The sequence below is a fragment of the Prunus avium genome, chromosome 1 (assembly GCF_965620075.1).
Source record: "Prunus avium chromosome 1, drPruAviu1.hap1.1, whole genome shotgun sequence".
Classification (NCBI taxonomy): domain Eukaryota; kingdom Viridiplantae; phylum Streptophyta; class Magnoliopsida; order Rosales; family Rosaceae; genus Prunus; species Prunus avium.
Genome location: NC_142284.1, coordinates 29169680 through 29241768, shown reverse-complemented (window position 1 = coordinate 29241768; position 72089 = coordinate 29169680).

The window sequence follows — 72089 nt, the reverse complement described above, 5'->3', positions numbered from 1 at the left end:
TTTGAGTGAAATCGATTAGGTAGAAGTACGGAATACACCAACCACTCCAATTAGGAACGAACTGCCATTGAACTTGACTTGTCCAATTCCTTTCACCTATTGATTTCGGATCGAGTCCAAAACTTGGGCAACATGATAATATGGTGGGAGGAGTCATTTGGTGAGTTTTGAGTGAAATCCAATCGCTAGAAGTATGGAATACACCAGCCACTCCAATTAGGAACGAACTGCCGTTGAACTTGAATTGTCCAATTTCTCACACCTATTGATTTCGGATCGGGCCCAAAACTTGGGCAACTTCATAATATGGTGGGATGAGTCATTTGGTGAGTTTTGAGTGAAATCCAATCGCTAGAAGTATGGAATACACCAACCACTCCAATTAGGAACGAACTGCCGTTGAACTTTAATTGTCCAATTTGGAACACCTATTCATTTCGGATCGAACCCAAAACTTTGGCAACCTCATAATATGGTGGGAGGAGTCATTTGGTGAGTTTGAGTGAAATCCAATCGCTAGAAGTGTGGAATACACCAACCACTCCAATTAGGAACGAACTGCCGTTGAACTTGAATTGTCCAATTTGGAACACCTATTCATTTCGGATCGAGCCCAAAACTTGGGCAACATCATAATATGGTGGGAGGTGTCATTTGGTGAGTTTTGAGTGAAATCCAATCGCTAGAAGTGTGGAATACACCAACCACTCCAATTAGGAACGAACTGCCGTTGAACTTGAATTGTCCAATTTTGAACACCTATTGATATCGGATCGAGCCCAAAACTTGGGCAACATCATAATATGGCGGGAGGAGTCATTTGGTGAGTTTTGAGTGAAATCCAATCGCTAGAAGTATGGTATACACCCACCACTCCAATTAGGAACGAACTGCCGTTGAACTTGAAGTGTCCAATTTCACACACCTATTGATTTCCTATCGAGCCCAAAACTTGGGCAACGTCATAATATGGTGGGAGGAGTCATTTGGTGAGTTTTGAGTGAAATCCAATCGCTAGAAGTATGGAATACACGAACCACTCCAATTAGGAACGAACTGCCGTTGAACTTGAATTGTCCAATTTCTCATACCTTTTGATTTCGGATCGAGCCCAAAACTTGGGCAACTTCATAATATGGTGGGGGGAGTCATTTGGTGAGTTTTGAGTGAAATCCAATCGCTAGAAGTGTGGAATACACCGACCACTCCAATTAGGAACGAACTGCCGTTGAACTTGAATTGTCCAATTTCTCACACCTACTGATTTCAGATCGAGCCCAAAACTTGGGCAACTTCGTAATATGGTGGGAGGAGTCATTTGGTGAGTTTTGAGTGAAATCCAATCGCTAGAAGTATGGAATACACCAACCACTCCAATTAGGAATGAACTTGAATTGTCCAATTTCTCACACCTATTGATTTCGGATCAAGCCCAAAACCTGGGCAACATGATAATATGGTGGGAGATGTCATTTCGTGAGTTTTGGGTTAAATCCAATCGCTAGAAGTGTGGAATACACCAACCACTCCAATTAGGAACGAACAGCCGTTGAACTTGAATTGTCCAATTTCTCACACCTATTGTTTCCGATTGAGCCCAAAACTTGTGCAACATGATAATATGGTGGGAGGAGTCATTTGGTTAGTTTTGGGTGAAATCCAATCGCTAGAAATATGGAATACACCAACCACTCCAATTAGGAACGAACTGCCGTTGAACTTGAATTGTCCAGTTTGGAACACCTATTGATTTCGGATCAAGCCTGAAACTTGGGCTACATCATAATATGGTGGGAGGAGTCATTTGGTGAGTTTTGAGTGAAATCCAATCGCTAGAAGTACGGAATACACCAACCACTCCAATTAGGAACGAACTGCCGTTGAACTTGAATTGTCCAATTTGGAACACCTATTGATTTCGGATCGAGCCCAAAACTTGGGCAACATCATAATATGGTGGGAGGAGTCATTTGGTGAGTTTTGAGTGAAATCCAATCGTTGGAAGTATGGAATACACCAACCACTCCAATTAGGAACGAACTGCCGTTGAACTTGAATTGTCCAATTTCTCACACCTATTGATTTCGGATCGAGGCCAAAACTTGGGAAACATCATAATATGGTGGGAGGAGTGATTTGGTGAGTTTTGAGTGAAATCCAATCGCTAGAAGTATGGAATACACCAACCACTCCAATTAGGAACGAACTGCCGTTGAACTTGAATTGTCCAATTTGGAACACCTATTGATTTCGGATCCAGCCCAAAACTTGGGCAACATCATAATACGGTGGGAGGTGTCACTTGGTGAGTTTTGAGTGAAATCCAATCGCTAGAAGTATGGAATACACCAACCACTCGAATTAGGAACGAACTGCCGTTGAACTTGAATTGTCCAATTTCGAACACCTATTGATTTCGGATCGAGCCTAAAACTTGGGCAACATCATAATATGGTGGGAGGAGTCATTTGGTTCGTTTTGAGTGAAATCCAATCGCTAGAAGTTGGGAATACACCAACCACTCCAATTAGGAACGAACTGCCGTTGAACTTGAATTGTCCAATTTCTCACACCTATTGATTTTGGATCGAGCCCAAAACTTGGGCAACATCATAATATGGTGGGAGGAGTCATTTGGTGAGTTTTGAGTGAAATCCAATCGCTAGAAGTACGGAATACACCAACCATTCCAATTAGGAACGAACTGCCGTTGAACTTGAATTGTCCAATTTGGAACACCTATTGATTTCGGATCGAGCCCAAAACTTGGGCAACAGCATAATATGGTGGGAGGAGTCATTTGGTTAGTTTTGAGTGAAATCCAATCGCTAGAAGTATGGAATACACCAACCACTCCAATTAGGAACGAACTGCCGTTGAACTTGAATTGCCCAATGTCTCACACCAATTGATTTCGGATCGAGCCCAAAACTTGGGCGACAGCATAATATGGTGGGAGGAGTCATTTGGAGAGTTTTGAGTGAAATCCAATCTCTAGAAGTATGGAATACACCAACCACCCCAATTCGGAACGAACTGCCGTTGAACTTGAATTGTCCAATTTCTCACACCTATTGATTTCGGATCGAGCCCAAAACTTGGGCAACATCATAATATGGTGGGAGGAGTCATTTGGTGCGTTTTGAGTGAAATCCAAATGCTCGAAGTATGGAATACACCAACCACTCCAATTAGGAACGAACTGCCGTTGAACTTGAATTGTCCAATTTGGAACACCTATTGATTTCGGATCGAGCCCAAAACTTGGGCAACATCAAAATATGGTGGGAGGAGTCATTTGGTGAGTTTTGAGTGAAATCCAAACGCTAGAAGTATGGAATACACCAACCACTCTAATTAGGAATGAACTGCCGTTGAACTTGAATTGTCCAATTTGGAAAACCTATTGATTTCGGATCGAGCCCAAAACTTGGGCAACATCATAATATGGTGGGAGGAGTCATTTGGTGAGTTTTGAGTGAAATCCAATCGCTAGAAGCATGGAATACACCAACCACTCCAATTAGGAACGAACTGCCGTTGAACTTGAATTGTCCAATTTGGAACACCTATTGATTTCGGATCGAGCCCAAAAGTTGGGCAACATCATAATATGGTGGGAGGAGTCATTTGGTTCGTTTTGAGTGAAATCCAATCGCTAGAAGTGTGGAATACACCAACCCCTCCAATTAGGAACGAATTGCCGTTGAACTTGAATTGTCCAATTTGGAACACCTATTGATTTCGGATCGAGCCCAAAACTTGGGCAACATCATAATATGGTGGGAGGAGTCATTTGGTGAGTTTTGAGTGAAATCCAATCGCTAGAAGTATGGAATACACCAACCACTCCAATAAGGAACGAACTGCCGTTGAACTTGAATTGTCCAATTTCTCACACCTATTGATTTCGGATCGAGCTCAAAACTTGGGCAACATCATAATATGGTGGGAGGAGTCATTTGGTGCGTTTCGAGTGAAATCCAATTGCTTGAAGTATGGAATACACCAACCACTCCAATTAGGAACGAACTGCCGTTGAACTTGAAATGTCCAATTTCTCACACCTATTGATTTCGGATCGAGCCCAAAACTTGGGCAACATCATAATATGGTGGGAGGAGTCATTTGGTGAGTTTTGAGTGAAATCCAATCGCTAGAAGTTTGGAATACACCAACCACTCCAATTTGGAACGAACTGCCGTTGAACTTGAATTGTCCAATTTGGAACACCTATTGATTTCGGATCGAGCTCAAAACTTGGCCAACATCATAATGTGGTGGGAGGAGTCATTTGGTGAGTTTTGAGTGAAATCCAATCGCTAGAAGTATGGAATACACCAACCACTCCAATTAGGAACGAACTGCCGTTGAAATTGAATTGACCAATTTCTCACACCTATTGATTTCGGATCGATCCAAAACTTGGGCAACATCATAATATGGTGGGAGGAGTCATTTGGTGAGTTTTGAGTGAAATCCAATCGCTAGTAGTATGGAATACACCAACCACTCCAATTAGGTACGAAATGCCGTTGAAATTGAATTGACCAATTTCTCACACCTATTGATTTCGGATCGATCCCAAAACTTGGGCAACATCATAATATGGTGGGAGGAGTCATTTGGTGCGTTTTGAGTGAAATCCAATCGCTAGAAGTTTGGAATACACCAACCACTCCAATTAGGAACGAACTGCCGTTGAACTTGAATTGTCCAATTTGGAACACCTATTGACTTCGGATCGAGCCCAAAACTTGGGCAACATCATAATATGGTGGGAGGAGTCATTTGGTGCGTTTTGAGTGAAATCCAATCGCTAGAAGTATGGAATACACCAACCACTCCAATTAGGAACGAATTGCCGTTGAACTTGAATTGTCCAATTTCTCACACCTATTGATTTCGGATCGAGCCTAAAACTTGGGCAACATCATAATATGGTGGGAGGAGTCATTTGGAGAGTTTTGAGTGAAATCCAATCGCTAGAAGTATGGAATACACCAACCACTCCAATTAGGAACGAACTGCCGTTGAACTTGAATTGTCCAATTTCTCACACCTATTGATTTCGGATCGAGCCCAGAACTTGGGCAACACCATAATATGGTAGGAGGAGTCATTTAGTGCGTTTTGAATGAAATCCAATCGCTAGAAGTATGGAATACACCAACCACTCCAATTAGGAACGACATGCCGTTGAAATTCAATTGACCAATTTCTCACACCTATTGATTTCGGATCGATCCCAAAACTTGGGAAACATCATAATATGGTGGGAGGAGTCATTTGGGGAGGTTTGAGTGAAATCCAAACGCTAGAAGTACGGAATACACCAACCACTCCAATTAGGAACGAACTGCCGTTGAACTTGAATTGTCCAATTTGGAACACCTATTGATTTCGGATCGAGCCCAAAACTTGGGCAACATCATAATATGGTGGGAGGAGTCATTTGGTGAGTTTTGAGTGAAATCCAATCGCTATAAGTGTGGAATACACCAACCACTCCAACTAGGAACGAACTGCCGTTGAACTTGAATTCTCCAATTTTTCACACCTATTGATTTCGGATCCAGCCCAAAACTTGGGCAACATCATAATATGGTGGGAGGAGTCATTTGGTGAGTTTTGAGTGAAATCCAAACGCTAGAAGTATGGAATACACCAACCACTACAATTAGGAACGAACTGCCGTTGAACTTGAATTGTCCAATTTGGAACACCTATTGATTTCGGATCGAGCCCAAAACTTGGCCAACATCATAATGTGGTGGGAGGAGTCATTTGGTGAGTTTTGAGTGAAATCCAATCGCTAGAAGTTTGGAATACACCAACCACTCCAATTTGGAACGAACTACCGTTGAACTTGAATTGTCCAATTTCTCACACCTATTGATTTCGTATCGAGCTCAAAACATGGGCAACATCATAATATGGTGGGAGGATTCATTTGGTGAGTTTTGAGTGAAATCCAATCGCTAGAAGTATGGAATACACCAACCACTCCAATTAGGAACGACATGCCGTTGAAATTGAATTGACCAATTTTTCACACCTATTGATTTCGGATCGATCCAAAACTTGGGCAACATCATAATATGGTGGGAGGAGTCATTTGGTGAGTTTTGAGTGAAATCCAATCGCTAGAAGTTTGGAATACACCAACCACTCCAATTAGGAACGAACTGCCGTTGAACTTGAATTGTCCAATTTGGAACACCTATTGATTTCGGATCGAGCTCAAAACTTGGCCAACATCATAATGTGGTGGGAGGAGTCATTTGGTGAGTTTTGAGTGAAATCCAATCGCTAGAAGTATGGAATACACCAACCACTCCAATTAGGAACGAACTGCCGTTGAAATTGAATTGACCAATTTCTCACACCTATTGATTTCGGATCGATCCCAAAACTTGGGCAACATCATAATATGGTGGGAGGAGTCATTTGGTGAGTTTTGAGTGAAATCCAATCGCTAGAAGTTTGGAATACACCAACCACTCCAATTTGGAACGAACTGCCGTTGAACTTGAATTGTCCAATTTCTCACACCTATTGATTTCGGATCGAGCCCAAAACTTGGGCAACATCATAATATGGTGGGAGGAGTCATTTGGTGAGTTTTGAGTGTAATCCAATTGCTAGAAGTATGGAATACACCAACCACTCCAATTAGCAACGAACTGCCGTTGAAGTTGAATTGTCCAATTTCTCACACCTACTGATTTGGGATCGAGCCCAAAACTTGGGCAACATCATAATATGGTGGGAGGATTCATTTGGTGAGTTTTGAGTGAAATCCAATCGCTAGAAGTATGGAATACACCAACCACTCCAATTAGGAACGACATGCCGTTGAAATTGAATTGACCAATTTTTCACACCTATTGATTTCGGATCGATCCAAAACTTGGCCAACATCATAATATGGTGGGAGGAGTCATTTGGTGAGTTTTGAGTGAAATTCAATCGCTAGTAGTTTGGAAGACACCAACCACTCCAATTAGGAACGAAATGCCGTTGAAATTGAATTGACCAATTTCTCACACCTATTGATTTCGGATCGATCCCAAAACTTGGGTAACATCATAATATGGTGAGAGGAGTCATTTGGTGAGTTTTGAGTGAAATCCAATCGCTATAAGTATGGAATACACCAACCACTCCAATTAGGAACGAACTGCCGTTGAACTTGAATTGTCCAATTTTTCACACCTATTGATTTCGGATCGAGCCCAAAACTTGGGCAACATCATAATATGGTGGGAGGAGTCATTTTATGAGTTTTGAGTGAAATCCAAACGCTAGAAGTATGGAATACACCAACCACTACAATTAGGAACGAACTGCCGTTGAACTTGAATTGTCCAATTTGGAACACCTATTGATTTCGGTTCGAGCTCAAAACTTGGCCAACATCATAATGTGGTGGGAGGAGTCATTTGGTGAGTTTTGAGTGAAATCCAATCGCTAGAAGTATGGAATACACCAACCACTCCAATTAGGAACGAACTGCCGTTGAACTTGAATTGTCCAATTTGGAACACCTATTGATTTCGGATCGAGCCCAAAACTTGGGCAACATCATAATATGGTGGGAGGAGTCATTTTATGAGTTTTGAGTGAAATCCAAACGCTAGAAGTATGGAATACACCAACCACTACAATTAGGAACGAACTGCCGTTGAACTTGAATTGTCCAATTTGGAACACCTATTGATTTCGGATCGAGCCCAAAACTTGGCCAACATCGTAATGTGGTGGGAGGAGTCATTTGGTGAGTTTTGAGTGAAATCCAATCGCTAGAAGTATGGAATACACCAACCACTCCAATTAGGAACGAACTGCCGTTGAACTTGAATTGTCCAATTTGGAACACCTATTGATTTCGGATCGAGCCCAAAACTTGGGCAACATCATAATATGGTGGGAGGAGTCATTTGGTGAGTTTTGAGTGAAATCCAATCGCTAGAAGTATGGAATACACCAACCACTCCAATTAGGAACGAACTGCTGTTGAACTTGAATTGTCCAATTTGGAACAGCTATTGATTTCGGATCGAGCCCAAAACTTGGGCAACATCATAATATGGTGGGAGGAGTCATTTGGTGAGTTTTGAGTGAAATCCAATCGCTAGAAGTATGGAATACACCAACCACTCCAATTAGGAACGAACTGCCGTTGAACTTGAATTGTCCAATTTCTCACACCTATTGATTTCGGATCGAGTCCCAAACTTGGGCAACATCATAATATGGCGGGAGGAGTCATTTGGTGCGTTTTGAGTGAAATCCAATTGCTAGAAGTACGGAATACACCAACCACTCCAATTAGGAACGAACTGCCGTTGAACTTGAATTGTCCAATTTCTCAGACCTACTGATTTCGGATCGAGCCCAAAATTTGGTCAACATCATAATATGGTGGGAGGATTCATTTGGCGAGTTTTGAGAGCAATCCAATCGCTAGAAGTATGGAATACACCAACCACTCCAATTAGGAACGACATGCTGTTGAAATTGACTTGACCAATTTCTCACACCTATTGATTTCAGATCGATCCCAAAACTTGGGCAACATCATAATATGGTGGGAGGAGTCATTTGGTGAGTTTTGAGTGTAATCCAAACGCTAGAAGTATGGAATACACCAACCACTCCAATTAGGAATGAACTGCCGTTGAATTTGAATTGTCCAATTTGGAACACCTATTGATTTCGGATCGAGCCCAAAACTTGGGCAACATCATAATGTGGTGGGCGGAGTCATTTGGTGAGTTTTGAGTGAAATCCAATCGCTAGAAGTTTGGAATACACCAACCACTACAATTTGGAACGAACTACCGTTGAACTTGAATTGTCCAATTTCTCACACCTATTGATTTCGTATCGAGCTCAAAACATGGGCAACATCATAATATGGTGGGAGGATTCATTTGGTGAGTTTTGAGTGAAATCCAATCGCTAGAAGTATGGAATACACCAACCACTCTAATTAGGAACGACATGCCGTAGAAATTGAATTGACCAATTTCTCACACCTATTGATTTCGGATCGATCCCAAAACTTGGGCAACATCATAATATGGTGGGAGGAGTGATTTGGTGAGTTTTGAGTGAAATCCAAACGCTAGAAGTACGGAATACACCAACCACTCCAATTAGGAACGAACTGCCGTTGAACTTGAATTGTCCAATTTGGAACACCTATTGATTTCGGATCGAGCCCAAAACGTGGGCAACATCATAATATGGTGGGAGGAGTCATTTGGTGCGTTTTGAGTGAAATCCAATCGCTAGAAGTATGGAATACACCTACCACTCCAATTAGGAACGAACTGTCGTTGAACTTGAATTGTCCAATTTGGAACACCTATTGATTTTGGATTCCCAAAACATGGGCAACATCATAATATGGTGGGAGGAGTCATTTGGTGAATTTTGAGTGAAATCCAATCGCTAGAAGTATGGAATACACCAACCACTCCAATTAGGAACGAACCGCCGTTGAACTTGAATTGTCCAATTTCTCACACCTATTGATTTCGGATCGAGCCCAAAACTTGGGCAACATCATAATATGGTGGGAGGAGTCATTTGGTGCGTTTTGAGTGAAATCCAATCGCTAGAAGTATAGAATACACCAACCACACCAATTAGGAATGAACTGCCGTTGAACTTCAATTGTCCAATTTCTCACACCTATTGATTTCGGATCGAGCCCAAAACTTGGGCAACATCATAATATGGTGGGAGGATTCATTTGGTTCGTTTTGAGTGAAATCCAATCGCTAGAAGTATGGAATACACCAACCACTCCAATTAGGAACGACATGCCGTTGTAATTGACTTGACCAATTTCTCACACCTATTGATTTCGGAACGAGCCCAAAACTTGGGCAACATCATAATATGGTGGGAGGAGTCATTTGGTGCGTTTTGAGTGAAATCCAATCGCTAGAAGTATGGCATACACCTACCACTCCAATTAGGAACGAACTGCCATTGAAGTTGAATTGTCCAATTTGGAACACCTACTGATTTCGGATCGAGCCCAAAACTTGGGCAACATCATAATATGGTGGGAGGGGTCATTTGGTGAGTTTTGAGTGAAATCCAATCGCTAGAAGTATGGAATACACCTACCACTCCAATTAGGAACGAACTGCCGTTGAACTTGAATTGTCCAATTTCTCACACCTATTGATTTCGGATCGAGCCCAAAACTTGGGCAACAACATAATATGGTGGGAGGATTCATTTGGTGAGTTTTGAGTGAAATCCAATCGCTAGAAGTATGGAATACACCAACCACTCCAATTAGGAACGAACTGTTGTTGTACTTGAATTGTCCAATTTCTCACACCTATTGATTTCGGATCGAGCCCAAAACTTGGGCAACATCATAATATGGTGGTAGGATTCATTTGGTGAGTTTTGAGTGAAATCCAATCGCTAGAAGTATAGAATACACCAACCACTCCAATTAGGAACGACATGCTGTTGAAATTGACTTGACCAATTTCTCACACCTATTGATTTCAGATCGATCCCAAAACTTGGGCAACATCATAATATGGTGGGAGGAGTCATTTGGTGAGTTTTGAGTGAAATCCAATCGCTAGAAGTATGGAATACACCAACCACTCCAATTAGGAACGACATGCGGTAGAAATTGAATTGACCAATTTCTGACACCTATTGATTTCGGATCGATCCCAAAACTTGGGCAACATCATAATATGGTGGGAGGAGTCATTTGGTGAGTTTTGAGTGAAATCCAATCGCTAGAAGTTGGGAATACACCAACCACTCCAATTAGGAACGAACTGCCGTTGAACCTGAATTGTCCAATTTCTCACACCTATTGATTTCGGATCGAGCCCAAAACTTGGGCAACATCATAATATGGTGGGAGGGGTCATTTGGTGAGTTTTGAGTGAAATCCAATCGCTAGTAGTTTGGAATACACCAACCACTCCAATTCGGAACGAAATGCCGTTGAAATTGAATTGACCAATTTCTCACACCTATTGATTTCGGATCGATCCCAAAACTTGGAAAACATCATAATATGGTGGGAGGAGTCATTTGGTGAGTTTTGAGTGAAATCCAATCGCTAGAAGTTGGGAATACACCAACCACTCCAATTAGGAACGAACTGCCGTTGAACTTGAATTGTCCAATTTCTCACACCTATTGATTTCGGATCGAGCCCAAAACTTGGGCAACATCATAATATGGTGGGAGAAGTCATTTGGTGCGTTTTGAGTTAAATCCAATCGCTAGAAGTATGGCATACACCTACCACTCCAATTAGGAACGAACTGCCATTGAAGTTGAATTGTCCAATTTGGAACACCTACTGATTTCGGATCGAGCCCAAAACTTGGGCAACATCATAATATGGTGGGAGGGGTCATTTGGTGAGTTTTGAGTGAAATCCAATCGCTAGAAGTATGGAATACACCAACCACTCCAATTAGGAACGAACTGCCGTTGAACTTGAATTGTCCAATTTCTCACACCCATTGATTTCGGATCGAGCCCAAAACTTGGGCAACATCATAATATGGTGGGAGGGGTCATTTGGTGAGTTTTGAGTGAAATCCAATCGCTAGAAGTATGGAATACACCAACCACTCCAATTAGGAACGAACTGCCGTTCAACTTGAATTGTCCAATTTCTCACACCCATTGATTTCGGATCGAGCCCAAAACTTGGGCAACATCATAATATGGTGGGAGGAGTCATTTGGTGAGTTTTGAGTGAAATCTAAACGCTAGAAATATGGAATACACCAACCTCTCCAATTAGGAACGAACTGCCGTTGAACTTGAATTGTCCAATTTGGAACACCTATTGATTTCGGATCGAGCCCAAAACTTGGGCGACATCATAATGTGGTGGGAGGAGTCATTTGGTGAGTTTTGAGTGAAATCCAATCGCTAGAAGTATGGAATACACCAACCACTCCAATTAGGAACGACATGCCGTTGAAATTGAATTGACCAATTTGTCACACCTATTGATTTCGGATCGATCCCAAAACTTGGGCAACATCATAATATGGTGGGAGGAGTCATTTGGTGAGTTTTGAGTGAAATCCAAACGCTAGAAGTACGGAATACACCCACCACTCCAGTTAGGAACGAACTGCCGTTGAACTTGAATTGTCCAATTTGGAACACCTATTGATTTCGGATTGAGCCCAAAACTTGGGCAACATCATAATATGGTGGGAGGAGTCATTTGGTGAGTTTTGAGTGAAATCCAATCGCTAGAAGTATGGAATACACCAACCACTCCAATTAGGAACGAACTGCCGTTGAACTTGAATTGTCCAATTTCTCACACCTATTGATTTCGGATCGAGCCCAAAACTTGGGCAACATCATAATATGGTGGGAGGAGTCATTTGGGGCATTTTGAGTGAAATCGAATCGCTAGAAGTGTGGAATACACCAACCACTCCAATTAGGAACGAACTGCCGTTCAACTTGAATTGTCCAATTTCTCACACCATTTGATTTCGGATCGAGCACAAAACTTGGGCAACATCATAATATGGTGGGAGGAGTCATTTGGTGCGTTTTGAGTGAAATCCAATCGCTAGAAGTATGGAATACACCAACCACTCCAATTAGGAACGAACTGCCGTTGAACTTGAATTGTCCAATTTCTCACACCCATTGATTTCGAATCGAGCCCAAAACTTGGGCAACATCATAATATGGTGGGAGGAGTCATTTGGTGAGTTTTGAGTGAAATCCAATCGCTAGAAGTATGGAATACACCAACCACTCCAATTAGGAACGAACTGTTGTACTTGAATTGTCCAATTTCTCACACCTATTGATTTCGGATCGAGCCCAAAACTTGGGCAACATCATAATATGGTGGGAGGAGTCATTTGGTGCATTTTGAGTGAAATCCAATCGCTAGAAGTGTGGAATACACCAACCACTCCAATTAGGAACGAAGTGCCGTTCAACTTGAATTGTCCAATTTCTCACACCTATTGATTTCGGATCGAGACCAAAACTTGGGCAACATGATAATATGGTGGGAGGAATCTTTTGGTGAGTTTTGAGTGAAATCCAATCGCTAGAAGTATGGAATACACCTACCACTCCAATTAGGAACGAACTGCCGTTGAACTTGAATTGTCCAATTTGGAACACCTATTGATTTCGGATTGAGCCCAAAACATGGGCAACATCATAATATGGTGGGAGGAGTCATTTGGTGAGTTTTGAGTGAAATCCAATCGCTAGAAGTATGGAATACACCAACCACTCCAATTAGGAACGAACGGCCGTTCAACTTGAATTGTCCAATTTCTCACACCTATTGATTTAGGATCGAGCCCAAAACTTGGGCAACATCATAATATGGTGGGAGGAGTCATTTGGTGCGTTTTGAATGAAATCCAATCGCTAGAAGTATGGAATACACCAACCACTCCAATTAGGAACGAACTGCCGTTGAACTTGAATTGTCCAATTTCTCACACCTATTGATTTCGGATCGAGCCCAAAACTTGGGCAACATCATAATATGGTGGGAGGATTCATTTGGTGAGTTTTGAGTGAAATCCAATCGCTAGAAGTATGGAATACACCAACCACTCCAATTAGGAACGACATGCCGTTGAAATTCAGTTGACCATTTTCTCACACCTATTGATTTCGGATCGATCCCAAAACTTGGGAAATATCATAATATGGTGGGAGGAGTCATTTGGTGAGTTTTGAGTGAAATCCAAACGCTAGAAGTACGGAATACACCAACCACTACAATTAGAAACGAACTGCCGTTGAACTTGAATTGTCCAATTTGGAACACCTATTGATTTCGGATCGAGCCCAAAACTTGGCCAACATCATAATGTGGTGGGAGGAGTCATTTGGTGAGTTTTGAGTGAAATCCAATCGCTAGAAGTATGGAATACACCAACCACTCCAATTAGGAACGAACTGCCGTTGAACTTGAATTGTCCAATTTCTCACACCTATTGATTTCGGATCGAGCCCAAAACTTGGGCAACATCCTAATATAGTGGGAGGAGTCATTTGGTGCGTTTTGAGTGAAATCCAATCGCTAGAAGTATGGAATACACCAACCACTCCAATTAGGAACGAACTGCCGTTGAACTTGAATTGTCCAATTTGGAACACCTATTGATTTCGGATCGAGCCCAAAACTTGGGCAACATCATAATATGGTGGGAGGAGTCATTTGGTGAGTTTTGAGTGAAATCCAATCGCTAGAAGTATGGAATACACTAACCACTCCAATTAGGAACGAACTGCCGTTGAACTTGAATTGTCCAATTTCTCACACCTATTGATTTCAGATCGAGCCCAAAACTTGGGCAACATCATAATATGGTGGGAGGAGTCATTTGGTGCGTTTTGAGTGAAATCCAATCGCTAGAAGTATGGAATACCCCAACCACTCCAATTAGGAACGAACTGTCGTTGAACTTGAATTGTCCAATTTTGAACACCTATTCATTTTGGATCGAGCCCAAAACTTGGGCAACATCATAATATGGTGGGAGGAGTCATTTGGTGAGTTTTGAGTAAAATCCAATCGCTAGAAGTATGGAATACACCAACCACTCCAATTAGGAACGAACTGCCGTTGAACTTGAATTGTCCAATTTGAAACACCTATTGATTTCGGATCGAGCCCAAAACTTGGGCAACATCATAATATGGTGGGAGGAGTCATTTGGTGAGTTTTGAGTGAAATCCAATCGCTAGAAGTATGGAATACACCAACTACTCCAATTAGGAACGAACTGCCGTTGAACTTGAATTGTCCAATTTCTCACACCTATTGATTTCGGATCGGGCCCTAAACTTGGGCAACATCATAATATGGTGGGAGGAGTGATTTGGTGAGTTTTGAGTGAAATCCAATCGCAAGAAGTATGGAATACACCAACCACTCCAATTAGGAACGACATGCTGTTGAAATTGAATTGACCAATTTCTCACACCTATTGATTTCGGATCGATCCCAAAACTTGTGCAACCTCATAATATGGTGGGAGGAGTCATTTGGTTCGTTTTGAGTGAAATCCAATCGCTAGAACTATGGAATACACCAACCACTCCAATTAGGAACGAACTGCCGTTCAACTTGAATTGTCCAATTTCTCACACCGATTGATTTCGGATCGAGCCCAAAACTTGGGCAACATCATAATATGGTGGGAGGAGTCATTTGGGGAGTTTTGAGTGAAATCCAATCGCTAGAACTATGGAATACACCAACCACTCCAATTAGGAACGAACTGCCGTTCCACTTGAATTGTCCAATTTCTCACACCTATTGATTTCGGATCGAGCCCAAAACTTGGGCAACATCATAATATAGTGGGAGGAGTCATTTGGTGCGTTTTGAGTGAAATCCAATCGCTAGAAGTATGGAATACACCAACCACTCCAATTAGGAACGAACTGCCGTTGACCTTGAATTGTCCAATTTGGAACACCTATTGATTTCGGATCGAGCCCAAAACTTGGGCAACATCATAATATGGTGGGAGGAGTCATTTGGTGAGTTTTGAGTGAAATCCAATCGCTAGAAGTATGGAATACACCAACCACTCCAATTAGGAACGAACTGCCGTTCAACTTGAATTGTCCAATTTCTCACACCTATTGATTTCGGATCGAGCCCAAAACTTGGGCAACATCATAATATGGTGGGAGGAGTCATTTGGTAAGTTTTGAGTGAAATCCAATCGCTAGAACTATGGAATACACCAACCACTCCAATTAGGAACGAACTGCCGTTGAACTTGAATTGTCCAATTTCTCACATCTATTGATTTCGGATCGAGCCCAAAACTTGGGCAACATCATAATAAGGTGGGAGGAGTCATTTGGTGAGTTTTGAGTGAAATCCAATCGCAAGAAGTATGGAATACACCAACCACTCCAATTAGGAACGACATGCCGTAGAAATTGAACTGACCAATTTCTCACACCTATTGATTTCGGATCGATCCCAAAACTTGTTCAACAACATAATATGGTGGGAGGAGTCATTTGGTTCGTTTTGAGTGAAATCCAATCGCTAGAAGTATGGAACACACCAACCACTCCAATTAGGAACGAACTGCCGTCCAACTTGAATTGTCCAATTTCTCACACCTATTGATTTCGGATCGAGCCCAAAACTTGGGCAACATCATAGTATGGTGGGAGGAGTCATTTGGTGAGTTTTGAGTGAAATCCAATCGCTAGAACTATGGAATACACCAACCACTCCAATTAGGAACGAACTGCCGTTGAACTTGAATTGTCTAATTTCTCACACCTATTGATTTCGGATTGAGCCCAAAACTTGGGCAACATCATAATATGGTGGGAGGAGTCATTTGGTGCGTTTTGAGTGAAATCCAATCGCTGGAAGTATGGAATACACCAACCACTCCAATTAGGAACGAACTGCCGTTGAACTTGAATTGTCCAATTTGGAACACCTATTGATTTCGGATCGAACCCAAAACTTGGGCAACATCATAATATGGTGGGAGGAGTCATTTGGTGAGTTTTGAGTGAAATCCAATCGCTAGAAGTATGGAATACACCAACCACTCCAATTAGGAACGAACTGCCGTTGAACTTGAATTGTCCAATTTGGAACACCTATTGATTTCGGATCGAGCCCCAAACATGGGCAACATCATAATATGGTGGGAGGAGTCATTTGGTGAGTTTTGAGTGAAATCCAATCGCTAGAAGTATGGAATACACCAACCACTCCAATTAGGAACGAACTGCCGTTGAACTTGAATTGTCCAATTTGAAACACCTATTGATTTCGGATCGAGCCCAAAACTTGGGCAACAACATAATATGGTGGGAGGAGTCATTTGGAGAGTTTTGAGTGAAATCCAATCGCTAGAAGTATGGAATACACCAACCACTCCAATTAGGAACGAACTGCCGTTCAACTTGAATTGTCCAATTTCTCACACCTATTGATGTCGGATCGAGCCCAGAACTTGGGCAACATCATAATATGGTGGGAGGAGTCATTTGGTGAGTTTTGAGTGAAATCCAATCGCTAGAACTATGGAATACACCAACCACTCCAATTAGGAACGAACTGCCGTTGAACTTGAATTGTCCAATTTTGAACACCTATACATTTCGGATCGAGCCCAAAACTTGGGCAACATCATAATATGGTGGGAGGAGTCATTTGGTGAGTTTTGAGTGAAATCCAATCGCTAGAAGTATGGAATACACCAACCACTCCAAATAGGAACGAAATGCCGTTGAAATTGAATTGACCAATTTCTAACACCTATTGATTTCGGATCGATCCCAAAACTTGGGCAACATCAAAATATGGTGGGAGGAGTCATTTGGTGAGTTTTGAGTGAAATCCAAACGCTAGAAGTGTGGAATACACCAACCACTCCAATTTGGAACGAACTGCCATTCAACTTGAATTGCCCAATTTGGAACACCTATTGATTTCGGATCGAGCCCAAAACTTGGGCAAAATCATAATATGGTGGGAGTAGTCATTTGGTGAGTTTTGAGGGAAATCCAATCGCAAGAAGTATGGAATACACTAACCACTCCAATTAGGAACGAACTGCCATTGAACTTGAATTGTCCAATTTCTCACACCTATTGATTTCGGATCGAGCCCCAAACTTGGGCAACATCATAATATGGTGGGAGGAGTCATTTGGTTAGTTTTGATTGAAATCCAATCGCTAGAAGTATGGAATACACCAACCACTCCAATTAGGAACGAACTGCCGTTGAACTTGAATTGTCCAATTTCTCACACCTATTGATTTCAGATCGAGCCGAAAACTTGGGCAACATCATAATATGGTGGGAGGAGTCATTTGGTGAGTTTTGAGTGAAATCCAATCGCTAGAAGCATGGAATACACCAACCACTCCAATTAGGAACGAACTGCCGTTGAACTTGAATTGTCCAATTTGGAACACCTATTGATTTCGGATCGAGCCCAAAACTTGGGCAACAACATAATATGGTGGGAGGCGTCATTTGGTGAGTTTTGAGTGAAATCCAATCGCTAGAAGTATGGAATACACTAACCACTCCAATTAGGAACGAACTGCCGTTGAACTTCAATTGTCCAATTTCTCACACCTATTGATTTCGGATCGAGCCCCAAACTTGGGCAACATCATAATATGGTGGGAGGAGTCATTTGGTGAGTTTTGAGTGAAATCCAATCGCTAGAAGTATGGAATACACCAACCACTCCAATTAGGAACGAACTGCCGTTGAACTTGAATTGTCCAATTTCTCACACCTATTGATTTCGGATCGAGCCCAAAACTTGGGCAACATCATAATATGGTGGGAGGAGTCATTTGGTGAGTTTTGAGTGAAATCCAATCGCTAGAAGTATGGAATACACCAACCACTCCAATTAGGAACGAACTGCCGTTGAACTTGAATTGTCCAATTTCTCACACCTATTGATTTCAGATCGAGCCGAAAACTTGGGCAACATCATAATATGGTGGGAGGAGTCATTTGGTGAGTTTTGAGTGAAATCCAATCGCAAGAAGTATGGAATACACTAACCACTCCAATTAGGAACGAACTGCCATTGAACTTGAATTGTCCAATTTCTCACACCTATTGATTTCGGATCGAGCCCCAAACTTGGGCAACATCATAATATGGTGGGAGGAGTCATTTGGTTAGTTTTGATTGAAATCCAATCGCTAGAAGTATGGAATACACCAACCACTCCAATTAGGAACGAACTGCCGTTGAACTTGAATTGTCCAATTTCTCACACCTATTGATTTCAGATCGAGCCGAAAACTTGGGCAACATCATAATATGGTGGGAGGAGTCATTTGGTGAGTTTTGAGTGAAATCCAATCGCTAGAACTATGGAATACACCAAGCACTCCAATTAGGAACGAACTGCCGTTGAACTTGAATTGTCCAATTTGGAACACCTATTGATTTCGGATCGAGCCCAAAACTTGGGCAACATCATAATATAGAGGGAGGAGTCATTTGGTGAGTTTTAAGTGAAATCCAATCGCAAGAAGTATGGAATACACCAACCACTCCAATTAGGAACGAACTGCCGTTGAACTTGAATTGTCCAATTTGGAACACCTATTGATTTCGGATCGAGCCCCAAACTTGGGCAACGTCATAATATGGTGGGAGGAGTCATTTGGTAAGTTTTGAGTGAAATCCAATCGCTAGAAGTATGGAATTCACCAACCACTCCAATTAGGAACGAACTGCCGTTGAACTTGAATTGTCCAATTTTGAACACCTATTGATTTCGGATCGAGCCCAAAACTTGGGCAACATCATAATATGGTGGGAGGAGTCATTTGGTGAGTTTTGAGTGAAATCCAATCGCTAGAAGCATGGAATACACCAACCACTCCAATTAGGAACGAACTGCCGTTGAACTTGAATTGTCCAATTTGGAACACCTATTGATTTCGGATCGAGCCCAAAACTTGGGCAACAACATAATATGGTGGGAGGCGTCATTTGGTGAGTTTTGAGTGAAATCCAATCGCTAGAAGTATGGAATACACTAACCACTCCAATTAGGAACGAACTGCCGTTGAACTTCAATTGTCCAATTTCTCACACCTATTGATTTCGGATCGAGCCCAAAACTTGGGCAACATCATAATATGGTGGGAGGAGTCATTTGGTGAGTTTTGAGTGAAATCCAATCGCTAGAAGTATGGAATACACCAACCACTCCAATTAGGAACGAACTGCCGTTGAACTTGAATTGTCCAATTTCTCACACCTATTGATTTCAGATCGAGCCGAAAACTTGGGCAACATCATAATATGGTGGGAGGAGTCATTTGGTGAGTTTTGAGTGAAATCCAATCGCAAGAAGTATGGAATACACTAACCACTCCAATTAGGAACGAACTGCCATTGAACTTGAATTGTCCAATTTCTCACACCTATTGATTTCGGATCGAGCCCCAAACTTGGGCAACATCATAATATGGTGGGAGGAGTCATTTGGTGAGTTTTGAGTGAAATCCAATCGCTAGAAGTATGGAATACACCAACCACTCCAATTAGGAACGAACTGCCGTTGAACTTGAATTGTCCAATTTCTCACACCTATTGATTTCGGATCGAGCCCAAAACTTGGGCAACATCATAATATGGTGGGAGGAGTCATTTGGTGAGTTTTGAGTGAAATCCAATCACAAGAAGTATGGAATACACCAACCACTCCAATTAGGAACGAACTGCCGTTCAACTTGAATTGTCCAATTTGGAACACCTATTAATTTCGGATCGAGCCCAAAACTTGGGCAACGTCATAATATGGTGGGAGGAGTCATTCGGTGAGTTTTGAGTGAAATCCAATCGCTAGAAGTATGGAATTCACCAACCACTCCAGTTAGGAACGAACTGCCGTTGAACTTGAATTGTCCAATTTGGAACACCTATTGATTTCGGATCGAGCCCAAAACTTGGGCAGCATCATAATATGGTGGGAGTAGTCATTTGGTGAGTTTTGAGTGAAATCCAATCGCTAGAAGTATGGAATACACCAACCACTCCAATTAGGAACGAACTGCCGTTGAACTTGAATTGTCCAATTTCTTACGCCTATTCATTTCGGATCGAGCCCCAAACTTGGGCAACATCATAATATGGTGGGAGGAGTCATTTGGTTAGTTTTGAGTGAAATCCAATCACTTGAAGTATGGAATACACCAACCACTCCAATTAGGAACGAACTGCTGTTGAACTTGAATTGTCCGATTTGGAACACCTATTGATTTCGGATCGAGCCCAAATCTTGGGCAACATCATAATATGGTGGGAGGAATCATTTGGTGAGTTTTGAGTGAAATCCAATCCCTAGAAGTATGGAATACACCAACCACTCCAATTAGGAATAAACTGCCATTGAACTTGAATTGTCCAATTTCTCACACCTATTGATTTCGGCTCGAGCCCAAAAGTTGGGCAACATGATAATATAGTGGGAGGAGTTATTTGGGGAGTTTTGAGCGAAATCCAATCGGTAGAAGTATGGAATACACCAACCACTTCAATTAGGAACGAACTGCCGTCGAACTTGAGTTGTCCAATTTCTCAAACCTATTGATTTCGGATCGAGCCCCAAACTTGGGCAACATCATAATATGGTCGGAGGAGTCATTTGGTTAGTTTTGAGTGAAATCCAATCACTTGAAGTATGGAATACACCAACCACTCCAATTAGGAACGAACTGCCGTTGAACTTGAATTGTCCAATTTCTCACACCTATTGATTTCGGATCGAGACCAAAACTTGGGCAACGTCATAATATGGTGGGAGGAGTCATTTGGTGAGTTTTGAGTGAAATCGAATCGCTAGAAGTATGGAATTCACCAACCACTCCACTTAGGAACGAACTGCCGTTGAACTTGAATTGCCCAATTTGGAACACCTATTGATTTCGGATCGAGCCCAAAACTTGGGCAGCATCATAATATGGTGGGAGTAGTCATTTGGTGAGTTTTGAGTGAAATCCAATCGCTAGAAGTATGGAATACACCAACCACTCCAATTAGGAACGAACTGCCATTGAACTTGAATTGTCCAATTTCCCACACCTATTGATTTCGGCTCGAGCCCAAAATTTGGGCAACATGATAATATGGTGGGAGGAGTCATTTGGTGAGTTTTGAGTGAAATCCAATCGCTAGAAGTATGGAATACACCAACCACTCCAATTAGGAACGAACAGCCGTTGAACTTGAATTGTCCAATTTGGAACACCTTTTGATTTCGGTTCGAGCCCAAAACTTGGGCAACATGATAATATGGTGGGAGGAGTCATTTGGTGAGTTTTGGGTGAAATCCAATCGCTACAAGTATGGAATACACCAACCACTCCAATTAGGAACGAACTGCCATTGAACTTGAATTGTCCAATTTCTCACACCTTTTGATTTCGGCTCGAGCCCAAAATTGGGCAACCTGATAATATGGTGGGAGGAGTCATTTGGTGAGTTTTGAGTGAAATCCAATCGCTAGAAGTATGGAATACACCCACCACTCCAATTAGGAACGAACTGCCGTCGAACTTGAATTGTCCAATTTCTCACACCTATTGATTTCGGATCGACCCCAAATCTTGGGCAAGATCATAATACGGTGGGAGGAATCATTTGGTGAGTTTTGAGTGAAATCCAATCCCTAGAAGTATGGAATACACCAACCACTCCAATTAGGAACGAACTGCCGTTGAACTTGAATTGTCCAATTTCTCACACCTATTGATTTCAGATCGAGCCCAAAACTTGGGCAACATCATAATACGGTGGGAGGAGTCATTTGGTTAGTTTTGAGTGAAATCCAATCACTAGAAGTATCGAATACACCAACCACTCCAATTAGGAACGAACTGCCGTTGAACTTGAATTGCCCAATTTGGAACACCTATTTATTTCGGATCGAGCACAAAACTTGGGCAACATGATAATATGGTGGGAGGAGTCATTTGGTGAGTTTTGAGTGAAATCCAATCGCTAGAAGTATGGAATACACCAACCACTCCAATTAGGAACGAACAGCCGTTGAACTTGAATTGTCCAATTTGGAACACCTTTTGATTTCGGTTCGAGCCCAAAACTTGGGCAACAAGATAATATGGTGGGAGGAGTCATTTGGTGAGTTTTGGGTGAAATCCAATCGCTAGAAGTATGGAATACACCAACCACTCCAATTAGGAACGAACTGCCATTGAACTTGAATTGTCCAATTTCTCACACCTTTTGATTTCGGCTCGAGCCCAAAATTGGGCAACCTGATAATATGGTGGGAGGAGTCATTTGGTGAGTTTTGAGTGAAATCCAATCGCTAGAAGTATGGAATACACCCACCACTCCAATTAGGAACGAACTGCCGTCGAACTTGAATTGTCCAATTTCTCACACCTATTGATTTCGGATCGACCCCAAATCTTGGGCAAGATCATAATATGGTGGGAGGAATCATTTGGTGAGTTTTGAGTGAAATCCAATCCCTAGAAGTATGGAATACACCAACCACTCCAATTAGGAACGAACTGCCGTTGAACTTGAATTGTCCAATTTCTCACACCTATTGATTTCAGATCGAGCCCAAAACTTGGGCAACATCATAATACGGTGGGAGGAGTCATTTGGTTAGTTTTGAGTGAAATCCAATCACTAGAAGTATCGAATACACCAACCACTCCAATTAGGAACGAACTGCCGTTGAACTTGAATTGCCCAATTTGGAACACCTATTTATTTCGGATCGAGCACAAAACTTGGGCAACATGATAATATGGTGGGAGGAGTCATTTGGTGAGTTTTGAGTGAAATCCAATCGCTAGAAGTATGGAATACACCAACCACTCCAATTAGGAATGAACTGCCATTGAACTTGAATTGTCCAATTTCTCACAACTATTGATTTCGGCTCGAGCCAAAAATTGGGCAACCTGATAATATGGTGGGAGGAGTCATTTGGTGAGTTTTGAGTGAAATCCAATCGCTAGAAGTATGGAATACACCAACCACTCCAATTAGGAACGAACTGCCGTTGAACTTGAATTGTCCAATTTCTCACAACTATTACTTTTGGAATGAGCCCAAAACTTGGGCAACATCATAATATGGTGGGAGGAGTCATTTGGTGAGTTTTAATGAAATCCAATCGCTAGAAGTACGGAATACACCAACCACTCCAATTAGGAACGAACTGCCGTTGAACTTGAATTGTCCAATTTCTTACGCCTATTGATTTCGGATCGATCCCCAAACTTGGGCAACATCATAATATGGTGGGAGGAGTCATTTGGTGAGTTTTGAGTGAAATCCAATCGCTAGAAGTAGGGAATACACCAACCACTCCAATTAGTAACGAACTGCCGTTGAACTTGAATTGTCCAATTTCTCACAACTATTGATTTTGGAACGAGCCCAAAACTTGGGCAACATCATAATATGGTGGGAGGAGTCATTTGGTGAGTTTTGAGTGAAATCCAATCGCTAGAAGTATGGAATACACCAACCACTCCAATTAGGAACGAACTGCCGTTGAACTTGAATTTTCCAATTGCTCACACCTATTGATATCGGATCGAGCCCAAAACTTGGGCAACATCATAATATGGTGGGAGGAGTCATTGGGTAAATTTTGAGTGAAATCCAATCGCTAGAAGTACGGAATACACCAACCACTCCAATTAGGAACGAACTGCCGTTGAACTTGAATTGTCCAATTTCTTACGCCTATTCATTTCGGATCGAGCCCCAAACTTGGGCAACATCATAATATGGTGGGAGGAGTCATTTGGTGAGTTTTGAGTGAAATCCAATCGCTAGAAGTATGGAATACACCAACCACTCCAATTAGGAACGAACTGCCGTTGAACTTGAATTGTCCAATTTCTCACACCTATTGATTTCGGATTGAGCCCAAAACTTGGGCAACACGATAATATGGTGGGAGGAGTCATTTGGTGAGTTTTGAGTGAAATCCAATCGCTAGATGTATGGAATACACCAACCACTCCAATTAGGAACGAACCGCTTTTGAACTTGAATTGTCCAATTTCTCACACCAATTGAATTCGGATCGAGCCCAAAACTTGGGCAACAAGGTAATATGGTGGGAGGAGTAATTTGGTGAGTTTTGAGTGAAATCCAATCGCTAGAAGTGTGGCATACACCAACCACTCCAATTAGGAACGAACTGTCGTTGAACTTGAATTGTCCAATTTGGAACACCTATTGATTTCGGATCGAGCCCCAAACTTGGGCAACATGATAATATGGCGGGAGGAGTCATTAGGTGAGTTTTGAGTGAAATCCAATCGCTAGAAGTATGGAATACACCATCCACTCCAATTTGGAACGAACTGCCGTTGAACTTGCATTAGCCATATTGAATTCCGATTTTTCACTTCCTTAGGCCTATAAATAGGGAGGTTCTCTAAGCCTGTAAACACACCCCAAGGTAAGGGTGGGCACGGTCCCGTTCGGCCCGGTTCTCTCCTAAACCCGAAACCGGAACCGGTACTATTCATCCGGTCCGGTTCTGTCCGATTTTTCAATTAAACACCTAAGAGAATCGCACCAACCCGAACCGGTTTATATCCGGTTTGGTTTCCGGTTTTACAATTTGGACCGGCCCTTGGGCCCAATTGATTTTTTTATTATAAATTTTTAGAGATTTAAGCCCAACTGAAGTTTTTAAACAAAATTTGGGCCTACAAATTCACAATTAGCCTAATTCCCAACCAATCATCCCAAACATTAAATTTAAAATTACATGCCAATAACAAAACAAATACACTTAATTGCAACCAAAATTACTAAAAAAATTATAGAAATAACATTTAAACTACTCCATTTTCCACTGAAAAAAAAAGAAAAAAAAAGCTCCATCTTCCCCTTGTTCTTTCTCGGAGGCAAGGGCAACACAAAGAGGCATCTTCTTCAAACCTTCTCTATTAAGCTCTCCCAGCCCCTGGATTTCCTGTGCAAAGATATACTGCTTCTTCTGTTATCTGCTGCTGTGAAGCCATATGAGTTGACTGCAGGTGAGAAAGTATGTCCTCCATGATATGATTGCACAAAAGTCTTGTCCAATGAATTAATAAACTTTGGAGAATCGGAAACTACATACATGTCATTGTTATGTGTTCTCATGTCACCATTGCTAAGCCGCACAACTGCCGCCAAGCCACTCTCAGACACATCAAGCCTAGTCCAAAAAAAAAAATACAGAGAGAGAGAGAGAGAGAGAGAGAGAGAGAGAGAGAGAGAGAGAGAGAAAATTGGGGTTTTACTTCGAGCTTGAAATTTTCATTTTCATTATCTCCAAACAGCAATTAGGGTTTTACTTCGAGCTTGAAATTTTTACAGTAGAAAAAACAACGAGAATGAAACGAAGGAATACTGAACGTTTGCGTTTGATAGAACCCTAAATCAATCATACCCACATCTTCGATTGTGAATCAAATAAAACAAAAAATGAGAGAACGAGGCAACACAATAAGCAATGAAGAATTAGAAAGAGAGTAACTAGCTCACCTGGTTTCGTGACGCCGCCGAGTCAGAGAGAATGAGAGAGAGAGAAAATTGGAATTAAAAAGAGGAAGAAGAAAGAGAAAGAAGAAGAAAGAGAGAGAGAGAGAGAGAGAGAGAGAGAGAGAGAGAGAGAGAGAGAGAGAAAATAAAAGAGAGAAGCTGCGGCGGATTGAAAAGATAAAGGAGAGAGGAAGGAAAGAAAAGGTGGTTTTAGGGTTAGGTGTTGGTTGATGGGCTTTTGTTGTTGGGCTTGGCTAAGGTTAGATGTTAGTAGTTGGGTTTGGGAAGTGAGAAAAATTCTGGGCTTAGTGGTTGGGCCACCAAAAAATATATATTAAATACTAGACCGGTCCGGTCCGGTGCTATTTTGTGTAAAACAGGAACTGGAACCGATTTGAACCGGTCCGGTCCGATTTTGTTGACTTTTTAGTCAACTCGGTTTTTTCCGGTTTTTTTTCATCCGGTTTGGTTCAGTTTTCCGGTTTTCCGGTTTATATGCCCACCCCTACCCCAAGGGGGGGAGCTCTCAAATACTTCTCTAGAGAATTTGAGGGAGAGAAGGGAAGGGAGCTCTAGAGAAGTGTTTGAGAGCTCCCCCCCTTGGGGTGTGTTTACAAGCTTAGAGAACCTCCCTATTTATAGGCCTAAGGAAGTGAAAAATCTGAATTCAATATGGCTAATGCATACAACACTTGTTTTATAAAATCTGAAATGGTTGATGCACTTCACCAATAAATCCCACCAGCAGCCCTAGCTCATCTTCATGTCACCATGACCAAGCTTCCAACCAGCTCAATAGCTCATGCCTAGCTCACCATGACCAAGCTTCCAACCAGAAACAATAGCTCATCCTGAGGTCAGCATGACCAGCAACTTCAAGGGCTTACGAATTGGGCTTCCCTTAAGCAAATTAAGACTTTAAGCACTCAAACTTGAAGTTCAGAATGTCTTCTTTCCAGCCATATATCATTTGGGCCAATCTAAGGTCGGAGGAGGAAGTTAAGGCCAACACAAACTGCTAACTCATTTTGCGCGCTGATAAAATCCATCCTGAGCATGGCTCTGTGTTTGCTAGGTAATGGACTCCATATTTTGGATATGTTATAGTACACACTCATTGGAACAACTTTCATGAATAATTCTGCCTCATCCGAGCTGTGTAGGTTGCTGAAACAAAGCTTGCAATATGACCTACGGAACTGGACTGGCAGGGGGCTGTAGCCAAAATGAGTTTGTCTTTTAAGCTCTTCATCCATTCATCCAAATTAGGCCTTAACATGCTTGAATTGCATGAATTATGCTCTCTTGCTCTATTTGCCTACAAAACACACAAAGGGAGGCAAATAACATAGAAATCTAGGAAACTAAGCAAAAGAAGTAAGTAAATTTGGGCATGTATATGTATGAAATTATGAGCTTAACAACCATCCACTCCAATTTGGAACGAACTGTCGTTGAAATTGAATTGTCCAATTTCTCACACCTATTGATTTCGGATCGAGCCCCAAACTTGGGCAACATCATAATATGGTGGGAGGAGTCATTTGGTGAGTTGTGAGTGAAATCCAATCGCAAGAAGTATGGAATACACCAACCACTCCAATTAGGAACGAACTGCCGTTGAACTTGAATTGTCCAATTTCTCACACCTATTGATTTCATATCGAGCCCAAAACTTGGGCAACATCATAATGTGGTGGGAGTAGTCATTTGGTGAATTTTGAGTGAAATCCAATCGCTAGAAGTATGGAATAGACCAACCACTCCAATTAGGAACGAACTGCCGTTGAACTTGAATTGTCCAATTTCTCACATCTATTGATTTCGGGTTGAGCCCAAAACTATGGGAACTTCATAATATGGTGGGAGGAGTCATTTGGTGAGTTTTGAGTGAAATCGAATCGCTAGAAGTATGGAATACAGCAACTACTCCAATTAGGAAGGAACTGCCTTTGAACTTGAATTGTCCAATTTCTCACACCTATTGATTTCGGATCGAGCCCAAAACTTGGGCAACATGATAATATGGTGTTAGGAGTCGTTTGGTGAGTTTTGAGTGAAATCCGATCACTAGAAGTATAGAATACAGCAACCACTCCAATTTGGAATGAACTGCCGTTGAACTTGAATTGTCCAATTTCTCACACCTATTGATTTCAGATCGAGCCCAAAACTTGGGCAACATCATAATAGGGTGGGAGGAGTCATTTGGTGAGTTTTGAGGGAAATCCAATCGCTAGAAGTATGGAATACACCAACAACTCCAATTAGGAACGAACTGCCGTTGAACTTGAATTGTCCAATTTCTTTCACCTATTGATTTCGGATCGAGCCCAAAACTTGGGCAACATCATAATATGGTGGGAGGAATCATTTGGTGAGTTTTGAGTGAAATCCAATCGCTAGAAGTATGGAATACACCAACCACTACAATTAGGTACGAACTGCCGTTGAACTTGAATCGTCCAATTTCTCACACCTATTGATTTCGGATCGAGCCCAAAACTTGGGCAACACCATAATATGTTGGGAGGAGTCATTTGGTGTGTTTTGTGTGAAATCCAATCGCTCGAAGTATGGAATACACCAACCACTCTAATTAGGAACAAACTGCCTTTGAACTTGAATTGTCCAATTTCTCACACCTATTGATTTCGGATTGAGCCCAAAACTTGGGCCACAAGATAATATGGTGTTAGGAGTCGTTTGGTGAGTTTTGAGTGAAATCCAATCGCTAGAAGTATAGAATACAGCAACCACTCCAATTTGGAATGAACTGCCGTTGAACTTGAATTGTCCAATTTCCCACACCTATTGATTTCAAATCGAGCCCAAAACTTGGGCAACATCATAATATTGTGGGAGGAGTCATTTGATGAATTTTGAGTGAAATCCAATCGCTAGAAGTATGGAATACACCAACCACTCCAATTAGGAACGAACTGCCGTTGAACTTGAATTGTCCAGTTTCTTTCTCCTATTGATTTCGGATCGAGCCCAAAACTTGGGCAACATCATAATATGGTGGGAGGAGTCATTTGGTGAGTTTTGAGTGAAATCCAATCGCTAGAAGTATGGAATACACCAAACACTACAATTAGGTATGAACGGCCGTTGAAATTGAATTGTCCAATTTCTCACACTAACTGATTTCGGATCGAGCCCAAAACTTGGGCAACACCATAATATGTTGGGAGGAGTCATTTGGCGTGTTTTGAGTGAAATACAATCGCTAGAAGTATAGACTACAGCAACCACTCCAATTATGAACGAACTGCCGTTGAACTTGAATTGTCCAATTTCTCACACCTATTGATTTCGGATCGAGCCCCAAACATGGGCAACATCATAATATGGTCTGAGGAGTCATTTGGTGAGTTTTGAGTGAAATCCAATTGCTAGAAGTAGGAAATACACCAACCACTCCAATTAGGAACGAACTGCCGTTGAACTTGAATTGTCCAATTTCTCACACCTATTGATTTCAGATCGAGCCCAAAACTTGGGCAACATCATAATATGGTGGGAGTAGTCATTTGGTGAATTTTGAGTGAAATCCAATCGCTAGAAGTATGGAATACACCAACCACTCCAATTAGGAACGAACTGCCGTTGAACTTGAATTGTCCAATTTCTCACATCTATTGATTTCGGGTTGAGCCCAAAACTATGACAACTTCATAATATGGTGGGAGGAGTCATTTGGTGAGTTTTGAGTGAAATCGAATCGCTACAAGTATGGAATACAGCAACCACTCCAATTAGGAAGGAACTGCCTTTGAACTTGAATTGTCCAATTTCTCACACCTATTGATTTCGGATCGAGCCCAAAACTTGGACAACATCATAATATGGTGGGAGGAGTCATTTGGAGAATTTTGAGTGAAATCCAATCGCTAGAAGTATGGAATACACCAACGACTCCAATTAGGAACGAACTGCCGTTGAACTAGAATTGTCCAATTTGGAACACCTATTGATTTCGGATCGAGCCCAAAACACGGGCAACATCATAATATGGTGGGAGGAGTCATTTGGTGAGTTTTGAGTGAAATCCAATTGCTAGAAGTATGGAATACACCAACCACTCCAATTAGGAACGAACTGCCGTTGAACTTGAATTGTCCAGTTTCTTTCACCTGTTGATTTCGGATCGAGCCCAAAACTTGGGCAACATCGTAATATAGTGTTAGGAGTCATTTGGTGAGTTTTGAGTAAAATCCAATCGCCAGAAGTATAGAATACACCAACCACTCCAATTAGGAACGAACTGCCGTTGAACTTGAATTGTCCAATTTCTCACACCTATTGATTTCGGATCGAGCCCAAAACTTGGGCAACGTGATAATATGGTGTTAGGAGTCATTTGGTGAGTTTTGAGTGAAATCCAATCGCTAGAAGTATAGAATACACTCCAATTAGGAACGAACTGCCGTTGAACTTGAATTGTCCAATTTCTCACACCTATTGATTTCGGATCGAGCCCCAAACTTGGGCAACATCATAATATGGTGGGAGGAGTCATTTGGTGAGTTTTGAGTGAAATCCAATCGCTAGAAGTATGGAATACAGCAACCACTCCAATTAGGAAGGAACTGCCTTTTAACTAGAATTGTCCAATTTCTCACACCTATTGATTTCGGATCGAGCCCAAAACTTGGGCAACAACATAATATGGTGGGAGGACTCATTTGGTGAATTTTGAGTGAAATCCAATCGCTAGAAGTATGGAATACACCAACGACTCCAATTAGGAACGAACTGCCGTTGAACTTGAATTGTCCAATTTGGAACACCTATTGAGTTCGGATCGAGCCCAAAACTTGGGCAATATCATAATATGGTGGGAGGAGTCATTTGGTGAGTTTTCAGTGAAATCCAATTGCTAGAAGTACGGAATACACCAACCACTCCAATTAGGAATGAACTGCCGTTGAACTTGAATTGTCCAATTTGGAACACCTATTGATTTCGGATATAGCCCAAAACTTGGGCAATATCATAATATGGTGGGAGGAGTCATTTGGTGAGTTTTGGGTGAAATCCAATCGCTAGAAGTATGGAATACCACTCCAATTAGGAACGAACTGCCGTTGAACTTGAATTATCCAATTTGGAACACCTATTGATTTCGGCTCGAACCCAAAACTTGGGCAACATCATAATATGGTGGGAGGAGTCATTTGGTGAGTTTGGAGTGAAATCCAATCACTAGAAGTATGGAATACACCAACCACTCCAATTTGGAACGAACTGCCGTTGAACTTGAATTATCCAATTTCGAACACCTATTGATTTCGGATCGAGCCCAAAACTTGGGAACATCATAATATGGTGGGAGGAGTGCTTTGGTTAGTTTTGAGTGAAATCCAATCGCTAGAAGTATGGAATACACCAACCACTCCAATTAGGAACGAACTGCCGTTGAACTTGAATTGTCCAATTTGGAATACCTATTGATTTCGGATCGAGCCCAAAACTTGGGCAACATCATAATATGGTGGGAGGAGTCATTTGGTGAGTTTTGAGTGAAATCCAATCGCCAGAAGTATGGAATACACCAACCACTCCAATTAGGAACGAACTGCCGTTGAACTTGAATTGTCCAATTTGGAACACCTATTGATTTCGACTCGAGCCCCAAACTTGGGCAACATCATAATATGGTGGAAGGAGTCATTTGGTGAGTTTTGAGTGAAATCCAATCGCTAGAAGTATGGAATACACCAACCACTCCAATTAGGAACGAACTTTCATTGAACTTGAAATGTCTAATTTCACACACCTATAGATTTCGGATCGAGCCCAAAACTTGGGCAACATCATAATATGGTGGGAGGAGTCCTTTGGTGAATTTTGAGTGAAATCCAATCACTAGAAGTAAGGAATACACCAACCACTCCAATTAGGAACGAACTGCCGTTGAACTTGAATTGTCCAATTTCGAACACCTATTGATTTCGGATCAAGCCCAAAAGTTGGGCAACATCATAATATGGTGGGAGGAGTCCTTTGGTGAGTTTTGAGTGAAATGCAATCGCTAAAAGTGTGGAATATACCATCCACTCCAATTAGGAACGAACTGCTGTTGAACTTGAATTGTCCAATTTCTCACACCTATTGATTTCGGATCGAACCCTAAACTTGGGCAACATCATAATATGGTGGGAGGAGTCATTTGGTGAGTTTTGAGTGAAATCCAATCGCTAGAAGTATGGAATACACCAACCACTCCAATTAGGAACGAACTGCCGTTGAACTTGAATTGTCCAATTTCTCAAACCGATTGATTTCGGATCGAGCCCCAAACTTGGGCAACATCATAAGATGGTGGGAGGAGTCATTTGGTGAGTTTTGAGTGAAATCCAATCGCTAGAAGTATGGAATACACCAACCACTCCAATTAGGAACAAACTGCCGTTGAACTTGAATTGTCCAATTTCTCACACCTATTGATTCCGGATCGAGCCCAAAACTTGGGCAACATCATAATATGGTGGGAGGAGTCATTTGGTGAGTTTTGAGTGAAATCCAATCTTTAGAAGTATGGAATACACCAACCACTCCAATTAGGAACGAAATGCCGTTGAACTTGAATTGTCCAATTTCTACACCAATTGATTTCGGATCGAGCCCAAAACTTGGGCAACATCATAATATGGTGGGAGGGGTCATTTGGTGAGTTTTGAGTGAAATCCAATTGCTAGAAGTATGGAATACACCAACCACTCCAATTAGGAACGAACTGCCGTTGAACTTGAATTGTCCAATTTCTCACACCTATTGATTTCGGACCGAGCCCCAAACTTGGGCAACATCATAATATGGTGGGAGGAATCATTTGGTGAGTTTTGAGTGAAATCCAATCGCTAGAAGTAGGGAATACACCAACCACTCCAATTAGGAACGAACTGCCGTTGAACTTGAGTTGTCCAATTTGGAACACCTATTGATTTCGGATCGGGCCCAAAACTTGGGCAACATCATAATATGGTGGGAGGAGTCATTTGGTGAGTTTTGAGTGAAATCCATTCGCTAGAGGTATGGAATACACCAACCACTCCAATTAGGAACGAAATGCCGTTGAACTTGAATTGTCCAATTGCTCAAACCTATTGATTTCGGATCGAGACCCAAACTTGGGCAACATCATAATATGGTGGGAGGAGTCATTTGGTGAGTTTTGAGTGAAATCGAATCTCTAGAAGTATGGAATACACCAACCACTCCAATTATGTACGAACTGCCGGTGAACTTCAATTGTCCAATTTCTCACACCTATTGATTTCGGATCGAGCCCAAAACTTGGGCAACATCATAATATGGTGGGAGGAGTCATTTGGTGAGTTTTGAGTGAAATGCAATCGGTAGAAGTGTGGAATACACCAACCACTCCAAGTAGGAACGAACTGCTGTCGAACTTGAATTGTCCAATTTCTCACACCTATTGATTCCGGATCTAGCCCAAAACTTGGGCAACATCATAATATGGTGTTAGGAGTCATTTGGTGAGTTTTGAGTGAAATCCAATCTTTAGAAGTATGGAATACAGCAACCACTCCAATTAGGAACAAACTGCCGTTGAACTTGAATTGTCCAATTTGGAACACCTATTGATTTCAGATCGAGCCCAAACCTTGGGCAACATCATAATAGGGTGGGAGGAGTCATTCGGTGAGTTTTGGGTGAAATCGAATCGCTAGAAGTAGGGAATGCACCAACCACTCCAATTAGGAACGAACTGCCATCGAACTTGAATTGTCCAATTTCTCACACCTAATGATTTCGGATGGAGCCCAAAACGTGGGCAACATCATAATATTGTGGGAGGAGTCATTTGGTGAGTTTTGAGTGAAATCCAAACGCTAGAAGTATGAAATACACCAACCACTCCAATTAGGAACGAACTGCCGTTGAACTTGAATTGTCCAATTTCTTTCACCTATTGATTTCGGATCGAGCCCAAAACTTGGGCAACATCATAATATAGTGTTAGGAGTCATTTGGTGAGTTTTTAGTAAAATCCAATCGCCAGAAGTATGAAATACACCAACCACTCCAATTAGGAACGAACTGCCGTTGAACTTGAATTGTCCAATTTCTCACACCTATTGATTTCGGATCGAGCCCAAAACTTGGGCAACGTGATAATATGGTGTTAGGAGTCATTTGGTGAGTTTTGAGTGAAATCCAATCGCTAGAAGTATAGAATACACTCCAATTTGGAACGAACTGCCGTTGAACTTGAATTGTCCAATTTTGAGCACCTATTGATTTCGGATCGAGCCCAAAACTTGGGCAACATCATAATATGGTGGGAGGAGTCATTTGGTGAGTTTTGAGTGAAATCCAATGGCTAGAAGTATGGAATACACCAACCACTCCAATTGGGAACGAACTGCCGTTGAACTTGAATTGTCCAATTTGGAACACTGATTGATTTTGGATCGAGCCCAAAACCTGGGCAACATCATAATATGATGGGAGGAGTCATTTGGTGAGTTTTGAGTGAAATCCAATCGCTAGAAGTATGGAATACGCCTACCACTCCAATTAGGAACGAACTGCCGTTGAAATTGAATTGTCCAATTTCTCACACGTATTGATTTCTGATCGAGCCCAAAACTTGGGCAACATCATAATATGGTGGGAGGAGTCATTTGGTGAGTTTTGAGTGAAATCCAATCGCTAGAAGTATGGAATACACCAACCACTCCAATTAGGAACGAACTGCCGTTGAACTTGAATTGTCCAATTTCTCACACCTATTGATTTCGGATCGAGCCCAAAACCTGGGCAACATCATAATATGATGGGAGGAGTCATTTGGTGAGTTTTGAGTGAAATCCAATCGCTAGAAGTATGTAATACACCTACCACTCCAATTAGGAACGAACTGCCGTTGAAATTGAATTGTCCAATTTCTCACACGTATTGATTTCTGATCGAGCCCAAAACTTGGGCAACATCATAATATGGTGGGAGGAGTCATTTGGTGAGTTTTGAGTTAAATCCAATCGCTAGAAGTATGGAAAACACCAACCACTCCAATTAGGAACGAACTGCCGTTGAACTTGAATTGTCCAATTTCTCACACCAATTGATTTCGGATCGAGCCCAAAACTTGGGCAACATCATAATATGGTGGGAGGAGTCATTTGGTGAGTTTTGAGTGAAATCCAATCGCTAGCAGTATGGAATACACCAACCACTCCAATTAGGAACGAACTGCCATTGAACTTGAATTGTCCAATTTCTCACACCTATTGATTTCGGATCGAGCCCAAAACTTGGGCAACATCATAATGCGGTGGGAGGAGTCATTTGGTGAGTTTTGAGTGAAATCCAATCGCTAGAAGTATGGAATCCGCCAACCACTCCAATTAGGAATGAACTGCCGTTGAACTTGAATTGTCCAATTTCTCACACCTATTGATTTCGGATCGAGCCCAAAACTTGGGCAACATCATAATATGGTGGTTGGAGTCATTTGGTGAGTTTTGAGTGAAATCCAATCGCTAGAAGTATGGAATACACCAACCACTCCAATTAGGAACGAACTGCCGTTGAACTTGAATTGTCCAATTTGGAACACCTATTGATATCGGATCGAGCCCAAAACTTGGGAAACATCATAATATGGTGGGAGGAGCCATTTGGTGAGTTTTGAGTGAAATCCAATCGCTAGAAGTATGGAATACACCAACCACTCCAATTAGGAACGAACTGCCGTTGAACTTGAATTGTCCAATTTCTCACACCTATTGATTTCGGATCGAGCCCAAAACTTGGGCAACATCATAATATTGTGGGAGGAGTCATTTGGTGAGTTTTGAGTGAAATCCAATCGCTAGAAGTATGGAATACACCAACCACTCCAATTAGGAACGAACTGCCGTTGAACTTGAATTGTTCAATTTCTCACACCTATTGATTTCGGATCGAGCCCAAAACTCGGGCAACATCATAATACGGTGGGAGGAGTCATTTGGTGAGTTTTGAGTGAAATCCAATCGCTAGAAGTGTGGAATACACCAACCACTCCAATTAGGAACGAACTGCCGTTGAACTTGAATTGTCCAATTTGGAACACCTATTGATTTCGGATCGAGCCCAAAACCTGGGCAACATCGTAATATGGTGGGAGGAGTGATTTAGTGAGTTTTGAGTGAAATCCAATCCCCACCAACCACTGCTAATAGGAACGAACTGCTGTCGAACTTGAATTGTCCAATTTCTCACACCTATTGATTTCGGATCGAGCCCCAAACTTGGACAACATCATAATATGGTGGGAGGAGTCATTTGGTGAGTTTTGAGTGAAATCCAATCGCTAGAAGTATGGAATCCACCAACCACTCCAATTAGGAATAAACTGCCGTTGAACTTGAATTGTCCAATTTGTCACACCTATTGATTTCTGATCGAACCCCACACTTGTGCAACATCATAATATGGTGGGAGGAGTCATTTGGTGAGTTTTGAGTGAAATCCATTCGCTAGAAGTATGGAATACACCAACCACTCCAATTTGGAACGAACTGCCGTTAAACTTGAATTCTCCAATTTCTCACACCTATTGATTTCGGATCGACCCCAAAACTTGGGCAACACCATAATATGGTGGGAGGAGTCATTTGGTGAGTTTTGAGTGAAATCCAATCGCTAGAAGTATGGAATACACCAACCACTGCAATTAGGAACGAACTGCCGTTGAACTTGAATTGTCCAATTTGGAACACCTATTGATTTCGGATCCAACCCAAAACTTGGGCAACATCATAATATGGTGGGAGGAGTCATTTGGTGAGTTTTGAGTGAAATCCAATAGCTAGAAGTATGGAATACACCAACCTCTCCAATTAGGAACGAACTGCCGTTAAACTTGAATTGTCCAATTTCTCACACCTATTGATTTTGGATCGAGCCGAAAACTTGGGCAACATCATAATATGGTGGGAGTAGTCATTTGGTTAGTTTTGAGTGAAATCCAATCGCTAGATGTATGGAATACACCAACCACTCCAATTAGGAACGAACTGCCCTTAAACTTGAATTCTCCAATTTCTCACACCTATTGATTTCGGATCGAGCCCAAAACTTGGGCAACATCATAATATGGTGGCAGGAGTCATTTGGTGAGTTTTGAGTGAAATCCAATCGCTAGAAGTATGGAATACACCAACCACTCCAATTAGGAACGAACTGCCATTGAACTTGAATTGTCCAATTTGGAACACCTATTGATTTCGGATCGAGCCCAAAACTTGGGCAACACCATAATATAGTGGGAGGAGTCATTTGGTTAGTTTTGAGTGAAATCCAATCGCTAGAAGAATGGAATACACCAACAACTCCAATTAGGAAAGAACTGTCGTTGAACTTGAATTGTCCAATTTGGAACACCTATTGATTTCAGATCGAGCCCAAAACTTGGGCAACATCTTAATATGGTGGGAGGAGTCATTTGGTGAGTTTTGAGTGAAATCCAATCGCTAGAAGTATGGAATACACCAACCACTCCAATTAGGAACGAACTGCCGTTGAACTTGAATGGTCCAATTTCTCACACCTATTGATTTCGGATCGAGCCCCAAACCTGGGCAACATCATAATATGGTGGGAGGAGTCATTTGGTGAGTTTTGAGTGAAATCCAATCGCTAGAAGTATGGAATACACCAACCAGTCCAATTAGGAACGAACAGCCGTTGAACTTGAATTGTCCAATTTCTCACACCTATTGATTTCGGATCGAACCCCAAACTTGGGCAACATCATAATATGGTGGGAGGAGTCATTTGGTGAGTTTTGAGTGAAATCCAATCGCTAGAAGTATGGAATACACCAACCACTCCAATTAGGAACGAACTGCCGTTGAACTTGAATTTTCCAATTTCTCACACCTATTGATTTCGGATCAGGCCCAAACCTTGGGCAAGATCATAATATGGTGGGAGGAGTCATTTGGTGAGTTTTGAGTGAAATCCAATCGCTAGAAGTATGAAATACACCAACCACTCCCATTAGGAACGAACTGCCGTTGAACTTGAATTGTCCAGTTTCTAACACCTATTGATTTCGGATCGAACCCCAAACTTGTGCAACATCATAATATGGTGGGAGGAGTCATTTGGTGAGTTTTGAGTGAAATCAAATCGCTAGAAGAATGGAATACACCAACAACTCCAATTAGGAAAGAACTGTCGTTGAACTTGAATTGTCCAATTTGGAACACCTATTGATTTCGGATCGAGCCCAAAACTTGGGCAACATCATAATATGGTGCGAGGAGTCATTTGGTTAGTTTTGAGTGAAATCCAATCGCTAGAAGTATGGAATACACCAACCACTCCAATTAGGAACCAACTGCCGTTGAACTTGAATTGTCCAATTTGGAACACCTATTGATTTCGAATCGAGCCCAAAACTTGGGCAACAACATAATATTGTGGGAGGAGTCATTTGGTTAGTTTTGAGTGAAATCCAATCGCTAGAAGTATGGAATACACCAACCACTCCAATTAGGAACCAACTGCCGTTGAACTTGAATTGTCCAATTTGGAACACCTATTGATTTCGAATCGAGCCCAAAACTTGGGCAACAACATAATATGGTGCGAGGAGTCATTTGGTTAGTTTTGAGTGAAATCCAATCGCTAGAAGTATGGAATACACCAACCACTCCAATTAGGAACGAACTGCCGTTGTACTTGAATTGTCCAATTTGGAACACCTATTGATTTCGGATCGAGCCCAAAACTTGGGCAACATCATAATATGGTGCGAGGAGTCATTTGGTTAGTTTTGAGTGAAATCCAATCGCTAGAAGTATGGAATACACCAACCACTCCAATTAGGAACCAACTGCCGTTGAACTTGAATTGTCCAATTTGGAACACCTATTGATTTCGAATCGAGCCCAAAACTTGGGCAACAACATAATATTGTGGGAGGAGTCATTTGGTTAGTTTTGAGTGAAATCCAATCGCTAGAAGTATGGAATACACCAACCACTCCAATTAGGAACCAACTGCCGTTGAACTTGAATTGTCCAATTTGGAACACCTATTGATTTCGAATCGAGCCCAAAACTTGGGCAACAACATAATATGGTGCGAGGAGTCATTTGGTTAGTTTTGAGTGAAATCCAATCGCTAGAAGTATGGAATACACCAACCACTCCAATTAGGAACGAACTGCCGTTGTACTTGAATTATCCAATTTGGAACACCTATTGATTTCAGATCGAGCCCAAAACTTGGGCAACATCTTAATATGGTGGGAGGAGTCATTTGGTGAGTTTTGAGTGAAATCCAATCGCTAGAAGTATGGAATACCCCAACCAATCCAATTAGGAACGAACTTCCATTGAACTTGAATTGTCCAATTTCTAACACCTATTGATTTCGGATCGAACCCCAAACTTGTGCAACATCATAATATGGTGGGAGGAGTCATTTGGTTAGTTTTGAGTGAAATCCAATCGCTAGAAGTATGGAATACACCAACCACTCCAATTAGGAACGAACTGCCATTGAACTTGAATTGTCCAATTTGGAACACCTATTGATTTCGGATCAAGCCCAAACTTGGGCAACATCATAATATGGTGGGAAGAGTCATTTGGTGAGTTTTGAGTGAAATCCATTCGCTTGAAGTATGGAATACACCATCCGCTCCAATTAGGAACGAACTGACGTTGAACTTGAATTGTCCAATTTCTCACACCTATTGATTTCGGAACGATCCCCAAACTTGGGCAACATCATAATATGGTGGGAAGAGTCATTTGGTGAGTTTTGAGTGAAATCCATTCGCTTGAAGTATGGAATATACCAACCACTCCAATTAGGAACGAACTGCCGTTGAACTTGAATTGTCCAATTTCTCACACCTATTGATTTCGGATCGAGCCACAAACTTCGGCAACATCATAATATGGTGTCAGGAGTCATTTAGTGAGTTTTGAGTGAAATCCAATCGCTAGAAGTATGGAATACACTAACCACACCAATTAGGAACGAACTGCCGTTGAACTTGAAATGTCCAATTTCTCACGCCTATTGATTTCGGATCGAGCCCCAAACTTGGGCAACATCATAATATGGTGGGAGGAGTCATTTGGTGAGTTTTGAGTGAAATCCAATCGTTAGAAGTATGGAATACACCAACCACTCCAATTAGGGACGAACTGCCGTTGAACTTGAATTGTCCAATTTCTCACACCTATTGATTTCGGATCAGGCCCAAAACTTGGGCAACATCATAATATGGTGGGAGGAGTCATTTGGTGAGTTTTGAGTGAAATCCAAACGCTAGAAGTATGGAATACACCAACCACTCCCATTAGGAACGAACTGCCGTTGAACTTGAATTGTCCAATTTCTAACACCTATTGATTTCGGATCGAACCCCAAACTTGTGCAACATCATAATATGGTGGGAGGAGTCACTTGGTGAGTTTGGAGTGAAATCCAATTGCTAGAAGTATGGAATACACCAACCACTCCAATTATGAACGAACTGCCGTTGAACTTGAATTATCCAATTTCTCACACCTATTGATTTCCGATCGAGCCCCAAACTTGGGCAACATCATAATATGGTGGGAGGAGTCATTTGGTGAGTTTTGAGTGAAATCCAATCGCTAGAAGTATGGAATACACCAACCACTCCAATTAGGAACGAACTGCCGTTGAACTTGAATTGTCCAATTTCTCACACCTATTGATTTCGGATCGACCCCAAAACATGGGCAACATCATATTATGGTGGGAGGAGTCATTTGGTGAGTTTTGAGTGAAATCCAATCGCTAGAAGTATGGAATACACCAACCACTCCAATTAGGAACGAACTGCCGTTGAACTGGAATTGTCCAATTTGGAACACCTATTAATTTCGGATCGACCCAAAACTTGGGCAACATCATAATTTGGTGGGAGGAGTCATTCGGTGAGTTTTGAGCGAAATCCAATCGCTAGAAGTATGGAATACACCAACCACTCCAATTAGGAACGAACTGCCATTGAACTTGAATTGTCCAATTTGGAACACCTATTGATTTCGGATCGAGCCCAAAACTTGGGCAACATCATAATATGGTGGGAGGAGTCATTTGGTGAGTTTTGAGTGAAATCCAATCGCTAGAAGTATGGAATACACCAACCACTCCAATTAGGAAAGAACTGCCGTGGAACTTGAATTGTCCAATTTCGAACACCTATTGATTTCGGATCAAGACCAAAACTTGGGCAACATGATAATATGGTGGGAGGAGTCATTTCGGGAGTTTTGAGTGAAATCCAATCGCTAGAAGTATGGAATACACCAACCACTCCAATTAGGAACGAACTGCTGTTGAACTTGAATTGTCCAATTTCTCACACCTATTGATTTCGGATCGAGCCAAAAACTTGGGCAACATCATAATATGGTGGGAGGAGTCAGTTGGTGAGTTTTGAGTGAAATCCAATCGCTAGAAGTATGGAATACACCAACCACTCCAATTTGGAACGATCTGCCGTTGAACTTGAATTGTCCAATTTCTCACACCTATTGATTTCGGATCGAGCCCAAAACTTGGGCAACATCATAATATTAGAGCTGGCAAACGGGTCGTTTTAACGGGTTCCGGGTCGTTAACGGGTTAACCCGTTTTCTTAACGGGTTGACACGAACACGACCCGTTAAGTTAACGGGTGACAAATACTAGACCCAAACACGACCCGTTACAATTCGCGAATATCCGACACGACCCGTTATCCCGTTAAGAATAAACCAGAAAAAAAAAAAAAAAAAAAAAAAACTATCACAGCTTCTCTACCAACACGCCTTCTCTGTCTTTTTTCCCCCAAACCCCAACCCTAACTTTTCTTCCCTCTTTCCCTCTTCATTTCAGTCCTCTCACCCCAAAACAGTATATATCTCTCTCTCACAGATATCTTAAAAACTCAACAACTAAATAAATTGAGGAAGAAAGAAAATTCAAAATTAACTGAGAGAACCAAAACCAACAACTCTAGAATCAATCACCCTCTGTGGACCGACCTAGATACCTCCTCTTTGATCCCTGGTGGCTGGGTTGGCGAAGTCATCCCTGGTGGCTGGGTTGGCGGAGTCTATTGAGTGGAGAGAAGAAGAGCAGAAGAGAATCTTGACAAAAAGATAGCAGAAGAGAAAAAGAGAAGAACAGAGCAGAAGAGAAGAACGAGAGGAAGAAGAAAAGGAAAAGGGGAAAGAAGAAAAAGACAAAAAGGTAAGAAGAAAAAGACACGGAAAGAAGAAAGAAAAGGGCAAGAAGAAAAGAAAAGAAAAATATTTTGCAAAATTACAAAATTAACCTTCTTAACGGGTGGTAACGGGTTAACCCGTTTTCGACCCGAAACGACCCGTTAGCTTAACGGGTGGCTAACGGGTTCACCCGTTTTCAACCCGACCCAATAAGCTCAACCCAAATACTGATAATTTCGTGCGAATTCGTGTCGTGTTAACGGGTCGTGTGCAATATTGCCGGGTCTACATAATATGGTGGGAGGAGTCATTTGGTGAGTTTTGAGTGAAATCCAATCGCTAGAAGTATGGAAGACACCAACCACTCCAATTAGGAACGAACTGCCGTTGAACTTGAATTGCCCAATTTGGAACACCTATTGATTTCGGATCGAGCCCCAAACTTGGGCAACATCATAATTTGGTGGGAGGAGTCATTTGGTGAGTTTTGAGAGAAATCCAATCGCTAGAAGTGTGGAATACACCAACCACTCCAATTAGGAACGAACTGCCGTTGAACTTGAATTGTCCAATTTCTCACACCTATTGATTTCGGATCGAGCCCCAAACTTGGGAAACATCATAATATGGTGGGAGGAGTCAGTTGGTGAGTTTTGAGTGAAATCCAATCGCTAGAAGTATGGAATACACCAACCACTCCAATTTGGAACGATCTGCCGTTGAACTTGAATTGTCCAATTTCTCACACCTATTGATTTCGGATCGAGCCCAAAACTTGGGCAACATCATAATATGGTGGGAGGAGTCGTTTGGTGAGTTTTGAGTGAAATCCAATCGCTAGAAGTATGGAAGACACCAACCACTCCAATTAGGAACGAACTGCCGTTGAACTTGAATTGCCCAATTTGGAACACCTATTGATTTCGGATCGAGCCCCAAACTTGGGCAACATCATAATTTGGTGGGAGGAGTCATTTGGTGAGTTTTGAGAGAAATCCAATCGCTAGAAGTGTGGAATACACCAACCACTCCAATTAGGAACGAACTGCCGTTGAACTTGAATTGTCCAATTTCTCACACCTATTGATTTCGGATCGAGCCCCAAACTTGGGAAATGTCATAATATGGTGGGAGGAGTCATTTGGTTAGTTTTGAGTGAAATCCAATCGCTAGAAGTATGGAATACACCAACCACTCCAATTAGGAACAAACTGCCGTTGAACTTGTATTGTCCAATTTCTCACACCTATTGATTTCGGATCGAGCCCAAAACTTGGGCAACATCATAATATGGTGGGAGGATTCATTTGGTGAGTTTTGAGTTAAATCCTATCGCTAGAAGTGTGGAATACACCAACCACCCCAATTAGGAACGAACTGCCGTTGAACTTGAATTGTCCAATTTCTCACACCTATTGATTTCGAGTCGAGCCCAAAACTTGGGCAACATCATAATATGGTGGGAGGAGTCCTTTGGTGAGTTTTGAGTGAAATCCAATCGCTAGAAGTATGGAATACACCAACCACTCCAATTAGGAACTAACTGCCGTTGAACTTGAATTGTCCAATTTCTCACACCTACTGATTTCGTATCGAGCCCAAAACTTGGGCTACATATTAATATGGTGGGAGGAGTCATTTGGTGAGTTTTGAGTGAAATCCAATCGCTAGAAGTATGGAATACACCAACCACTCCAATTAGGAACAAACTGCCGTTGAACTTGAATTGTCCAATTTCTCACACCTATTGATTTCGAATCGAGCCCAAAACTTGGGCAACATCATAATATGGTGGGAGGATTCCTTTGGTGAGTTTTGAGTGAAATCCAATCGCTAGAAGTATGGAATACACCAACCACTCCAATTAGGAACAAACTGCCGTTGAACTTGAATTGTCCAATTTCTCACACCTATTGATTTCGGATCGAGCCCAAAACTTGGGCAACATCATAATACCGTGGGAGGATTCATTTGGTGAGTTTTGAGTTAAATCCAATTGCTAGAAGTGTGGAATACACCAACCACTCCAATTAGGAACAAACTGCCGTTGAACTTGAATTCTCCAATTTCTCACACCTATTGATTTCGGATCGAACCCAAAACTTGGGCAACATCATAATATGGTGAGAGGAGTCATTTGGGGAGTTTTGAGTGAAATCCAATCGCTAGAAGTGTGGAATACACCAACCACTCCAATTAGGAACGAACTGCCGTTGAACTTGAATTGTCCAATTTCTCACACCTATTGATTTCGGATCGAGAGCAAAACTTGGGCAACATCATAATACCGTGGGAGGATTCATTTGGTGTGTTTTGAGTGAAATCCAATCGCCTGAAGTGTGGAATACACCAACCACTCCAATTAGGAACAAACTGCCGTTGAACTTGAATTCTCGAATTTCTCACACCTATTGATTTCGTATCGAGCCCAAAACTTGGGCAACATCATAATATGGTGGGAGGAGTCATTTGGGGAGTTTTGAGGGAAATCCAATCACTAGAAGTGTGGAATACACCAACCACTCCAATTAGGAACGAACTGCCGTTGAACTTAAATTGTCCAATTTCTCACACCTATTGATTTCGGAACGAGCCCAAAACTTGGGCAACATCATAATATGGTGGGAGGAGTCATTTGGGGACTTTTGAGTGAAATCCAATCGCTAGAAGTCTGGAATACACCAACCACTCCAATTAAGAACAAACTGCCGTTGAACTTGAATTCTCCAATTTCTCACACCTATTGATTTCGGATCGATCCCAAAACTTGGGCAACATCATAATATGGTGGGAGGAGTCATTTGGTGAGTTTTGAGTGAAATCCAATCGCTAGAAGTATGGAATACAACAACTACTCAAATTAGGAACGAACTGTCGTTGAAATTGAATTGACCAATTTCTGACACCTATTGATTTCGGATCGAGCCCCAAACTTGGGCAACATCATAATATGGTGGGAGGAGTCAGTTGGTGAGTTTTGAGTGAAATCCAATCTCTAGAAGTATGAAATACACCAACCACACCAATTAGGAACGAACTTCCGTTGAACTTGAGTAGTCAAATTTCTCACACCTATTGATTTCGGATCGAGCCCAAAACTTGGGCAACATCATAATATGGTGGGAGGAGTCATTTGGTGAGTTTTGAGTGAAATCCAATTGCTAGAAGTATGGAATACACCAACCACTACAATTAGGAACGAACTGCCGTTGAACTTGAATTGCCCAATTTCTCACACCTATTGATTTCGGATCGAGCCCAAAACTTGGGCAACATCATAATATGGTGGGAGGAGTCATTTGGTGAGTTTTGAGTGAAATCCAATCGCTACAAGTATGGAATACACCAACCTCTCCAATTAGGAACGAACTGCCGTTGAACTTGAATTGGGTAATATGGAACACCTATTGATTTCGGATCGAGCCCAAGATTTGGGCAACATCATAATATGGTGGGAAGAGTCATTTGGTGAGTTTTGAGTGAAATCCAATCGCCAGAAGTATGGAATACACCAACCACTCCAATTAGGAACGAACTGCCGTTGAACTTGAATTGTCTAATTTCTCACACCTATTGAGTTCGGATCGAGCCCAAAACTTGGGCAACATCATAATATGGTGGGAGGAGTCATTTGGTGAGTTTTGAGTGAAATCCAATCGCTAGAAGTATGGAATACACCAACCACTCGAATTAGGAACGAACTGCTGTGGAACTTGAATTGTCCAATTTGGAACACGTATTGATTTCGGATCGGGCCCAAAACATGGGCAACATCATATTATGGTGGGAGTAGTCATTTGGTGAGTTTTGAGTGAAATCCAATCGCTAGAAGTATGGAATACACCAACCACTCCAATTGGGAACGAACTGCCGTTGAACTTGAATTGTCCAATTTGGAACACCTATTGATTTCGGATTGAGCCCAAAACTTGGGCAACATCATAATATGGTGGGAGGAGTCATTTGGTGGGTTTTGAGTGAAATCCAATCGCTAGAAGTATGGAATACACCAACCACTCAAATTAGGAACGAACTGCCGTTGAAATTGAATTGTCCAATTTCTCACACGTATTGATTTCTGATCGAGCCCAAAACTTGGGCAACATCATCATATGGTGGGAGGAGTCATTTGGTGAGTTTTAAGTGAAATCCAATCGCAAGAAGTGTGGAATACACCAACCACTGCAATTAGGAACGAACTGCCGTTGAACTTGAATTGTCCAATTTGGAACACCTATTGATTTCGGATCGAGACCAAAACTTGGGCAACATCATAATATGGTGGGAGGAGTCATTTGGTGACTTTTGAGTGAAATCCAATCGATAGAAGTATGGAATACACCAACCACTCCAATTAGGAACGAACTGCCGTTGAACTTGAATTCTCGAATTTCTCACACCTATTGATTTCTGATCGAGCCCCAAACTTGGGCAACAACATAATATGGTGGGAGGAGTCATTTGGTGAGTTTTGAGTGAAATCCAATCGCTAGAAGTATGGAATACACCAACCACTACATTTAGGAACGAACTGTCGTTGAACTTGAATTGTCCAATTTCTCACATCTATTGATTTCGGATCGAGCCCAAAACTTGGGCAACATCATAATATGGTGGGAGGAGTCATTTGGTGAGTTTTGAGTGAAATCCAATCGCTAGAAGTATGGAATACACCAACCACTCCAATTGGGAACGAACTGCCGTTGAACTTGAATTGTCCAATTTCTCACACGTATTGATTTCTGATCGAGCCCAAAACTTGGGCAACATCATCATACGGTGGGAGGAGTCATTTGGTGAGTTTTGAGAGAAATCCAATCGCTTGAAGTATGAAATACACCAACCACTGCAATTAGGAACGAACTGCCGTTGAACTTGAACTCTCCAATTTCTCACACCTATTGATTTCGGATCGAGCCCAAAACTTGGGCAACATCATAATATGGTGGGAAGAGTCATTTGGTGAGTTTTGTGTGAAATCCAATCGATAGAAGTATGGAATACACCAACCACTCCAATTAGGAACGAACTGCCGTTGAACTTGAATTGTCCAATTTCTCACATCTATTGATTTCGGATCGAGCCCAAAACTCGGGCAACAACATAATATGGTGGGAGGAGTCATTTGGTGAGTTTTGAGTGAAATCCAATCGCTAGAAGTATGGAATACACCAACCACTCCAATTTGGAATGAACTGCCGTTCAACTTGAATTGTCCAATTTTGAACACCTATTGATTTCGGATCGAGCCCAAAACTTGGGCAACACCATAATATGGTGGGAGGAGTCATTTGGTGAGTTTTGAGTGAAATCCAATCGCTAGAAATATGGAATACACCAACCACTACAATTAGGAACGAACTGCCGTTGAACTTGAATTGTCCAATTTGGAACACCTATTGATTTCGGATCGAGTCCAAAACTTGGTCTACATCATAATATGGTGGGAGGAAACATTTGGTGAGTTTTGAGTGAAATCCAATCGATAGAAGTATGGAATACACCAACCACTCCAATTAGGAACGAACTGCCGTTGAACTTGAATTGTCCAATTTCTCACATCTATTGATTTCGGATCGAGCCCAAAACTTGGGCAACAACATAATATGGTGGGAGGAGTCATTTGGTGAGTTTTGAGTGAAATCCAATCGCTAGAAGTATGGAATACACCAACCACTCGAATTAGGAACGAACTGCCGTTCAAATTGAATTGTCCAATTTCTCACACGTATTGATTTCTGATCGAGCCCAAAACTTGGGCAACATCATCATATGGTGGGAGGTGTCATTTGGTGAGTTTTGAGTGAAATCAAATCGCTTGAAGTATGGAATACACCAACCACTGCAATTAGGAATGAACTGCCGTTGAACTTGAACTCTCCAATTTCTCACACCTATCGGTTTCGGATCGAGCCCCAAACTTGGGCAACATCATAATATGGTGGGAGGAGTCATTTGGTTAGTTTTGAGTGAAATCCAATCGCTAGAAGTATGGAATACACCAACCACTCCAATTAGGAACGAACTGCCGTTGAACTTGAATTGTCCAATTTGGAACACCTATTGATTTCGGATTGAGGCCAAATCTTGGGCAACATCATAATATAGTGGGAGGAGTCATTTGGTGAGTTTTGAGTGAAATCCAATCGCTAGAAGTATGGAATACACCGACCACTCCAATTAGGAACGAACTGCCGTTGAACTTGCATTGTCCAATTTGGAACAGCTATTGATTTCGGATCAAGCCCAAAACTTGGGCAACATCATAATATGGTGGGAGGAGTCATTTGGTGAGTTTTGAGTGAAATCCAATCGCAAGAAGTATGGAATACACCAACCACTGCAATTAGGAACGAACTGCCGTTGAACTTGAACTCTCCAATTTCTCACACCTATTGATTGTGGATCGAGCCCCAAACTTGGGCAACAACATAATATGGTGGGAGGAGTCATTTGGTGAGTTTTGAGTGAAATCCAATAGCTAGAAGTATGGAATACACCAACCACTCCAATTAGGAACGAACTGCCGTTGAACTTGAATTGTCCAATTTGGAACACCTATTGAATTCGGATCGATCCCAAAACTTGCGCAACATCTTAATGTGGTGGGAGGAGTCATGTCGTGAGTTTTGAGTGAAATCCAATAGCTAGAAGTATGGAATACACCAACCACTCCAATTAGGAACGAAATGCCGTTGAAATTGATTTGACCAATTTCTCACACCAATTGATTTCGGATCGATCCCAAAACTTGGGCAACATCATAACATGGTGGGAGGAGTCATTTGGTGAGTTTTGAGTGAAATCAAATCGCTAGATGTATGGAATACACCAACCACTCCAATTAGGAACGAACTGCCGTTGAACTTGAATTGTCCAATTTCTCAAACCTATTGATTTCGGATCGAGGCCAAATCTTGGGCAACAACATAATATGGTGGGAGGAGTCATTTGGTGAGTTTTGAGTGAAATCCAATCGCTAGAAGTATGGAATACACCAACCACTCCAATTTGGAATGAACTGCCGTTGAACTTGAATTGTCCAATTTGGAACACCTACTGATTTCGGATCGAGCCCAAAACTTGGGCAACAACATAATATGGCGGGAGGAGTCATTTGGTGAGTTTTGAGTGAAATCCAATCGCTAGAAGTATGGAATACACCAACCACTTCAATTAGGAACGAAATGCCGTTGAAATTGAATTGACCAATTTCTCACAACTATTGATTTCGGATCGATCCCAAAACTTGGGCAACATCATAATATGGTGGGAGGAGTCATTTGGTGAGTTTTGAGTGAAATCCAAACGCTAGAAGTATGGAATACACCAACCACTCCAATTAGGAACGAACTGCCGTTGAACTTGAATTGTCCAATTTGGAACACCTATTGATTTCGGATCGAGCGCAAAACTTGGGCAACATCATAATATGGTGGGAGGAGTCATTTGGTGAGTTTTGAGTGAAATCCAATCGCTAGAAGTATGGAATACACCAACCACTCGAATTAGGAACGAACTGCCGTTCAAATTGAATTGTCCAATTTCTCACACATATTGATTTCTGATCGAGCCCAAAACTTGGGCAACATCATCATATGGTGGGAGGTGTCATTTGGTGAGTTTTGAGTGAAATCAAATCGCTTGAAGTATGGAATATACCAACCACTGCAATTAGGAATGAACTGCCGTTGAACTTGAACTCTCCAATTTCTCACACCTATCGGTTTCGGATCGAGCCCCAAACTTGGGCAACATCATAATATGGTGGGAGGAGTCATTTGGTTAGTTTTGAGTGAAATCCAATCGCTAGAAGTATGGAATACACCAACCACTCCAATTAGGAACGAACTGCCGTTGAGCTTGAATTGTCCAATTTGGAACACCTATTGATTTCGGATTGAGGCCAAATCTTGGGCAACATCATAATATAGTGGGAGGAGTCATTTGGTGAGTTTTGAGTGAAATCCAATCGCTAGAAGTATGGAATACACCGACCACTCCAATTAGGAACGAACTGCCGTTGAACTTGCATTGTCCAATTTGGAACAGCTATTGATTTCGGATCAAGCCCAAAACTTGGGCAACATCATAATATGGTGGGAGGAGTCATTTGGTGAGTTTTGAGTGAAATCCAATCGCAAGAAGTATGGAATACACCAACCACTGCAATTAGGAACGAACTGCCGTTGAACTTGAACTCTCCAATTTCTCACACCTATTGATTTTGGATCGAGCCCCAAACTTGGGCAACAACATAATATGGTGGGAGGAGTCATTTGGTGAGTTTTGAGTGAAATCCAATAGCTAGAAGTATGGAATACACCAACCACTCCAATTAGGAACGAACTGCCGTTGAACTTGAATTGTCCAATTTGGAACACCTATTGAATTCGGATCGATCCCAAAACTTGCGCAACATCTTAATGTGGTGGGAGGAGTCATGTCGTGAGTTTTGAGTGAAATCCAATAGCTAGAAGTATGGAATACACCAACCACTCCAATTAGGAACGAAATGCCGTTGAAATTGATTTGACCAATTTCTCACACCAATTGATTTCGGATCGATCCCAAAACTTGGGCAACATCATAACATGGTGGGAGGAGTCATTTGGTGAGTTTTGAGTGAAATCAAATCGCTAGATGTATGGAATACACCAACCACTCCAATTAGGAACGAACTGCCGTTGAACTTGAATTGTCCAATTTCTCAAACCTATTGATTTCGGATCGAGGCCAAATTTTGGGCAACAACATAATATGGTGGGAGGAGTCATTTGGTGCGTTTTGAGTGAAATCCAATCGCTAGAAGTATGGAATACACCAACCACTCCAATTAGGAACGAACTGCTGTTGTACTTGAATTGTCCAATTTGGAACACCTATTGATTTCGGATCGAGCCCAAAACTTGGGCAACATCATAATATGGTGTGAGGAGTCATTTGGGGAGTTTTGAGTGAAATGCAATCGCTAGAAGTATGGAATACACCAACCACTCCAATTAGGAACGAACTGCCGTTGAACTTGAATTGTCCAATTTCTCACACCTATTGATTTCGGATCGAGCCCAAAACTTGGGCAACATCATAATATGGTGGGAGGAGTCATTTGGTGCGTTTTGAGTGAAATCCAATCGCTAGAAGTTTGGAATACACCAACAACTCCAATTTGGAACGAACTGTCGTTGAACTTGAATTGTCCAACTTGGAACACCTATTGATTTCGGATCGAGCCCAAAACTTGGGCAACATCATAATATGGTGGGAGGAGTCATTTGGTGAGTTTTGAGTGAAATCCAATTGCTAGAAGTATGGAATACACCAACCACTCCAATTAGGAACGAACTGCCGTTGAACTTGAATTGTCCAATTTGGAACACCTATCGATTTTGGATCGAGCCCAAAACATGGGCAACAACATAATATGGTGGGAGGAGTCATTTGGTGAATTTTCAGTGAAATCCAATCCCTAGAAGTATGGAATACACCAACCACTCCAATTAGGAACGAACTGCCGTTGAACTTGAATTGTCCAATTTCTCACACCTATTGATTTCGGATCGAGCCCAAAACTTGGGCAACATCATAATATGGTGGGAGGAGTCCTTTGGTGAGTTTTGAGTGAAATCGAATCGCTAGAAGTATGGAATACACCAACCACTCCAATTAGGAACGAACTACCGTTGAACTTGAATTGTCCAATTTCTCACACCTATTGATTTCTGATCGAGCCCAAAACTTGGGCAACATCATAATATGGTGGGAGGAGTCATTTGGTGAGTTTTGATTGAAATCCAATCGCTTGAAGTATGGAATACACCAACCACTCCAATTAGGAACGAACTGCCGTTGAACTTGAATTGTCCAATTTGGAACACCTATTGATTTCGGATCGAGCCCAAAACTTGGGCGACATCATAATATGGTGGGAGGAGTCATTTGGTGAGTTTTGAGTGAAATCCAATCGCTAGAAGTATGGAATACACCAACCACTCCAATTAGGAACGAAATGCCGTTGAAGTTGAATTGACCAATTTCTCACACCTATTGATTTCGGATCGAGCCCAAAACTTGGGCAACGTCATAATATGGTGGGAGTAGTCATTTGGTGAGGTTTGAGTGAAATCCAATCGCTAGAAGTGTGGAATACACCAACCACTCCAATTAGGAACGAACTGCCGTTGAACTTGAATTGTCCAATTTCTCACACCTATTGATTTCGGATCGAGCCCAAAACTTGGGCAACATCATAATATGGTGGGAGGAGTCATTTGGTGAGTTTTGATTGAAATCCAATCGCTAGAAGTATGGAATACACCAACCACTCCAATTAGGAACGAACTGCCGTTCAACTTGAATTGTCCAATTTTGAACACCTATTGATTTCGGATCGAGCCCAAAACTTGGGCAACATCATAATATGGGGGGAGGAGTCGTTTGGTGAGTTTTGAGTGAAATCCAATCGCTAGAAGTGTGGAATACACCAACCACTCCAATTAGGAACGAACTGCCGTTGAACTTGAATTGTCCAATTTGGAACTCCTATTGATTTCGGATCGAGCCCAAAACTTGGGCAACATCATAATATGGTGGGAGGAGTCATTTGGTGAGTTTTGAGTGAAATCCAATCGCTAGAAGTATGGAATACACCAACCACTCCAATTAGGAACGAAATGCCGTTGAAATTGAATTCACCAATTTCTCACACCTATTGATTTCGGATCGAGCCCAAAACTTGGGCAACATCATAATATGGTGGGAGGAGTCATTTGGTGAGGTTTGAGTGAAATCCAATCGCTAGAAGTATGGAATACACCAACCACTCCAATTAGGAACGAACTGCCGTTGAACTTGAATTGTCCAATTTCTCACACCTATTGATTTCGGATCGAGCCCAAAACTTGGGCAACATCATAATATGGTGGGAGGAGTCATTTGGTGAGTTTTGATTGAAATCCAATCGCTAGAAGTATGTAATACACCAACCCCTCCAATTAGGAACGAACTGCCGTTGAACTTGAATTGTCCAATTTTCACACCTATTGATTTCGGATCGAGCCCAAAACTTGGGCAACATCATAATATGGTGGGAGGAGTCCTTTGGTGAGTTTTGAGTGCAATCCAATCGCTAGAAGTATGGAATACACCAACCACTCCAATTAGGAACGAACTGCCGTTGAACTTGAATTGTCTAATTTCTCACACCTATTGATTTCGGATCGAGCCCAAAACTTGGGCAACATGATAATATGGAGGGAGGAGTCATTTGGTGAGTTTTGAGTGAAATCCAATCGCTAGAAGTATGGAATACACCAACCACTCCAATTACGAACGAACTGTCGTTGAACTTGAATTGTCCAATTTCTCACACCTATTGATTTCGGATCGAGCCCAAAACTTGGGCAACATGATAATATGGAGGGAGGAGTCATTTGGTGAGTTTTGAGAGAAATCCAATCGCTAGAGGTATGGAATACACCAACCACTCCAATTTGGAACGAATTGCCGTTGAACTTGAATTGTCCAATTTGGAACACCTATTGATTTCTGATCGAGCCAAAAACTTGGGCAACATCATAATATGTTTAGAGGAGTCATTTGGTGAGTTTTGAGTGAAATCCAATCGCTAGAAGTATGGAATACACCAACCACTCCAATTAGGAACGAACTGCCGTAGAACTTGAATTGTCCAATTTGGAACACCTTCTGATTTCGGATCGAGCCCAAAACTTGGGCAACATCATAATATGGTGGGAGGAGTCATTTGGTAAGTTTTGAGTGAAATCCAATCGCTAGAAGTATGGAATACACCAACCACTCCAATTAGGAACGAACTGCCGTTGAACTTGAATTGTCCAATTTCTCACACCTATTGATTTCGGATCGAGCCCAAAACTTGGGTAACATCATAACATGGAGGGAGGAGTCATTTGGTGAGTTTTGAGTGAAATCCAATCGCTTGAAGTATGGAATACACCAACCACTCCAATTAGGAACGAACTGCCGTTGAACTTGAATTGTCCAATTTCTCACACCTATTGATTTCGGATCGAGCCCAAAACTTGGGCAACATCATAATATGGTGGGAGGAGTCATTTGGTGAGTTTTGATTGAAATCCAATCGCTAGAAGTATGGAATACACCAACCACTCCAATTAGGAACGAACTGCCGTTGAACTTGAATTGTCGAATTTGGAACACCTATTGATTTCGGATCGAGCCCAAAACTTGGGCAACATCATAATATGGTGGGAGGAGTCATTTGGTGAGTTTTGAGTGAAATCCAATTGCTAGAAGTATGGAATACACCAACCACTCCAATTAGGAACGAATTGCCGTTGAACTTGAATTGTCCAATTTGGAACACCTATTGATTTCGGATCGAGCCCAAAACTTGGGCAACATCATAATATGGTGGGAGGAGTCATTTGGTGAGTTTTGAGTGAAATCCAATCGCTAGAAGTATGGAATACACCAACCACTCCAATTAGGAACGAACTGCCGTTGAACTTGAATTGTTCAATTTGGAACTCCTATTGATTTCGGATCGAGCCCAAAACTTGGGCAACATCATAATATGGTGGGAGGAGTCATTTGGTGAGTTTTGAGTGAAATCCAACCGCTAGAAGTATGGAATACACCAACCACTCCAATTAGGAACGAAATGCCGTTGAAATTGAATTGACCAATTTCTCACACCTTTTGATTTCGGATCGAGCCCAAAACTTGGGCAACATCATAATATGGTGGGAGGAGTCCTTTGGTGAGTTTTGAGTGAAATCCAATCGCTAGAAGTATGGAATACACCAACCACTCCAATTAGGAACAAACTGCCGTTGAACTTGAATTGTCCAATTTCTCACACCTATTGATTTCGGATCGAGCCCAAAACTTGGGCAACATCATAATATGGTGGGAGGAGTCATTTGGTGAGTTTTGAGTGAAATCCAATCGCTAGAGGTATGGAATACACCAACCATTCCAATTAGGAACGAATTGCCGTTGAACTTGAATTGTCCAATTTGTCACACCTATTGATTTCGGATCGAGCCCAAAACTTGGGCAACATCATAATATGGTGGGAGGAGTCATTTGTTGAGTTTTGAGTGAAATCCAATCGCTAGAAGTATGGAATACACCAACCACTCCAAGTAGGAACGGATAGCCGTTGAACTTGAATTGTCCAATTTGGAACACCTATTGATTTCGGATCGAGCCCAAAACTTGGGCAACATCATAATATGGTGGGAGGAGTCGTTTGGTGAGTTTTGAGTGAAATCCAATCGCTAGAAGTATGGAATACACCAACCACTCCAATTAGGAACGAACTGCCGTAGAACTTGAATTGTCCAATTTGGAACACCTTCTGATTTCGGATCGAGCCCAAAACTTGGGCAACATCATAATATGGTGGGAGGAGTCATTTGGTAAGTTTTGTGTGAAATCCAATCGCTAGAAGTATGGAATACACCAACCACTCCAATTAGGAACGAAATGCCGTTGAAGTTGAATTGACCAATTTCTCACACCTATTGATTTCGGATCGAGCCCAAAACTTGGGCAACATCATAATATGGTGGGAGGAGTCATTTGGTGAGGTTTGAGTGAAATCCAATCGCTAGAAGTATGGAATACACCAACCACTCCAATTAGGAACGAACTGCTGTTGAACTTGAATTGTCCAATTTCTCACACCTATTGATTTCGGATCGAGCCCAAAACTTGGGCAACATCATAATATGGTGGGAGGAGTCATTTGGTGAGTTTTGATTGAAATCCAATCGCTAGAAGTATGGAATACACCAACCACTCCAATTAGGAACGAACTGCCGTTGAACTTGAATTGTCCAATTTCTCACACCTATTGATTTCGGATCGAGCCCAAAACTTGGGCAACATCATAATATGGTGGGAGGAGTCATTTGGTGAGGTTTGAGTGAAATCCAATCGCTTGAAGTATGGAATACACCAACCACTCCAATTAGGAACGAACTGCCGTTGAACTTGAATTGTCCAATTTCTCACACCTATTGATTTCGGATCGAGCCCAAAACTTGGGCAACATCATAATATGGTGGGAGGAGTCATTTGGTGAGTTTTGATTGAAATCCAATCGCTAGAAGTATGGAATACACCAACCACTCCAATTAGGAACGAACTGCCGTTGAACTTGAATTGTCCAATTTGGAACACCTATTGATTTCGGATCGAGCCCAAAACTTGGGCAACATCATAATATGGTGGGAGGAGTCATTTGGTGAGTTTTGAGTGAAATCCAATCGCTAGAAGTATGGAATACACCAACCACTCCAATTAGGAACGAACTGCCGTTGAACTTGAATTGTTCAATTTGGAACTCCTATTGATTTCGGATCGAGCCCAAAACTTGGGCAACATCATAATATGGTGGGAGGGGTCATTTGGTGAGTTTTGAGTGAAATCCAACCGCTAGAAGTATGGAATACACCAACCACTCCAATTAGGATCGAAATGCCGTTGAAATTGAATTGACCAATTTCTCACACCTTTTGATTTCGGATCGAGCCCAAAACTTGGGCAACATCATAATATGGTGGGAGGAGTCATTTGGTGAGTTTTGAGTGAAATTCAATCGCTAGAAGTATGGAATACACCAACCACTCCAATTAAGAACGAACTGCCGTTGAACTTGAATTGTCCAATTTGGAACACCTATTGATTTCGGATCGAGCCCAAAACTTGGGCAACATCATAATATGGTGGGAGGAGTCATTTGGTGAGTTTTGAGTGAAATCCAATCGCTAGAAGTATGGAAAACACCAACCACTCCAATTAGGAACGAAATGCTGTTGAAATTGAATTGACCAATTTCTCACACCTGTTGATTTCGGATTGAGCCGAAAACTTGGGCAACACCATAATATGGGGGGAGGAGTCATTTGGTGAGTTTTGAGTGAAATCCAATCGCTAGAAGTATGGAATACACCAACCACTCCAATTAGGAAAGAACTGCCGTTGAACTTGAATTGTCCAATTTGGAACACCTATTGATTTCGGATCGAGCCGAAAACTTGGGCGACAGCATAATATGGTGGGAGGAGTCATTTGGTGAGTTTTGAGTGAGATCCAATCGCTAGAAGTATGGAATACACCAACCACTCCAATTAGGAACGAACGGCCGTTGAACATGAATTGTCCAATTTGGAACACCTATTTATTTCGTATCGAGCCCAAAACTTGGGCAACATCATAATATGGTGGGAGGAGTCATTTGGTGAGTTTTGAGTGAAATCCAGTCGCTAGAAGTACGGAATACACCAACCACTCCAATTAGGAACGAACTGCCGTTGAACTTGAATTGTCCAACTTGGAACACCTATTGATTTCGGATCGAGCCCCAAACTTGGGCAACATCATAATATGATGGGAGGAGTCATTTGGGGAGTTTTGCGTCAAATCCAATCGCTAGAAATACGGAATACACCAACCACTCCAATTAGGAACGAACTGCCGTTGAACTTGAATTGACCAAATTCTCACACCTATTGATTTCGGATCGAGCCCAAAACTTGGGCAACATCATAATATGGTGGGAGGAGTCATTTGGTGAGTTTTGAGTGAAATCCAATCGCTAGAAGTATGGAATACACCAACCACTCCAATTAGGAACGAACTGCCGTTGAACTTGAATTGTCCAATTTGGAACACCTATTGATTTCGGATCGAGCCCAAAACTTGGGCAACATCATAATATGGTGGGAGGAGTCATTTGGTGAGTTTTGAGTGAAATCCAACCGCTAGAAGTATGGAATACACCAACCACTCCAATTAGGAACGAAATGCCGTTGAAATTGAATTGACCAATTTCTCACACCTATTGATTTCGGATCGAGCCCAAAACTTGGGCAACATCATAATATGGTGGGAGGAGTCCTTTGGTGAGTTTTGAGTGAAATCCAATCGCTAGAAGTATGGAATACACCAACCACTCCAATTAGGAACAAACTGCCGTTGAACTTGAATTGTCCAATTTCTCACACCTATTGATTTCGGATCGAGCCCAAAACTTGGGCAACATCACAATATGGTGGGAGGAGTCATTTGGTGAGTTTTGAGTGAAATCCAATCGCTAGAAGTATGGAATACACCAACCACTCCAATTAAGAACGAACTGCCGTTGAACTTGAATTGTCCAATTTGGAACACCTATTGATTTCGGATCGAGCCCAAAACTTGGGCAACATCATAATATGGTGGGAGGAGTCATTTGGTGAGTTTTGAGTGAAATCCAATCGCTAGAAGTATGGAAAACACCAACCACTCCAATTAGGAACGAAATGCTGTTGAAATTGAATTGACCAATTTCTCACACCTGTTGATTTCGGATTGAGCCGAAAACTTGGGCAACATCATAATATGGTGGGAGGAGTCATTTGGTGAGTTTTGAGTGAAATCCAATCGCTAGAAGTATGGAATACACCAACCACTCCAATTAGGAAAGAACTGCCGTTGAACTTGAATTGTCCAATTTGGAACACCTATTGATTTCGGATCGAGCCCCAAACTTGGGCAACATCATAATATGATGGGAGGAGTCATTTGGGGAGTTTTGCGTCAAATGCAATCGCTAGAAGTATGGAATACACCAACCACTCCAATTAGTAACGAACTGCCGTTGAACTTGAATTGACCAATTTGGAACACCTATTGATTTCGGATCGAGCACAAAACTTGGGCAACATCATAATATGGTGGGAGGAGTCATTTGGTGAGTTTTGAGTGAAATCCAATCGCTAGAAGTATGGAATACACCAACCACTCCAATTAGGAACGAACTGCCGTTGACCTTGAATTGTCCAATTTGGAACACCTATTGATTTCGGATCGAGCCCAAAACTTGGGCAACATCATAATATGGTGGGAGGAGTCATTTGGCGAGTTTTGAGTGAGATCCAATCGCTAGAAGTATGGAATACACCAACCACTCCAATTAGGAACGAACTGCCGTTGAACTTGAATTGTCCAATTTGGAACACCTATTGATTTCGGATCGAGCCCAAAACTTGGGCAACTTCATAATATGGTGGGAGGAGTCATTTGGTTAGTTTTGAGTGAAATCCAATCGCTAGAAGTATGGAATACACCAACCACTCCAATTCGGAACGAAGTGCCGTTGAACTTGAATTGTCCAATTTGGAACACCGATTGATTTCGGATCGGGCTCAAATCTTGGGCAACATCATAATATGGTGGGAGGAGTCATTTGGTGAGTTTTGAGTGAAATCCAATCGCTAGAAGTATGGAATACACCAACCACTCCAATTTGGAACTAACTGTCGTCGAAATTGAATTGTCCAATTCGGAACACCTATTGATTTCGGATCGGGCCCAAAACTTGGGCAACAACATAATATGGTGGGAGGAGTCTTTTGGTGAGTTTTGAGTGAAATCCAATCGCTAGAAGTATGGAATACACCAACCACTCCAATTAGGAACGAACTGCCGTTGAACTTGAATTGTCCAATTTCTCACACCTATTGATTTCGGATCGAGCCCAAAACTTGGGCAATATCATAATATGGTGGGAGGAGTCATTTGGTGAGTTTTGAGTGAAATCCAATCGCTAGAAGTATGGAATACACCAACCACTCCAATTAGGAACGAACTGTCGTTGAACTTGAATTGTCCAATTTCTCACACCTATTGATTTCGGATCAAGCCCAAAACTTGGGCAACATAATAATATGGTGGGAGGAGTCATTTGGTTTGTTTTGAGTGAAATCCAATCGCTAGAAGTATGGAATAGACCAACCACTCCAATTAGGAACGAACTGCCGTTGAACTTGAATTGTCCAATTTGGAACACCTATTGATTTCGGATCGAGCCCAAATCTTGGGCAACATCATAATATGGTGGGAGGAGTCATTTGGTGAGTTTTGAGTGAAATCCAATCGCTAGAAGTATGGAATACACCAACCACTCCAATTAGGAACGAACTTCCGTTGAACTTGAATTGTCCAATTTCGCACACCTTTTGATTTCGGATCGAGCCCAAAACTTGGGCAACATGATAATATGGTGGGAGGAGTCATTTAGTGAGTTTTGAGTGAAATCCAATCGCTAGAAGTATGGAATACACCAACCACTCCAATTAGGAACGAACTGCCGTTCAACTTGAATTGTCCTATTTTGAACACCTATTGATTTCGGATCGAGCCCAAAACTTGGGCAACATCATAATATGGTGGGAGGAGTCGTTTGGTGAGTTTTGAGTGAAATCCAATCGCTAGAAGTATGGAATACACCAACCACTACAATTAAGAACGAACTGCCGTTGAACTTGAATTGTCCAATTTGGAACACCTATTGATTTCGGATCGAGCCCAAAACTTGGGCAACATCATAATATGGTGGGAGGAGTCATTTGGTGAGTTTTCAGTGAAATCCAATCGCTAGAAGTATGGAATACACCAACCACTCCGATTAGGAACGAAATGCTGTTGAAATTGAATTGACCAATTTCTCACACCTATTGATTTCGGATCGAGCCCAAAACTTGGGCAACATCAAAATATGGTGGGAGGAGTCGTTTGGTGAGTTTTGAGTGAAATGCAATCGCTAGAAGTATGGAATACACCAACCACTCCAATTAGGAACGAACTGCCGTTGAAATTGAATTGTCCAATTTGGAACACCTATTGATTTCGGATCGAGCACAAAACTTGGGCAACATCATAATATGGTGGGAGGAGTCATTTGGTGAGTTTTGAGTGAAATCCGATCGCTAGAAGTATGGAATACACCAACCACTCCAATTAGGAACGAACTGCCGTTGAACTTGAATTGTCCAATTTCTCACACCTGTTGATTTCGGATCGAGCCCAAAACTTGGGCAACATCATAATATGGTGGGAGGAGTCATTTGGTGAGTTTTGAGTGAAATCCAATCGCTCGAAGTATGGAATACACCAACCACTCCAATTAGGAACGAACTGCCGTTGAACTTGAATTGTCCAATTTGGAACACCTATTGATTTCGGATCGAGCCCAAAACTTGGGCAACATCATAATATGGTGGGAGGAGTCATTTGGTGAGTTTTCAGTGAAATCCAATCGCTAGAAGTTTGGAATACACCGACCACTCCAATTAGGAACAAACTGCCGTTGAACTTGAATTGTCCAATTTGGAACACCTATTGATTTCGGATCGAGCCCAAAACTTGGGCAACATCATAATATGGTGGGAGGAGTCATTTGGTGAGTTTTGAGTGAAATCCAATCGCTAGAAGTATGGAATACACCAACCACTCCAATTAGGAACGAACTGCCGTTGAATTTGAATTGTCCAATTTCTCACACCTATTGATTTCGGATCGAGCCCAAAACTTGGGCAACATCATAATATGGTGGGAGGAGTCATTTGGTGAGTTTTGAGTGAAATCCAATCGCTAGAAGTATGAATACACCAACATCTCCAATTAGGAACGAACTGCCGTTGAACTTGAATTGTCCAATTTGGAACACCTATTGATTTCGGATCGGGCCCAAAACTTGGAAAACAACATAATATGGTGGGAGGAGTCGTTTGGTGAGTTTTGAATGAAATCCAATCGTTAGAAGTATGGAATACACCAACCACTCCAATTAAGAACGAACTGCCGTTGAATTTGAATTGTCCAATTTGGAACACCTATTGATTTCGGATCGAGCCCAAAACTTGGGCAACAACAGAATATGGTGGGAGGAGTCATTTGGTGAGTTTTGAGTGAAATCCAATCGCTAGAAGTATGGAATACACCAACCACTCCAATTAGGAACGAACTGCCGTTGAACTTGAATTGTCCAATTTGGAACACCTATTGATTTCGGATCGAGCCGAAAACTTGGTCAACAGCATAATATGGTGGGAGGAGTCATTTGGTGAGGTTTGAGTGAAATCCAATCGCTAGAAGTATGGAATACACCAACAACTCCTATTAAGAACGAACTGCCGTTGAACTTGAATTGTCCAAATTGGAACACCTATTGATTTCGGATCGAGCCCAAAACTTGGGCAACATCATAATATGGTGGGAGGAGTCATTTGGTGAGTTTTGAGTGAAATCCAATCGCTAGAAGTATGGAATACACCAACCACTCCAATTAGGAACGAACTGCCGTTGAACTTGAATTGTCCAATTTCGCACACCTTTTGATTTCGGATCGAGCCCAAAACTTGGGCAACATGATAATATGGTGGGAGGAGTCATTTAGTGAGTTTTGAGTGAAATCCGATCGCTAGAAGTATGGAATACACCAACCACTACAATTAAGAACGAACTGCCGTTGAACTTGAATTGTCCAATTTGGAACACCTATTGATTTCGGATCGAGCCCAAAACTTGGGCAACATCATAATATGGGGGGAGGAGTCATTTGGTGAGTTTTCAGTGAAATCCAATCGCTAGAAGTATGGAATACACCAACCACTCCGATTAGGAACGAAATGCTGTTGAAATTGAATTGACCAATTTCTCACACCTATTGATTTCGGATCGAGCCCAAAACTTGGGCAACATCAAAATATGGTGGGAGTAGTCGTTTGGTGAGTTTTGAGTGAAATGCAATCGCTAGAAGTATGGAATACACCAACCGCTCCAATTAGGAACGAACTGCCGTTGAAATTGAATTGTCCAATTTGGAACACCTATTGATTTCGGATCGAGCCCAAAACTTGGGCAACATCATAATATGGTGGGAGGAGTCATTTGGTGAGTTTTGAGTGAAATCCGATCGCTAGAAGTATGGAATACACCAACCACTCCAATTAGGAACGAACTGCCGTTGAACTTGAATTGTCCAATTTCGAACACCTACTGATTTCGGATCGAGCCCAAAACTTGGGCAACATCATAATATGGTGGGAGGAGTCATTTGGTGAGTTTTGAGTGAAATCCAATCGCTAGAAGTATGGAATACATCAACCACTCCAATTAGGAACGAACTGCCGTTGAACTTGAATTGTCCAATTTCTCACACCTGTTGATTTCGGATCGAGCCCAAAACTTGGGCAACATCATAATATGGTGGGAGGAGTCATTTGGTGAGTTTTGAGTGAAATCCAATCGCTCGAAGTATGGAATACACCAACCACTCCAATTAGGAACGAACTGCCGTTGAACTTGAATTGTCCAATTTGGAACACCTATTGATTTCGGATCGAGCCCAAAACTTGGGGAACATCATAATATGGTGGGAGGAGTCATTTGGTGAGTTTTCAGTGAAATCCAATCGCTAGAAGTTTGGAATACACCGACCACTCCAATTAGGAACGAACTGCCGTTGAACTTGAATTGTCCAATTTGGAACACCTATTGATTTCGGATCGAGCCCAAAACTTGGGCAACATCATAATATGGTGGGAGGAGTCATTTGGTGAGTTTTGAGTGAAATCCAATCGCTAGAAGTATGGAATACACCAACCACTCCAATTAGGAACGAACTGCCGTTGAATTTGAATTGTCCAATTTCTCACACCTATTGATTTCGGATCGAGCCCAAAACATGGGCAACATCATAATATGGTGGGAGGAGTCATTTGGTGAGGTTTGAGTGAAATCCAATCGCTAGAAGTATGGAATACACCAACCACTCCAATTAGGAACGAACTGTCGTTCAACTTGAATTGTCCTATTTTGACCACCTATTGATTTCGGATCGGGCCCAAAACTTGGGCAACATCATAATATGGTGGGAGGAGTCGTTTGGTGAGTTTTGAGTGAAATCCAATCGCTAGAAGTATGGAATACACCAACGACTCCAATTAAGAACGAACTGCCGTTGAACTTGAATTGTCCAATTTGGAACACCTATTGATTTCGGATCGAGCCCAAAACTTGGGCAACATCATAATATGGTGGGAGGAGTCATGTGGTGCGTTTTGAGTGAAATCCAATCGCTAGTAGTATGGAATACACCAACCACTCCAATTAGGAACGAACTGCCGTTCAACTTGAATTGTCCAATTTCGCACACCTATTGATTTCGGATCGAGCCCAAAACTTGGGCAACATCATAATATGGTGGGAGGAATCATTTGGTGAGTTTTGAGTGAAATCCAATTGCTAGAAGTATGGAATACAACAACCACTCCAATTAGGAACGAACTGCCGTTCAACTTGAATTGTCCTATTTTGAACACCTATTGATTTCGCATCGAGCCCAAAACTTGGGCAACATCATAATATGGTGGGAGGAGTTGTTTGGTGGGTTTTGAGTGAAATCCAATCGCTAGAAGTATGGAATACACCAACAACTCCTATTAAGAACGAACTGCCGTTGAACTTGAATTGTCCAATTTGGAACACCTATTGATTTCGGATCGAGCCCAAAATTTGGGCAACATCATAATATGGTGGGAGGAGACATTTGGTGCGTTTTGAGTGAAATCCAATCGCTAGAAGTGTGGAATACACCAACCACTCCAATTAGGAACGAACTGCCGTTGAACTTGAATTGTCCAATTTGGAACACCTATTGATTTCGGATCGAGCCCAAAACTTGGGCAACATCATAATATGATGGGAGGAGTCATTTGGTGAGTTTTGAGTGAAATCCAATCGCTAGAAGTATGGAATACACCAACCACTCCAATTAGGAACGAACTGCCGTTCAACTTGAATTGTCCTATTTTGAACACCTATTGATTTCGGATCGAGCCCAAAACTTGGGCAACATCATAATATGGTGGGAGGAGTCGTTTGGTGAGTTTTGAGTGAAATCCAATCGCTAGAAGTATGGAATACACCAACAACTCCTATTAAGAACGAACTGCCGTTGAACTTGAATTGTCCAATTTGGAACACCTATTGATTTCGGATCGAGCCCAAAATTTGGGCAACATCATAATATGGTGGGAGGAGTCATTTGGTGCGTTTTGAGTGAAATCCAATCACTAGAAGTATGGAATACACCAACCACTCCAATTAGGAACGAACTGCCGTTGAACTTGAATTGTTCAATTTCTCACACCTATTGATTTCGGATCGAGCCCAAAACTTGGGCAACATCATAATATGGTGGGAGCAGTCATTTGGTGAGTTTTGAGTGAAATCCAATCGCTAGAAGTATGGAATACACCAACCACTCCAATTAGGAACGAACTGCCGTTGAACTTGAATTGTCCAATTTGGAACACCTATTGATTTCGGATCGAGCCCAAAACTTGGGCAACATCATAATATGGTGAGAGGAGTCATTTGGTGAGTTTTGAGTGAAATCCAATCGCTACAAGTTTGGAATACACCAACCACTCCAATTAGGAACGAACTGCCGTTGAACTTGAATTGTCCAATTTGGAACACCTACTGATTTCGGATCGAGCCCAAAACTTGGGCAACAACATAATATGGCGGGAGGAGTCATTTGGTGAGTTTTGAGTGAAATCCAATCGCTAGAAGTATGGAATACACCAACCACTTCAATTAGGAACGAAATGCCGTTGAAATTGAATTGACCAATTTCTCACAACTATTGATTTCGGATCGATCCCAAAACTTGGGCAACATCATAATATGGTGGGAGGAGTCATTTGGTGAGTTTTGAGTGAAATCCAAACGCTAGAAGTATGGAATACACCAACCACTCCAATTAGGAAAGAACTGCCGTTGAACTTGAATTGTCCAATTTGGAACACCTATTGATTTCGGATCGAGCGCAAAACTTGGGCAACATCATAATATGGTGGGAGGAGTCATTTGGTGAGTTTTGAGTGAAATCCAATCGCTAAAAGTATGGAGTAAACCAACCACTCGAATTAGGAACGAACAGCCGTTGAACTTGAATTGTCCAATTTCGCACACCTATTGATTTCGGATCGAGCCCAAAACTTGGGCAACATCATAATATGGTGGGAGGAGTCATTTGGTGAGTTTTGAGTGAAATCCAAACGCTAGAAGTATGGAATACACCAACCACTCCAATTAGGAACGAACTGCCGTTGAACTTGAATTGTCCAGTTTCGCACACCTATTGATTTCGGATCGAGCCCAAAACTTGGGCAACATCATAATATGGTGGGAGGAGTCATTTGGTGAGTTTTGAGTGAAATCCAATTGCTAGAAGTATGGAATACACCAACCACTCCAATTAGGAACGAACTGCCGTTCAACTTGAATTGTCCTATTTTGAACACCTATTGATTTCGGATCGAGCCCAAAACTTGGGCAACATCATAATATGGTGGGAGGAGTCATTTGGTGCGTTTTGAATGAAATCCAATCGCTAGAAGTAGGGAATACACCAACCACTCCAATTAGGAACGAACTGCCGTTCAACTTGAATTGTCCTATTTTGAACACCTATTGATTTCGGATCGAGCCCAAAACTTGGGCAACATGATAATATGGTGGGAGGAGTCATTTGGTGAGTTTTGAGTGAAATCCAATCGCTAGATGTTTGGAATACACCAACCACTCCAATTAGGAACGAACTGCCGTTGAACTTGAATTGTCCAATTTGGAACACCTATTGATTTCGGATCGAGCCCAAAACTTGGGCAACATCATAATATGGTGGGAGGAGTCATTTGGTGAGTTTTGAGTTAAATCCAATCGCTAGAAGTTTGGAATACACCAACCACTCCAAATAGGAACGAACTACCGTTGAACTTGAATTGTCCAATTTGGAACACCTATTGATTTCGGATCGAGCCCAAAACTTGGGCAACATCATAATATGGTGGGAGGAGTCATTTGGTGAGTTTTGAGTGAAATCCAATCGCTAGAAGTATGGAATACACCAACCACTCCAATTAAGAACCAACTGCCGTTGAACTTGAATTGTCCAATTTGGAACACCTATTGATTTCGGATCGAGCCCAAAACTTGGGCAACATCATAATATGGTGGGAGGAGTCATTTGGTGAGTTTTGAGTGAAATCCAATCGCTACAAGTTTGGAATACACCAACCACTCCAATTAGGAACGAACTGCCGTTGAACTTGAATTGTCCAATTTGGAACACCTATTGATTTCGGATCGAGCCCAAAACTTGGGCAACATCATAATATGGTGAGAGGAGTCATTTGGTGAGTTTTGAGTGAAATCCAATCGCTACAAGTTTGGAATACACCAACCACTCCAATTAGGAACGAACTGCCGTTGAACTTGAATTGTCCAATTTGGAACACCTACTGATTTCGGATCGAGCCCAAAACTTGGGCAACAACATAATATGGTGGGAGGAGTCATTTGGTGAGTTTTGAGTGAAATCCAATCGCTAGAAGTATGGAATACACCAACCACTTCAATTAGTAACGAAATGCCGTTGAAATTGAATTGACCAATTTCTCACAACTATTGATTTCGGATCGATCCCAAAACTTGGGCAACATCATAATATGGTGGGAGGAGTCATTTGGTGAGTTTTGAGTGAAATCCAAACGCTAGAAGTATGGAATACACCAACCACTCCAATTAGGAACGAACTGCCGTTGAACTTGAATTGTCCAATTTCGAACACCTATTGATTTCGGATCGAGCGCAAAACTTGGGCAACATCATAATATGGTGGGAGGAGTCATTTGGTGAGTTTTGAGTGAAATCCAATCGCTAGAAGTATGGAATACACCAACCACTCCAATTAGGAACGAACTGCCGTTCAACTTGAATTGTCCTATTTTGAACACCTATTGATTTCGGATCGAGCCCAAAACTTGGGCAACATCATAATATGGTGGGAGGAGTCATTTGGTGAGTTTTGAGTGAAATCCAATCGCTAAAAGTATGGAGTAAACCAACCACTCGAATTAGGAACGAACAGCCGTTGAACTTGAATTGTCCAATTTCGCACACCTATTGATTTCGGATCGAGCCCAAAACTTGGGCAACATCATAATATGGTGGGAGGAGTCATTTGGTGAGTTTTGAGTGAAATCCAATCGCTAGAAGTCTGGAATACACCAACCACTCCAATTAGGAACGAACTGCCGTTAAACTTGAATTGACCAATTTCTCACACCTATTGATTTCGGATCGAGCCCAAAACCTGGGCAACATCATAATATGGTGGGAGGATTCATTTGGTGAGTTTTGAGTGAAATCCAATCGCTAGAAGTATGGAATACACCAACCACTCCAATTAGGAACGACATGCCGTTGAAATTGAATTGACCAATTTCTCACACCTATTGATTTCGGATCGATCCCAAAACATGGGCAACATCATAATATGGTGGGAGGAGTCATTTGGTGAGTTTTGAGTGAAATCCAAACGCTAGAAGTACGGAATACACCAACCACTCCAATTAGGAACGAACTGCCGTTGAACTTGAATTGTCCAATTTCGAACACCTATTGGTTTCGGATCGAGCGCAAAACTTGGGCAACATCATAATATGGTGGGAGGAGTCATTTGGTGAGTTTTGAGTGAAATCCAATCGCTAGAAGTATGGAATACACCAACCACTCCAATTAGGAACGAATTGCCGTTCAACTTGAATTGTCCTATTTTGAACACCTATTGATTTCGGATCGAGCCCAAAACTTGGGCAACATCATAATATGGTGGGAGGAGTCATTTGGTGAGTTTTGAGTGAAATCCAATCGCTAAAAGTATGGAATAAACCAACCACTCGAATTAGGAAAGAACAGCCGTTGAACTTGAATTGTCCAATTTCGCACACCTATTGATTTCGGATCGAGCCCAAAACTTGGGCAACATCATAATATGGTGGGAGGAGTCATTTGGTGAGTTTTGAGTGAAATCCAATCGCTAGAAGTCTGGAATACACCAACCACTCCAATTAGGAAAGAACTGCCGTTAAACTTGAATTGACCAATTTCTCACACCTATTGATTTCGGATCGAGCCCAAAACCTGGGCAACATCATAATATGGTGGGAGGATTCATTTGGTGAGTTTTGAGTGAAATCCAATCGCTAGAAGTATGGAATACACCAACCACACCAATTAGGAACGAACTGCCGTTCAACTTGAATTGTCCTATTTTGAACACCTATTGATTTCGGATCGAGCCCAAAACTTGGGCAACATCATAATATGGTGGGAGGAGTCATTTGGTGAGTTTTGAGTGAAATCCAATCGCTAAAAGTATGGAATAAACCAACCACTCGAATTAGGAACGAACAGCCGTTGAACTTGAATTGTCCAATTTCGCACACCTATTGATTTCGGATAGAGCCCAAAACTTGGGCAACATCATAATATGGTGGGAGGAGTCATTTGGTGAGTTTTGAGTGAAATCCAATCGCTAGAAGTCTGGAATACACCAACCACTCCAATTAGGAACGAACTGCCGTTAAACTTGAATTGACCAATTTCTCACACCTATTGATTTCGGATCGATCCCAAAACCTGGGCAACATCATAATATGGTGGGAGGAGTCATTTGGTGAGTTTTGAGTGAAATCCAAACGCTAGAAGTACGGAATACACCAACCACTCCAATTAGGAACGAACTGCCGTTGAACTTGAATTGTCCAATTTGGAACACCTATTGATTTCGGATCGAGCCCAAAACTTGGGCGACATCATAATATGGTGGGAGGAGTCATTTGGTGAGTTTTGAGTGAAATCCAATCGTTAGAAGTATGGAATACACCAACCACTCCAATTAGGAACCAAATGCCGTTGAACTTGAATTGTCCAATTTGGAACACCTATTGATTTCGGATCGAGCCCAAAACTTGGGCAACATCATAATATGGTGGGAGGAGTCATTTGGTGAGTTTTGAGTGAAATCCAAACGCTAGAAGTATGGAATACACCAACCACTCCAATTAGGAACGAACTGCCGTTGAACTTGAATTGTCCAATTTCGCACACCTATTGATTTCGGATCGAGCCCAAAACTTGGGCAACATCATAATATGGTGGGAGGAGTCATTTGGTGAGTTTTGAGTGAAATCCAATCGCTAGAAGTATGGAATACACCAACCACTCCAATTAGGAACGAATTGCCGTTCAACTTGAATTGTCCTATTTTGAACACCTATTGATTTCGGATCGAGCCCAAAACTTGGGCAACATCATAATATGGTGGGAGGAGTCATTTGGTGAGTTTTGAGTGAAATCCAATCGCTAAAAGTATGGAGTAAACCAACCACTCGAATTAGGAACGAACAGCCGTTGAACTTGAATTGTCCAATTTCGCACACCTATTGATTTCGGATCGAGCCCAAAACTTGGGCAACATCATAATATGGTGGGAGGAGTCATTTGGTGAGTTTTGAGTGAAATCCAATCGCTAGATGTTTGGAATACACCAACCACTCCAATTAGGAACGAACTGCCGTTGAACTTGAATTGTCCAATTTGGAACACCTATTGATTTCGGATCGAGCCCAAAACTTGGGCAACATCATAATATGGTGGGAGGAGTCATTTGGTGAGTTTTGAGTTAAATCCAATCGCTAGAAGTTTGGAATACACCAACCACTCCAAATAGGAACGAACTGCCGTTGAACTTGAATTGTCCAATTTGAAACACCTATTGATTTCGGATCGAGCCCAAAACTTGGGCAACATCATAATATGGTGGGAGGAGTCATTTGGAGAGTTTTGAGTGAAATCCAATCGCTAGAAGTATGGAATACACCAACCACTCCAATTAAGAACGAACTGCCGTTGAACTTGAATTGTCCAATTTGGAACACCTATTGATTTCGGATCGAGCCCAAAACTTGGGCAACATCATAATATGGTGGGAGGAGTCATTTGGTGAGTTTTGAGTGAAATCCAATCGCTAGAAGTTTGGAATACACCAACCACTCCAATTAGGAACGAACTGCCGTTGAACTTGAATTGTCCAATTTGGAACACCTATTGATTTCGGATCGAGCCCAAAACTTGGGCAACATCATAATATGGTGAGAGGAGTCATTTGGTGAGTTTTGAGTGAAATCCAATCGCTACAAGTTTGGAATACACCAACCACTCCAATTAGGAACGAACTGCCGTTGAACTTGAATTGTCCAATTTGGAACATCTACTGATTTCGGATCGAGCCCAAAACTTGGGCAACAACATAATATGGTGGGAGGAGTCATTTGGTGAGTTTTGAGTGAAATCCAATCGCTAGAAGTATGGAATACACCAACCACTTCAATTAGGAACGAAATGCCGTTGAAATTGAATTGACCAATTTCTCACAACTATTGATTTCGGATCGATCCCAAAACTTGGGCAACATCATAATATGGTGGGAGGAGTCATTTGGTGAGTTTTGAGTGAAATCCAAACGCTAGAAGTATGGAATACACCAACCACTCCAATTAGGAACGAACTGCCGTTGAACTTGAATTGTCCAATTTCGAACACCTATTGATTTCGGATCGAGCGCAAAACTTGGGCAACATCATAATATGGTGGGAGGAGTCATTTGGTTAGTTTTGAGTGAAATCCAATCGCTAGAAGTATGGAATACACCAACCACTCCAATTAGGAACGAACTGCCATTCAACTTGAATTGTCCTATTTTGAACACCTATTGATTTCGGATCGAGCCCAAAACTTGGGCAACATCATAATATGGTGGGAGGAGTCATTTGGTGAGTTTTGAGTGAAATCCAATCGCTAAAAGTATGGAATAAACCAACCACTCGAATTAGGAACGAACAGCCGTTGAACTTGAATTGTCCAATTTCGCACACCTATTGATTTCGGATCGAGCCCAAAACTTGGGCAACATCATAATATGGTGGGAGGAGTCATTTGGTGAGTTTTGAGTGAAATCCAATCGCTAGAAGTCTGGAATACACCAACCACTCC